The sequence below is a fragment of the Magnolia sinica genome, chromosome 11 (genome assembly GCF_029962835.1).
Source record: "Magnolia sinica isolate HGM2019 chromosome 11, MsV1, whole genome shotgun sequence".
Taxonomy (NCBI): Eukaryota; Viridiplantae; Streptophyta; class Magnoliopsida; order Magnoliales; family Magnoliaceae; genus Magnolia; species Magnolia sinica.
In genome coordinates this window covers 73879498-73951586 of record NC_080583.1, presented here as the reverse complement: position 1 = coordinate 73951586, position 72089 = coordinate 73879498, and the positions used below count along the sequence as shown (strand labels likewise).

Sequence of the window (72089 nt, the reverse complement as noted above, 5' to 3'; positions counted from 1 at the left end):
GAATTTTCAAACCCTAAAAAAAAGAGAGAGAGAAAAGAGAAGGAGAAAATGAGGAGAAATGAGTGAGACTGGGAGTTAGTTGTTGGGATCTTTCCCTGACGCTCCACGTGCTTAACCACCATTCCTGTATCACTATACGGGCGATTCCGATTCCATTCTTAGGTAAGAAAACCTAACCCTAACCTGTTTTAGGGTTTCAAATAGTTTAAGTGATGAAATAGCTAACTTATTTCATGCTATAAGTTGTCGTTGTGCCGTAGATAAAGACGTAATGTTCAAACCGAGCTCGGTACGGGTTTACCGGCGAAAGGTGTGGACTATAAACATTTAGGTTATGGTTTTCAAGGCTTTCAATGTCAGTTAATGATTCATAACTGATTTGGGTGTCATTTCACATGCTAAATGCAAAGATTCCTTCGCTTTACGGATATATATGAACTATGTCGTGTATAGTGTATCTCATGGGTTAGTTGAAATGATTGAATGCGTATGGAATTTGGATTCATGTTTGACATGATTATCCATCGTGGATATGGGGTTTTTGTATATCCGACAACTCCTTGGCGAAAGGACTTTCCCTAGTTCATGTTATGGCCAACATACGTCATGTATGTTATAGTGTGTAGTCTAAGTGTTTGTTGAAATGACTGAATGAATATGGATTCATGATTTGTGTCTGCCATGTGTATGGAATGTAAGAACATGATTAATGTGTATTAGACAACTCCTCGGTGAAAGGATTTGCCCTATTATATGTTGAAATCAACATACGTCATGTATGTCTGTTACGTGTAGTCTAAGTGTTTGACAAAATGTCTAAATGAGTTGTTGCTAGATGAACTATAGTTAATAAGTTGTTGAGATAGGATTCTCAACCACCTTAGCTATGTACATAAATTCCTTCAAGTAGCTGTAAATCTATATGGTGTGTTTGAGTAGAATAGGTATATGTAAAATGGCAAGTTATAGGAAATAGTGTTGAATGAACGTCCACCTATAAAAACTTTTTAGAGGCACAAAAGCATTGGATCAGATTGATATTTATTGTTTCCTTCCATCCAAGCCTGTATGACCTAATCAATAGGTTGGATGTCAAATAAATATTACAGTGGGCCCTAACAGGTTTTTAACGGTAGAAATTGAATTTTTATTGTTATTATTATTATTACCTCAATTTTCAGATCAATCCATAAAATGATCTGAAAAAATGGATGGATGGCATGCATAAAATACATACATCATTGTGGGGCCCACAAAACACCTACCTCACTAGTCAAAGCATCCCCTCCCAAGAATAGCGAGCTAGGTGGGGCCCACCATGATGCTGGTGACAAATCCACTCCATCCATACATTTTGCTAGATTATGTTAATATATGATGTAAAAAATAACACGGATGTAAAACTCAAGTGGGCCTCAAAGGACAATGAGGATTGAACATCAACATTTGAACTTTAGTGGGAGGACAGAAGTCCAGGATAGGCTAATATTTTTGTGTTTTCAATTCAAGCAAGCATGAATGACCTTATGAAAGGTATGGATGGCATATAAACATCTGGAATCAAAAGTGGCATTTCCCTGCCAACTTTTTCCTCTCTTCAATGCTCAGTTAAGTTTTGGATCTATCCCATTTTTTGGATCATATCCTAACATTATGGGTAAAATAGATGGAAAATGTAGGCTTTTAACGACCATTATGGTAGCCCCACATAGCTTCGGAAACATGAATTGCGAAAGACTTTTGCTTTCGCAGCAAGCGGCATTTAGGTCACCAAGTTCTGTTGGCCCACCATTATGTATGAGTTATATCCTCATTGCACATCCATTTTTCGAGATCATGTGCCCAAAAATAAGTCAGAGCAGACCACACAACAGAAAGCAACGTTAATAATGACGTCGGTAGTTGAAACCTTTTTGTATGGGGTCACATCGATCTTATACGAAGGGACAACAAAAATATTAGCTTAATTCAAAACTTGTGGCCTGTAATATATTTTTAATGGTATGTGTTGAATCCTTTTGTAATGTTGGATCCTTACTCTTGCTTCGGTGGTAGACTCTCAGAGTTTCAACAGGCGGTCAAGGGTTCAAGTATTCACAGGTGGTGAAATCCCACTATACGGTGTGTGTATGGGGGTGTGTACGCCTACCTAGTCGGCCACTTTCATATAATTTTTGTATATCCATACCATCCTCACATCAGTGCAGTAATGAATGATTATTAAAAAACTTTTGTGGGTTACCAAAGTTTTGGATCAAGCTCATCTTTGTACTTTTTCCTTCATACATGTCTTCTTGACGTTATTAAGAGTTTTGATGTCAAAAAAACTTAAAAAAATTTTTTTTAAAAAAAAAAAAAAAAAATTTACTATGGAGCCTTAGGAATTTTTAATGGTGAGGAACTCACACACCACTGTTTCTGTGGCATGGTCCACCTGATATCCAGATCTACTTAATTTTTGAAATCAGGTGTAAAATGAGCTGGAGAAACGGATAGACAGGGTAGATACACTACAAGAAAATTGACTAGCAGTCAGCTAACAGCCGGTAAAGCCTTTACCGGTGGTCAGGACCTTTACTGACGGTTGTACTGGACACTGCTAAATCGTCAATTTTTGCTCAGAAAATTGGTTAAAGCTACGGATAAAATCCGCAACTAAAGATGACTAGCTCACAATACGACCGTAGCCATTGGTACAATAGCTCCTTAAAAATTAGCTACGGATAAAATCCGTAGCTATATAGGTCATGGCCACCGAAAATCCGTAGCCATAGAGAAAATCTTTATTTAAAAAAAAAAAGAATAAAAAAAACAAAGAAAAGAAAAGGTGACCTACATGTATCCTAGTTTTTTTTTTAATTAATTAATTAATTTATTTATTTTTACACCATTCTAAGCAGCTAACATACCTTGGTTAATGTCAATGATCTCCTTAATGCCAATGATTGCTATTGTTTCCAAGGGACTGGTTTCTTCTATCGATCTTTGGTGAGCTGTGTAGCAGTAAAAGGCATCAGCACCAGTATTTCGGAGTCCTTCAGCAAGTTCAGGCCCTCAATGATATTGAGGTTCACTACTTGTGAGTGGAGGTTCTCTGTTTTGTCTACCACAAGCTCAATCTTCTCACCACGGTCCAGAACCTGCACAAAGGCAACCTTGATAGGGTCTATCAAGGAAACTGAAGAAATCAAACAAGTGCCAACTCAAACTTAGCTGCCACCATTAACATCACCGGATTTTATGCCTCCCATGATTTTTAGGATCAGTTTTTTATTCCTGTAAATATTGCTATTAATTGTGATTGTAAATTTCCTTTTCAGTTACATATTTTTGATTGCCTAAAATTAGGCCTCTCGGGTTGTACAAAGATACAGAGCATGAATAGAAAGGGTTGCGAGTTCAAAACACAAAACCATAGCAGTGTGAATCCTCTTTATGGTATCAAAGCGCCAGACCTCTAACGAGTAGCTTTCCTTTCTTACTTCCTGTGACATGGCTGCCACCCTTGCATCCACCACTGATTCACCCATCATCACCATCAATGCCGCAACGGCCACCATTAACGAGAAACTCACCCCTTCTACCTTTCCTCATTGGAGGGCTCAATTTGAAGCATTGCTCATTGGTTATGATCTTATTGACTTTGTCACTGGTGTAAAAAAATGCCCTCTCCACGCCATTCTTGCCTCCACCTCAACCACTATTAACCCACTCCTTGTTGTATACAAAATATCCCATGAGGCTTGGACAATACTTACCCATTTATATGCAGGAAAATCATGGATGCGCGCGATGCAACTCAAGGAAGATTTGACCTTGAGCACATGAGGAAATCGCACTGTCACTGAGTTTCTTCAAGCAATCAAAGTGATTGCCGACGAACTCGCAATCATTGATCATCCGGTTTCGGATGATGATTGAACCCTCTACATTCTCAATGGATTGGGTCCCAAATTTCGAGAAATTGCGGCACCCATTCGTGCTCGTGAGACCTCTGAAATTTGAGGAAATACATGATCTTCTTGTAGGTCATGAGAGTTACCTTCGACGACTGGAGAATCAAACGGTAGGAACATTTGTTCCCATTGCTAATTACTCTAATCGGCAAGGAGGTGCCCCTGGACAACATAAACCAAGCCCTATGTCTTCCTCCAACAAGACTCGCAGCAACAATGGGTATCACAAAAATGGGCCCTCAAATTCAGGCCAGAGGAAATATAAGCCCAAGTGCCAATGGTGCGATCAAGTGGGCGATACGGCTAAAAATTACCCAAAAATGTCCTCAGCTGACTTCACCACCAACTATGCAGCATCCTCTCAAGGAAAAAATCAAAAGTGTCTAGTTGACTCGGCGGCATCTCATAATATGACCACCGATCTTTCTAATCTGTCGATTAATTCTGAATATGATGGTACTGATGAGGCGGTAATTGGTGATGGATCAGGTTTGCCCGTTCTCATATTGGTTCCTTATCTCTTGCATCGTCTAATCGTGTCTTTCATTTGCGTCATACCCTTTGTGTTCCAACCATTCAAAAAAATCTTATTTCCGTTCACTACTTTACCAAGCATAATAATGTTTACCTTGAATTTCATCCTACTTATTTTTTGGTGAAGGATCGGATCACGGGGGCGACACTACTCAAAGGCCAATGTGAAGATGGAGTGTACCCATTTCCGGAGCATCTACCACCAAATTCCAAAAATGTTGTTGCTTATGTTCATGAACGTACTACCACCGATGGATGGCACAAAAGACTTGGTCATCCATCATCAAAATTGGTCCATCATTTAATTCATGCTTTTTCTTTACCCACCAATAAGAATGGCAATTTATCTCTTTGTACTTCATGTTCTCAAAATAAAGCTCATCGTCAACCATTTAATACTCATGGTCTTACTAGCACCGCTCCCATGGAATTGATTTACACGGATGTTTGGGACCCATCTCATGAAATTGGTATTGACGGCTCAAAATATTATGTTATTTTTATTGACCACTATACCAAATACATTTGGCTCTATCCTATGACTCATAAATCCAACGTTCAAACAATTTTTCCGCAATTTCGAAATCTTGTGGAAAATAAGTTTAACACAAAAATAAAGAGTCTTTATTTCGATAATGGTGGGAAATATATTGGCCTCAAATCTTATCTTTCAATCCATGAGATTAGTCATTACACTACCGCTCCCCACACTCCACAACAAAATGGTATGTCTGAAAGATGACATCGCCATCTTGTTGAGACTGGTCTTTCCTTACTCACGGATTCTCACATGCCTCTTCATATTGGCCATACGCGTTTCAAACCGCTGCCTCTCTCATATTGGCCATACGCATTTCAAATCGCTGCCTATCTCATAAATCGAATGCCCACCTCGACTTTGATCAATCAATCACCGTTTGAAAAATTGTTCAAACAAATCCCCAATTATCTCAAGCTCAAGCAATGTAGTTGCCTATGTTATCCATTAACTAGGCCTTATAACAAGCACAAACTTGAGCCCAAGGCCCAACCATGCACATTCGTGGGCTACTCTCTCTCCCAAAACGCGTATCTCTGCCTTGAGCCCAATACCCAAAAGATTTTTCACTCTTAGCATGTCATCTTCCACAAAGGGAATTTCCCTTTTGAAAAATCAAATCCTAACAGTCCCGTGCCCATCTCAACTCCATCAGCCGCTGAAGACTCCTCTGTAATGATCTCGTTGCCGCAAGTCCTCTTACCTCCTCTTGGAAATACTGAATCTCCGGAAGTGGGTGCTATCGTCTCGCCATCGTCTGCGAATGGGTCCTCCCCTAAACTGCCTCCTCTCTAGGTAAGTACCCTTTCTTCTCCTCCCTTGATTTCGAGCCAAATTTCTTCATTAGAAATGCATGAACCTGCTGTCTCTGAGAATAATGAAGTCCGTCCTCAAAGAATGACTACCCGATCCATGAATAATATCTATAAGCCAAAAAAATCTTTTATGGTCACTAAGCACCCTCTTCCACCCTCCTTGGAACCCACGAGTGTTACTGAAGCACTTACTGACTCTAGATGGCGTGATGCCATGTCCTCTGAATTGATTGCATTAATGCGTCACAATACATGGCAACTAGTACCACCTCCGACTAATTGTAATATTGTTGGCTGTAAGTGGGTGTTTCGGATTAAGAGGCATGCTGATGGATCTGTTGATCGATTCAAGGCTAGACTCATGGCTAAAGGGTTCAATTAGAGACCAGGACTGGATTATAAAGAGACATTCAGTCCTGTCGTAAAACCAGTCACCATTTGCACTATCTTAACCCTTGCTGTTATGCAAGGCTGGTCTCTAAGGCAATTAGATGTCAATAATGCCTTTCTTCATGGGCATCTCACTGAAAAGGTGTATATGAAGCAACCACCTAGTTTCAGGAGTCTGGAACAACCAAATCATGTTTGCTGCCTTACAAAGGCAATATATGGGCTAAAACAAGCACCTCGTGCTTGGTATTCTGCACTCAAACAGGCACTGTTAGAATTTGGTTTCGTCAATGTTAAATCTGACTCTTCTCTATTTGTGTTTCATGATGGCTCCACACTTGCCTATTGCTTAGTTTATGTCGATGATTTGATTCTCATTGGTAACAATTCAACATTTGTTGCAAGCATTATTAATCAACTTGGGCAGAAATTCTCCATCAAAGATTTGGGGCCCTTACATTTTTTCCTCGATGTTGAGGTCATTCCTACCAAAGAGGGCTTGTTTCTAACTCAGAATAAGTATATTCGAGATATACTAGATAAAACAAGTATGGATGGAGCTAAGGATGTCACAACCCCTCTCTCTACCTCGATTTCTCTAAAGCTGGCAGATGGTTCTTCATCAGTTGATTCCACCGTATATCGTAGAGTGATTGGAGCATTGCAATACCTGTCCTTAACTCGCCCTGATATAAGCTTCGCAGTGAATAAACTCTCTCAGTTTATGCATAGCCCCACACAGACCCACTGGACAGCCACTAAAAGACTGTTGCGTTACTTGAAGAACACCATTTTTCATGGCATCAATATCAGAAAAACATCAAACGCAGCACTCACATGTTTCTTGGATGCTGATTGGGCTGGTAGTTTGGATGATAGGAAATCAACTTCATCTTATCTCCTCTTCCTTGGTCACACTCCCATTTCATGGAGCTCAAAAAAGCAATGTGCCATTGCACGGTCATCAACCGAAGCTGAGTATAGGGCATTAGCAACGGCTGCAGTAGAGTCCATGTGGTTGCTATCTTTATTCCAAGAAATAAAGTTTACATTACCACAACCACCTACACTCTTGTGTGACAACTTGGGTGCAACACAACTCAGTTTTAATCCTGTTCAGCATTCAAGGATGAAGCACATCCAAATAGACATTCACTTTGTGTGCAATTTGGTTGGAAAACAAATTCTCGATGTTCAGCATATACACACTGATGACCAACTCGCAGACTTACTCACCAAGCCACGCACTTTCAAGGCAATGGACAGACTACTTACGAAACAAGATCGGCTTATCGATGGTAGCCCGTTCTTGCGGGGGCGTATCAAGGAAATTGAAGAAATCAAACAAGTGCCAACTCAAGCCTAGCTACCACCATTAACATCACCTGATTTTATGCCTCCCATGATTTTTAGGATCAGTTTTTTATTCCTGTAAATATTGCTATTAATTGTGATTGTAAATTTCCTTTTCAGTTACATATTTTTGAATGCCTAAAATTAGGCCTCTCGGGTTGTATAAAGATACAGAGCATGAATAGAAAGGGTTGTGAGTTCAAAACACAAAACCATAGCAGTGTGAATCCTCTTTAGGGTCATTGTCAACTTCAAGAATAGGCTCAAATTTCACAAACATGGCTTTATGTTTCCATCCTACATTTTATTCAATCAAGTCAGAAAACACATGATCAATACCAGTGAATCTTAATCTTTGGATACCGCTACAGCTGTATGGAAAGGTTAGATCTAAAATTTCTTACAGGGGCTGAATATTGATATCAAGTGACTGCATTCCTATTTGAAACAAAAGCAGTCATTAAAGCCAACCTCTCATGATTTTGAACAAGCCAAAACAAGATATTATTAGAACATACCTTTGAATGAGTTTAGATTTTCTCTATTGTAACTTTAATTTTTACGAAGGATATGGATAAAACACTTGACAATATAACTATCACAGGAAGAAAGCACAGCATTAACAGTACCCAAGGTCAGACCACCATATAATTTAATCAATCAAAACGATGCCAATATTACAGGAAAGCACTAAAATACAACTCCCTTGTTGTAAAATGCAGAAACCAAGTTTAAAGCAGCAACAAAAAAGATGGTTTGAATTTTCTTGAAATGATCAAACCCCCTGCCATTTATATATCTTCTACGTCAGCCCTGGAAAAAAAAGGAATTTTATAGCGTATGGCTACTGATATGAAAACACCAAGTTGATGTGAAGAAACATGAGGATACACTTAAAGCCATAAGTAACTTCCACAAAAATGGGCAGCAATAGAAGACTTCCAGCCTGAAAAGAATCGAAAGAAATAACAAATAGAGCAAGAATGGAAAGAAAATGAATATGGTGTGGTTTGGTTACGTTAGGATAGATGTGGGAACCACCCTTTTATACAAAGGAGGATGTGCTCTCCCACGAGGAGTGAGCGGAAACCTAGTAAATGAAAGTGTAAGTTTCCTGAAAAACATTTGCTGTGGTTCTTAGTTTCCATCACTACAAGAAAACTGGCCTTTAGCGACGGTCAAAACCGCCAGCAAAGACCAAGAAAACCACCGCTAAATCCTTTGCCTGTGGTTACATAACTGCCGGTAAAGCCTCAGTCAGTAAAGGCTTTACCGACGGCCAGGACCTTTACTGACAGTTGTGCTGGACGCCGCTAAAGTCAGCTTTTGCTACACGACCAGAAAAGTGGTCAAAAGCTACGGATAAAATCCGTAGCTAAAGACGAGTACCCCACCATGCGACCATACCCATTGTGCAAATCTTTCTCATTAAAAAAAAAAAAAAAAGGAAGTGAAATTGAAGACAAATTTCGGGCAGAAATGTACAAGAAACACAAATTGCAAAACAAATTTAATGGATTCACTTACCGAAGGAGTAAAGCCATTAAATGGATTTTTCCCTGCTTTTGAATCTGCTAACAGATTCCTCGCATTTCGAATAGATGATGCCAAACCACCTAGATAGCTTGAATTAAGCCGAGTTACCTATAGAAAAGAGCCACTTGACATCAATAAGCAGATATGTGAAGAGTATAAACAATCTTGCTGACAGGTACAAAGCAATGTAGGTTTCCAGAAACCCATCAAAATCTTCGAATATATGATCCCAAACCACCTAGATAGCTTGAATTAAGCCGAGTTACCTATAGAAAAGAGCTACTTGACATCAATAAGCAGATATGTGAAGAGTATTAACAATCTTGCTGACAAGTTCAAAGCAATGTAGGTTTCCAGAAACCCATCAGAATCAGTTTGGTCTTCTACCAGAAATATGTGGTCAGCAAGGCTTCCAAAGATAAATTTCAAAATAATCATAATAATAAGAAAAATAAGTGTTTGAGTGAGGAAAATGGAAGGTTAAAAGTTGAAACTGATGTTACACTTTTGCTGTTGGACTTGGAAATCAACAGAGACCATTTAATATTTCCAGGATACAGCAGCTAAGTTGTAAAAATAAGCTGAGAATGCATGGAATACAAGGTTCTTGTACTCATAAGAACCAAAATAATAATAACTAAAAAAAAATAAAAATAATTGCCATGAAAATGAACCTGATCAAAGAAACTTTTCTTTTATTCATCATCAACACCTTGTTCAGGCCAATGTAAAAAAAGATGACTTTGTCCCTCTGCCAACCACATTTTTGCAAGCTCAATCTGGCAATTAACAATCAAGATAATGAAGGCAATGAGATTGTTATCAAAGTAGAACTTTTGACAATCTGGCCTTGATAGACCATCTTAAAGTCACCATTGAAAACTTGGCTGGACCATCATCCTCCGCCACAAGTAACTAGTGAGAATTTTGATATAAAGATAACATGAAGTGGGCCACCATTCATTCATCAATCTCACCATTTGTTCCAATATACCTGAAAAGTGTTGAGAAAAGAGACGAGCCCTTGAGAAGAGATTGAGCAAGATCTCAATGTTGAATTAGCTCTTTTATTTCTTTCTACATCTGCACAACAAAAGGTCAAGTCATCTATGTTTAGGCCATAGAAACTTTGGCTCTCTAAATGCCAAACAATTTTGAATCCAAAAATCAAAAATTGGATTTGGGTTTTGAATTTCTGCAGTTGAGGCCCTAGGAATTTAAAACCCCAAAATGAAAGTTACCGTTTTCTAGCATTGGAGAGCCAAATTCAAAGAAACAAAACAACCAAATGCCATTTCAAAGTCATCTTCCAGAAAGAAAGGAAAAAAGGAAAAGAAAAGAAAAATCCACTTGAGTTCTTTGGAATCCGTACCATAAAGCTTGAGTTGTGTTTCAAGATCACGAATCCCACCCGAATAACCTCCACTACTGCCATCGGGCTGTTTATCAATCAACTGCCTCCTTTTCTTGGTCATCGTTTATTCAACAATTCAACTCAACAAACATAAAAATAGTATCAAACAGATCCCAAACCAATTTCCAAAGAAACCCAACTTCAATTCAATGAAATCGTCAATGAAAACAGAGAATTCTGCATGAAAAAAAAAAAAACACTAAAAAATAAACCTTTTTCTATGGCACGCTTGCTTTGCACCAAGGCCTCATCTCTTTTGGTAAGCTTCCACGTCAAATTAATGTGTATGATAACCATCAATCATTTTTCAGCAATGATCCACGTCAAATGTCTAGTTTACTCACACAACACAATTAGATAATGATATTCAGACAATCACTGTAAGAGTATCTTCAATTACAGCTACAAGACCATTTGTGTCTAGGTCCCATAAAATGAGAACATCTTCTGTAGCACATGTCAGTGAAATTGTGGTGAATTGTGATAATGTTTTCTTGGAATATGGTTCTCCTACCTTTTGACAAAGAGGATCTGAAAAAAATGGGTATGATTTGAGGAAACAAATAGAAAACTACTAGAGTTCTATGGCAAAGATGTTCCTGACAGTGTAAGAGGGAGTAGAAAAATATATACAACTTCCTTATTTTGTCTCCAGAAAAGAATAATGTGAAGGAAAAAACATGGGTTGGATTGCTTCTCTTGGTTTTGTATCTCGAGTCTTTCACTTGTCTCAACTTAACTTACCATTGCATAAGCTTAGCTTTGCAGGTTGTGTTCATAAAAAGAAAAAAGAATAAAAGGAACCAAAGCCAAACATGATTAGATGGAGTAAACTGAAATGAACATAACAAGGAACTAGATTCAGTAAGCACTGAGTTTTCAGCAGATGGCTTGAAGATGGATAAAACAATGAGCCAAGGCCACATAATGCAGCTCATTACAATGTACATAGGACATACTGAATCTATCCAACTGAAGTTTGAAAGGGCAATCACCATATCATCAGTGCAAGACCAATGAGAAAACTATAGAGATTGGACATTGGAATAAAAATATGCCCATCCTCTTTTAGAACAACTAAAGAACCAAGATGGCATGGCAGTTGGAACAGTTATTTTAGCCTAATGCTGATTGTCTACAACCAATCATAGGTAGTCAGCCTTTAACAGTGTCAAAGGCAGTCAGCCTAATGCTGCAAAAGAATTTGGTCAGCTCCCAGCTGAGCATGACAGAGAAAATACTCATCCATGTATTAACAATAAGGTTCTATAAGGCAATTATACGAGTGAAGCACTCAGCTGCTGCAAGGGAATGGAAGCTTTTGAGTTCTTCCAGGTTATTCCGTAGATACTTATGCTCCAAATATCAATCTTATGGTAAAAGATGATTACAAACTTGTAAAAAAAAGTTCCACATGAATTTATATCCGAAAGAATGAAAGAAAGACGACTTTTAGTTATCATGAAACAAAATGGAACCACATGTTCCTACTTCCAGCATTCTGAAAACATTATACAAGGGCCTATAATCCTCCGCTTGAGCATCAGTATAATCATTTTGCAAAACATGAGAACGGCCATGTGATTGGTGCCCATGGATTGACTTACATTTCTCATTTATTTTTGGAAAGCATTACACGCTGCACATCTGGTGTAAACTTAGGCATATGCAATTACAAACAAAAGAGAAGTGCAATTAGAAAAACCTCTGGCTGCAATTCTACACAATCAGCAAAATCAGCATCTGCAACCAACTCCTCTGCATTTGAGGTCGTAGTCTTACAGCCACTCGAACTCTTCCAAGAACTGTCCCAAGCATCCAAAGAAAAGAAAAGAAAATTCAGAATTGATCATAATTAAATTTTTTTTTAGAAAAAAATCCAGACTACAAAACAGATGCAAATGAGACACACCCATTTTCCAGGTAGGTCAACCAATTAGCCTTCTAAGGAACATAGAGAAAAGATACACACAACAATCTTTTCTTCTTTTTTTTTTTCCTTCTTTTTATCAAGAATCCTGACAATATGATGAGATATAACAAGAGATTTTTATTAAGAGATAATCGAGGAGGAAATAATTCCAAAATAGAGCATCATGGATACCACCTTCATTAATAGTAACATCTGCAACAGATCCATTTCAGTTTATGGTTTTTAATGGTGTAAACAATATACAAATTTTATGGCATGGGCCAAAAGATGAACTATATACAAATTTCAGGTGGACCACAACATACAAAACAGTGGTGGAAGACCATTATAAACATTTTTATTTTTTTTTGTGGGTCACAAAAGTTTTGGATCTAATTTTATCAAAACAGGCTAGATACTAGCAGATGGCAAGTCAAAAATGATAGTGTTGGAAATATGTAAATACCCATGAAAATGCTGGACAAAAGGAAAGTGTAACATGGCCATAAAGATATCTACACAAAGAAAGCTTCAAATTGATTAATTTAAAAATAGAAAATGATATTTGCATGATGTTTACTACAAACAAACAATATCAACTCACCTAAGGCCCTGTTTGGTAGACACCTAAAAAATGATCAATAAGACTACTGATTTCAAAACTAAATCATCCCAAAATTGAAGACGAAACTGATTGCATAGTGAAGTGAAGCAGCAACAGATTTGGATGCAGGCGTGGGGTAGCGTCTATTAATGTAAATAAGTATAAATAGGTAGGAAGCAGGAGCGGGAGTGACAATCTGATGTGTGATTAGAAGCGGGAGCAACACCTAGTTAGAAGCTGTGTTTTCAAATCGCATAAGTCTTCTATGATGAAAAGCATCAAATTGAAACATAAGCAAGCAGCTTCATCATTCTGAATGTGTTTCCACTGCAGATAATACTTTGCTCTGCTGTGAAGCTCTTTCGCAGGGCAAAGAAGGATACAACCATCGGAGAGGTATTTTCCCATCTGGATTGAAGTATCCAGCACCCATCTTCAAATTCAAAATATAAAAGCTGATCTTCTGATATGTTATCTGGGTGCAGCTGAATAAATCCTATTCTGACATCTGTAAGACTGCACTAGTTCCCCAGGCTAGCATGTTGGAATTCTCAAACATGTGCAGAGTGCTTAGTGACCAGGTCCTTGATTTTGTTTCAGTCAATTCAGATTCTCAGCATTTAATTTTTATTTTTTAAAAAAAACTAATAAACAGTCCCATCTGATTCATAGTGCAGGGGCTTCTCAAACTTGGTGGGATGATATCAAATGCTTAGGAATGTGCATTAGTGGGATAAGTGCCATAGTTTGCATGAATTTTGGGCCAATTTGGGATTCTGTCAAGTTAATAAAATCATTAGATGGGTTGAGACAACACTCTTACTAAAGAATGATCTGTTACAAGTTCCAGGAGAATGATCTGTTACAAGTCAGGAGTAAGCTAAGTATCTAAGCATATCCATGACACTAGCAAACAATAAAAGATTGCATATTGATTAAAAATTATAAATAAAAAAAAAATTATAAAAAAAAAGCTATAAAAGATTGCAGCTAATCATTGAAAAAATAAACTTAAAAAGTTTCAGCCATAGCAAAGAGAACAATGTGAATAGGAAGTTACAGTGTGTTACATGTGTTGCAGTTTACCTTTTGCTAGGTGAAACGGTAGGCACTACCTTTCCGAAGCTTCAAAATTGAAATTAATGGTTTGAATCCCACAGTTTCCTTCAGTAAAATTTGCACTGCACAAATTGTTTTAAGTAATCACCACAAAAGCATATTGGGACTAGGCATCTTTAACAGCCACAACTTGGTCGGATGCATTGTTACGGAGAAGATTGTTCAGTAATTCAAGACAATCCTGTTTAGAAACAAAATATCAAGGGATGCCATCAGTACCCATCAATATGCTCAAAGAATTCTGCGCTAGGGTTTCCAGACAACTGTTTAGAAACAAAAAGATATTTGCATAATGTTTACTGGCAATGCTTTTGTCTCTAAGTTTGATACGGTATGGTATGGAGTGCAATTTTATCTTAGGTATACTCTGCTGCTAGCATGAAGGGAGTGTAGCATGTGTCATGCTGGGCCTGATTTGGCCTCAACTGGGAGACTCATTGAGTCAAGTCAATGGCTCAGTCGACCTGACATGACTGGAACTGAGTCACTCCCCTTCTGAATGGGGATTTTACCAAAAACAAATATGTGCAAGTGGGATTTGAACCCCCAGCATCCGCGGAGGTAAGCTATGCCCTTAATCAGTGAGGTTAGTGTTGTTATCGGTTTTGAGTTATGTTCTATATTACTTAATTGAACTATTTTAAGAAAAAGAGTTAAAAGGGTCAGGTAGAGTCTTCTATTCAACCCAACCTGTTTGAACATTGAATTGAGTAATCGGGTTTTTGAACTATGTACACAGTGCTACATGCAGTGTTGTTGTTGGTTTTGAGTTATGTTCTATATTACTAAGCTTGTGAACATTTTTCTTTTATATCTAGCTTGTAATTCTAAAACATAGATGTCGTTATGCATACAGAAGCACCTGGCCTCAACTGCATCCGTTGTGTGAAGAGTGATGAGGATATTTCATCTGGGATGCCACTAAATGGATGGGCCACAGCACGAAAATACCATGACAATGCAAATCCCTAATTCGGGATTCGACAATGCAAATCCCTAATCAGGTATTCTAAATTGCAGAAAGCAACAGCAAGAAGGGAAAAGGTTTACATTATACCTAAGAATCGGAGATTCACGAGCAGCGGAAGGCCGAACTGCAGCAGAGGGCCGAGGAGATAGAGAGAGAGAGAGGACTAGGGTTTTGAGAGAGAGAGAGAGAGAGAGAGAGAGAGAGGCAGAGAGAGGGAGGGAGAGGGAGAGCTTGAGGGACTCGAGAGGGAGAATCGGCGCGCAGCTGGAGATGAGGGGGCGGAAATAAAGTTAGTTTTTTTTTTCTTCTTCTTATAGAACCCTTTACCCGCAGTTGTTAAAATCGGCCGTTAGCAAACGGTGGCCCCGTCAGTCGGCTAAGCTACACTTTCTTGTAGTGCATCCTGAATCTCTACCATGACATATCAAGCAGGAGCATCTCAACAAGTTGCAAGTCAGTGTGTAGTGTCTTTATTCTTTTATTTGATAAAGGTCCAAGTCCTCTGATTTGCTTCTTTTAGCATGTGGTTTCAAATACCGCATGAAATGAACAGAAGAACAAAGTATGTATATTCCTGCACACCAAAATTGTCAAAATATGGAAGATTTTCCTATGAATGGTGGAATACAGAAAATCTCAATCACCTTCAAGAGTCAAGATGGTTCATGAGTTTTCAGAAAAATCCAGTCTGTTTACATTTCAGAGAGAGAGAGAGAGAGAGAGAGAGAGAGAGAGAGAGAGAGAGAGAGCCTTACCAATCAATATGGGTCAGATGCCCGGGTCCTGACAAGCCAAATACATCCTTCGGGGAGGCCATTGTCCAAACCTATGCAAAGCTTATGATCCTGGCTGAAAGGGATCACAAAAGAAACGGAAAAAAATGCAAATAGAAAAAAAGGAAGTGTAAATTAGAATGGAAATCACAAAAAATGACTATAATAACACTATAAAGAATGGAAATTTCACAAAAGTTCTATTGATGAGCAATTAAGACTTACTTCCACTATTCGCATCAAAGAAATAAGATGTGCATTTCCTTTCATAGATCAAGAGGCCCCAAACCTTCAAAAAGATTTCAACTTCAAATTATGATTTCCTTCTTTTTATCAATTTAAACATGAAACACACAAATAAATGCTTGGACACTACTAAGGTGTATTTTGAACATGAATTCTCAATAGACGACTCAAAAGAGAAGAAACTCATGAGCATAATACAAATCCTAAAAATGAGTATCAACCCAACAAAAATATCATGATAAGCATAGTTTCCTACTAAAGTTAACTAAATAAAGAAGTAGCACCATTAATGATGTAGGGATGAACATGATGAGGATAACTACTCTGAATCCATGGAGCTTCTCTGGACTCCTCACAGAGACTTCTCGAATCCACGAGGAAAGAAAGCAGAAAATATAAATAAATTCTAATAAATTCAAAATTGATTAATTCATCAATAAAAATGAGTTCACAACCCTTTAAATAGGAGTACCAAGCAATGGGAAAGAAATCAGAATCAAACTACAACTCAAACTCCTAGAATCCGTGACTTACTATAAATAGTAAACTTACTATTTATAGACGGTCGTGATGTCTACTAGTGCGCGAGGTTTTCGGCCAAAAATAGTAAGTGTCCTATTTGGCTTCACCAAACCGTTCTCCTAATTATTCCAAGCTCTTTTCACGTTAGGTGCAACTCCTAAAGCCCGACGGATGAAGAGTTATAATCAAACTAAAACTTACTATTTATAGTAAAAAAGAAATTAAAACAGGGAAACGACCGTCGATCCAGGAGTTTTTCGCAATTCCGGGCTGTGCAACCCAACGTAACGGGTTGGTTGGCTTCAGTAGCTCGTTCTACCCCAAAATCATATATTTTACGTCAGGTAACTCATTCCGGATTGCAAGATACGCCCGATTTAAGGTTCGATGGTCTGGATCACTTCTGTCGTTGACCAGGCCTTTTCTGATCCATCTTGGCCATGTAACTATCCGCGACCCACTCTACATCAGTTTCCTCCACTTCAAAAGAACTCGTCCTCGAGTTCTCGTCATGTTCTGGTTCATGATACTCGGTCAGGTTCGTGACATTGAAAGTCTGTGAGATTGTCATGTCATCTGGAAGATCAACAACATAAGCATTGTCATTGATCTTTCGGATGATTGGTACCGGTCCAATCTTATTATTTTTCAACTTGTTGTACGTCCCGGTCAGAAATCTCTCTTTGCGCAGATGGACCATAACGCGGTCGCCCACCTCGAACACTTTTTGTCGCCGATGCTTGTCCGCTTGTTCCTTGTACTTCTCGTTCGAGGTATATAGCTTGGTTTGCACTTCTGCATGGATGTCCATGATCTTGTCTATCATATGTTCTGCTGCAATGCTCGTGCCTGGGTGCTTGGGCAGAGGGACCAAGTCAAGTGTGTGGCGAGGCACTCGTCCGTAGATAATCTAGAATGGTGATCTCCCCGTCGAGCGGTTCACCATGTTGTTGAATGCAAACTCTACTTGAGACAGGGTCAAATCCCATTGCTTCAGTTTTTCTCTGAAAATACAGCGAAGGGGGTTTCCCAATGTGCGATCACAACTTCGGTCTGCCCATCAGTCTGTGCGTGGTAAGCACTGCTGAATTGAAGTCGTGTATTGAATCGATTCTATAAAGTCTGCCAAAAGTGGCTAATGAGCTTCGTGTCATGATCGGAAGTAATGGTCTTGGGGACCCCGTGTAGCCGTACGACTTCCCTGAAAAATAAATTCGCCACTTGTGTTGCATCAAGGGTCTTCTTACATGGGATAAAGTGCGTCATCTTGGAGAAACGATCTACCACCACGAACACCGAATCCATGACACGCTGTGTTCGTGGGAGACCAAGCACGAAGTTCATTGATAAATCCTCCCAAGGACTGTAAGGAATAGGTAACGGGGTGTAGAGGCTCGTATTCTGAGATTTCCCGTTGGAGGTCTGACAAACATGACAATGTTGTACGGCTTTTCCCACATCGCGTACTAACTGCAGCCAGTGATACCGCTCTTCCACAAGAGCTCGCGTCTTGTCTCGCCCCAGGTGTCCACTAAGGCCACCTCCATGTATCTCCTGAATAATCTGCTCCCTCAAAGAACTTTGGGGGATACACAATCGATTCCCTTTGAAGAGAAAATCGTCCTGTATATGAAGGTCACTGGGGTGACCTTCTTGACACTTCATCTAAGAATCTTTGAAGTCCTCATCCTCGGCATACAGCTCCTTGAGACAGTCGAAGTCGACTACCTTGTTGCTCATTGTAACTAGTAGTGATGCACGACGACTAAGTGCATTAGCCACCTTGTTCTGCTGCCCTGACTTGTGCTTCAGAACGAACGTGAATTCCTGTAAAAACACAACCCATCTAGCATGCACACGATTCACGTTAGTCTGACTATTAATAAACTTTTAATGCTTAATGGTCAGTGTACAAAACAAACTCTCTTTGAATCAAATAATGCCGCCAATGTCGCAGCGCCTGAACAACTGCGTACAACTCAAGCTCATAAGTCGACCACTTCTTTCGAGCTTCGCTGAGCTTCTCGCGGTAGAAGGCTACCGGCCTGCCTTCTTGTGATAATACTCCTCCTATTTCGACGTATGAAGCGTCACACTCAACCTCAAATAATTTGTCGAAATTAGAAAGCACCAAGACCGGTGTTGTAGACAAACGATGCTTGATCTCATGAAAGATCTTTTTAGCTTTATCAGTCCACTGGAACGGTTCTTTTTTCATGCAATCTGTTATAGCCGCGACTATGGTGCTAAAATCTCGCACAAATCGATGATAGAAAGTCGCCAACCCATGAAAACTCCTCACCTCATGAATGTTTGTCGGGATCGGCCATTCCCTAATAGCTCGCACCTTTTCATCATCCACACGAATGCCTGTGGACGTTTCAACAAATCCTAGAAACAACAGGTTGTCAGTTAAAAAACTACACTTCTTCAAGTTGAGGTACAACTTGTTAATTTGTAGGACCTGTAGCACTTGCCTGAGATGTTTCCTGTACTCCGCCTCATCCTGGCTATATATCAATATGTCATCAAAATATACTACCACAAATCGGCCAGTGAACGGTTTTAGAACTTGATTCATCAAACGCATAAAAGTACTTGTTGCGTTCGATAGGCCGAAGGGCATGATCAGCCATTCATACAACCCTTCCTTGGTCTTGAATGCCGTCTTCCACTCATCACTGGGTCAAATACGAATCTGATGGTACCCGCTCCTTAGATCTAGTTTAGAGAACACCTTGGCCCCTTCTAACATATCGAGCATGTTGTCCAACCGTGGTATTGAGAACTGATATTTGATGGTAATTTTGTTGATTGCTCGGCTGTCGACACACATGCGCCAACTTTCATCTTTTTTTGGCGTTACTAATGCTGGTACAGCACATGGGCTCATGCTCTCTCTCAAGAGACCCTTACGGATCAATTCCTCCACTTGCCCCTGAAGTATCTCACACTCCTTCAGACTCATTTGATAATGAGGGCGATTGGGCAGGCTAGCCCCAGGGACGAGGTCTATGTGATGTTGGATGTCCCTCATGGGGGGCAATCCATCAGGTAAATCCTCAGGCCAGACTTCTTTGAATTCGTTTAGCAATAGTCTTAAACTTGGAGGGATGTTTGAGGGTTCCTCTTCCTCGCCCTTCACTACTACGACATATACCTCGCCAGTTTCCTTAGATTCCTCCATAAAATTTCGAATGGTCAAGAGGGAAATCCTCTCCACTTTAGAGGCTCCAGGGTGGTTCTCTGTTGCCATAGGGGCAAGGATTATTTTTCGACTATCCTTGACGAATACGTAAACATTATCTCGTCCCCTATGGGTCGCATCACGGTCCGACTGCCAGGGTCAACCGAGTAACATATGACAAGCTTCCATATCAACTACGTCACAAAGTATTTGATCCTTTTAATTTTTACCAATTGAAAACGAGATAGTGCATTGTTCAGTTACCTTGGTCTCATTCACCTTTTTTATCCAGCCAATTGAGTACAAGGAAGGATGTTTCATCGTTGGTAGCCACAACTTATCCACCATCACTCTCGAGATGATATTCTTGCTACTACCACTGTCTATGATCACATCACAGACCTTTCCATTGACGGTGCACCAAGTACGAAATATATTGTGTCGTTGTGGATGAAATTCCTTTCGTGGGGCATACAGTAATCGCCTCACAACTAGAAATTCACCACGATCCTCGCCCGTCATTTCATCGCCACCTGCTATTTCTTCAGTGATTTGTTCATGTTTATCAAAGCGATGGTCTTCTTCTACGGCCTCATCTTTAGTGCCCCCTTCGTTTATAGTCAAGTGTGCTGCGGGACGTTGAGGACAAGTGTTTGATAAGTGGCTTGGTTGGCCATAACGGTAACAATTGTTTGACCTTAGCCGAGCATAAAGATTTGGAATCCTACTCGGACCCGTTGTTATGGGTGTTGCACGTTAAGGTCTGGATGAGACGCTCCCCGTATCACGGTTTGCGGTTGTAGGAAGTTAAGGTACTAGGTCTTTTCCTCATGGCAACACTGCATCCTGTGTGGGACCCGTCATGGGGGGTCGAGTTAAAGGATATGGACTAGCAGGAGCTCTTGCAAGTTGTGTTTCTACCCTACCCACCAATTGAAATGCTTCATCCACAGTCCCGACTGGGTACAGCTGAACTCGATCTTGAATTGTCAGTCGCAACCCACCTATGAATCGTGCCACCTTCTGTGACTCAGATTCAGACAGATCGTTTCGTGTAGCTAGCCATTGCAATTCTTCAGTGTAATCTGTGACTGTTTGATTTCCTTGTCTACAATTTTGATATTGCTAGAATAATATCTGCTCATAATCACTAGGGAGAAATTGAGATCTAAGAAGACGTCTCATCCGTGGCCATGATGAGATGGGCACCTTGTTCTGGCGAGCTCGTGAGAGTTATAATTGTTCCCACCATGCAGAAGCACTAGATTTTAATTTAAACGCTACCAATTTCACCCTTTTCTGATCTGGCACGTCCATGTAATCAAAATATCTCTCTACTTCGGCTATCCAATCGAGAAAATCTTCTATACATAATAAACCGTTAAAACTAGGAAGTTCAACCTTACCTCGATAGTCTCTTTCAGCACGATCTAGATGATCACCTCCGTGGATTGGTCGTCGAGCAAAACCCTTATTAAGGTTCTCGTCGTTAGAACTTGAATCATCTGGTGTAGCCCCACGGTTTGCCAATGGTAGTGCTCTACGAAAATCGGGGTTGTGTCGTACAGCAACCATAGGTGATGGATCCACGATAGGTGGTGGAGTACCTCCTAGGGCTTGAGGTGGAAGTAGCGCATTCGTAAGACGGTCGAGAGTTGCCTGCAGCCCTTGCATGGTCAACTGACTCTCCCGGTGGAAAGCTTTCATTCTTTCCGAAAGATAACGAATCCCTGGATCACCGTTCACAGGATTTTGATTCATACCTTCGTTGTTTGCCATCAGTTCGAGGAAAATCCTTGCTCTGATATCAATTGATGCAGGGATGAACGTGATGAGGATAACTACTCCAAATCCACAGAGCTTCTCTGGACTCCTCACAGAGACTTCTCGAATCCACGAGGAAAGAAAGTAGAAAATAGAAATAAATTCTAATAAATTCGAAATTGATTAATTCATCAATAAAAATGAGTTCACAACCCTTTAAATAGGGGTACCAAGCAATGGGAAAGAAATCAGAATCAAACTACAACTAAAACTCCTAGAATCCGCGACTTACTATAAATAGTAAACTTACTATTTATAGATGGTCGTGATGTCTACTAGTGCGCGAGGTTTTCGGCCAAAAATAGTAAGTGTCCTATTTGGCTTCACCAAACCGTTCTCCTAATTATTCTAAGCTCTTTTCACGTTGGGCGCAACTCCTAAAGCCCGACGGATGAAGAGTTATAATCAAACTAAAACTTACTATTTATAGTAAAAACGAAATTAAAACAGGGAAACGACCGTCGATCCAGGGGTTTTTCACAATTTCAGGCTGCGTAACCCGGCGTAGCAGGGTTGGTTGGTTTCAGTAGCTTGTTCTACCCCAAAATCATATATTTTACGTCATGTAACTCATTCCGGATTGCAAGATACGCCCGATTTAAGGTTTGATGGTCTGGATCACTTCTGTCGTCGACCAGGCCTTTTCTGATCCATCTTGGCCATGTAACTGTCCGTGACCCGCTTTACATCAATTAACCAACCTAATCAAGTCCTACAAGTTCCCCACTAAAAGTCCATAATATTAATAATAATAAACAACCATTAGAACAACTTCAAAATGCCATGCAAAAAAAAAAAAAGAAAAAAGAAAAATGAATACAACTCAAATTCAATAATTCAATAGAGACAAAAAAGGAGAACAACAGCAAATAGAAATGCAATAAAATGGTAACAAACCCACCTTAAAATGATCACCAGCTCCCTCCTCAAGATCTTTCCAGCTACGGATTTTGGTATCGAGTTTATGAAAGTTACTCGTTGTATTTTCTTGTATGGTGCAACCCGTAGCAAGAATAGTAAGACAATTGCTATCTGTTTGAAGGTTACCAATCAGATAAAGCAAGGCATGATTTTAGAAATCTGCACAATCTACATTTTAAAAAGGAGAAGCAAAGCTAGCATTGCAAGGCCCAACACATTTTCACATTTTTTAATTTCATGCATGAGATTGAAGAACCGCTCACAATAATTGCTGGTGGAATGCAAACAATGAGTGCAATGATGGAAATGTAGGCGTAGATATTGGTGTTGTCCACATCAATCTGCAACAAACAAGGGCTCAATCTTCATTTGACAGATAGATAAATTTTAGAATCTAGATATAAAGAATAGAGAGAGATATTATCAGACCATGGCTTTCTTTGAATAGATGCACCTGTAAGTGAAGGAGATGTCGGAAATCATGGCACTAATGAAGCCTATCCAGTTGAATGAAAGCTCAGTTAGAGATGTGTATATTGGACCCAAGACTCCTCTAAACTACATAACGTGGATGAACCACTGCTACTTCTGGGTCGAACAAATCCATATTGTTTCTCCCAATCAAGCATCATAAAACCCCTCTAAAGTAAGAGACAGATCTCACAATTGAGAAAAAAGTTTTTTTTTTCCCTCTAAGTTCTTCCTTCTGTGCAAGATTCTAGTGTAGATAGTACGATCTAGAAAGCATGACAAAAGCATCCATACAGAAGTATATATACCTTGTCTATTTCAATGTCAAACAGTTGATTTAATCCAACTTGTAAACATTCATGAAAAGTGCAGGCACCAAAGCCTGCAAACATTGATTAACAAGAATCAAAACAATACAACCACATGAGATATAATCAAATGTATACATACTCAGAACTGAAAGTTGTTCATCACGTTACCTCCAAAATTGTTCAAACATGTGGTGCAGAACACATGTCAGATGGGAATACTCATTATGACCACTGAGCTAGTTTCCAATTTATCTATACACAGATGAAAGAAGTACTAGTAGAGAAAATCCCCACTAGACACCATCTTTCCACAAATCCAATCTGGAACCAACTCTTCTAGTAGCTTTAATTGTTCTTCAACTTCTCCTGCAATGCCATTGCGACGAAGTTCAGTTTGATGGGGTTTTCGTCCTCAATTCAGAAGGGAGGTAGTGCAGTTTCTTTATTTGACTCTAATTCCTCCGCTTATGCGCAGTTTCCTTATTTGAGTCTAATTCCTCCGGTTTTCTATTTAAGGGGTTCCAAAACGGGATTAGGGTATTCTATTTTAAGGGTTCTCACGTCCAAGGTCAGAGAGAGAGAGAGAGAGAGAGAGAGAGAGGAAGCTTGTGGAAGGGAGTTGACGTCTCAGTACTTCTACATCCTCGTGATCGGTGAGATCTTTCTGTTTTTCTTTTATTCTCTTGTTGTTTATCTACTCCTGCATAATGGAAGAAGGTTGTAACGTTCTACTTCATAGTGGATTGTTGATCTAGACGAGGTCCCGTGGTTTTTACCTCTTTAAGGGTTTTTCACATAAAAATATCTTGTGTAGTGTGGTTTATGCTTTGATTTATTTCATTGCTTCATTATTCCATAATTCTGATTTGTTTCGGGAGGCTAGATCCTAAGGTTTTGTGCAAGGCCCCCAACAAAGTGGTATCAAAGCTAAGTTCATTGAACGGGTATGATCGGTTTTGAATTATGGAAGGTGGCTCATCAAGGATGATCAGCCTCAATGGTTCTAACTGGACCATATGGAAGGCTAAGATGGAGGGCTTGCTTTATTGCAAGAACTTATATTCTCCAATTTTAGGCATATTAGCAAAATCCAAGGATATGTCTATTGATGATTGGAAGAAGATGGACTGGAAGGCGGTGGGGTTTATTAGATAATGGTTAGATGATTTCGTATTCCATCATGTGTCTATGGAGATCTTAACCGCTAGCCTATAGCTGAAATTACAAGGGTTGTATGAGAGGAAGATAACCGGTAATAAAAATTTTCTGATAAGGTAACTTGTGAATCTCAAGTTCAAGGATGATGGTTCTATGGCTGAACACATGAATGAAGTCAGCAATATGGTGAATCAACTCTCCTCTATGAAGATGATCTTGGATGATGAATTGCAGGCTTTGTTATTGCTTAGTTCATTGCCTAATAGTTGGGAGACATTGGTGGTGTCTCTAAGTAACTCTGCGCCAAATGGAAAGATTTTCATGGACCAAGTTACTAGTTGTCTATTCAATGAGGAGACAAGGAGGAAGTCTCAAGGGTTTACTCAGTAAGAGGCCCTTATGACATAGGAACAGGGGAGAGGAAAGAACAAAAAGAGCGGGAAGACCTGAGATAAATCAAGAGGTAAGTCGAGTACCAGGAAGGATGTTGAATACTGGAATTGTGGCAAGAAGGGCCACTACAAGCATGAGTGTCATGATAAGAAGAACGACAAGAAAGGAAAAGGAAAGGAAAAGGAAGATGAATCAGATTCCACTGCGATCACTTCAGATGGCGACGTTATAGTTATTCTTTTAATAGATCACGATATATGTCTCACGGCTACAAGTTAGGACACCAAGCGGGTGATTAACTGGGGAGCTTCTTTTCATGCGACTCCACATAGGGACTTCTTCACAAGCTACAAGTCACGTGACCGTGAAGATGATATCAATTCTGGCATATCGGAGATTGTAGGGGTCGGTGATATTTGTGTGAAGACCGATTTGGGCTGCACATTGGTTCTTAGAGATGTGAGGCATATCCTAGACCTTCCCCTCAACTTGATGTCGACGGGAAGGTTGGATGATGATGACTATGAAAGCCAGTTTGCTGGTGGACGTTGGAAGCTCATCAAGGGTTCGTTGATCGCAGCTAGATGAAAGAATTGTTGCACCCTTTACAAGGCAAGTGTCAGTGTGTGCAAGGATGGGTTGAACGTAGCGGAAGATTCAGTTATTGACATGTGATATAGGTATCTAAGACACATGAGTGAAAAAGGGCTTCAGCTACTAGCGAGGAAGTAGCTCCTTCCAGATGTGATAGGTACACCTCTCAAAACCTGTATTGATTATTTATTAGGGAAACATCATAGAGTTTCATTTATTAAAATTGTTTCTTATGTTAATAAAGTGCATGTATTAGATTTGGTTTATTCTGATGTTTGTGGTCCTATGAGGACAAAAACCTTGGGTGGGGCATTGTATTTTGTCACTTTCATAGATGATGCATCTAGGAGCGTTTGGGTTTATGCTTTAAAATCCAAGGATGAGGTCTTTGATGTGTTTAAATTGTTTTATGCTATGGTCAAGAGAGAGACAAGTAGATCATTGAAGTGCATCCGCACTGACAATGGTGGTGAATACATTAGTGACTTTCATGAGTATTGTAAGTCCCTGGGTATACGACATGAACAGACGGTTCCCAAGACCCCCCAGCATAATGATGTGGTTGAGCAAATAAATCACACCATTGTAGAGAGAATCAGATGCATGTTATCCCATGCAAAGTTGCCCAAGACGTTCTGGAGAGAAGCAATGCACACGACGGTGTATTTGATACATAGGTTTCCATCAGCCCCGTTGAATGGAGAAGTACCTGAGAAGGTGTAGACTAGACAGAATTCATTGTACAGTCATCTCAAGGTGTTTGGATGCAGGGTATCCGTTCACATACCAAAGGACGAGAGGTCCAAGCTCGATATGAAGATCAGGCAGTGTGTGTTCTTAGGGTATGATGATGAAAAGTTCGGTTATAGATTGTGGGATCCGACTGAGAAGAAGATCGTCAAGAGTAAAGATGTGGTCTTCTTTGAAGATCAGTGTATAAAAGACATTGGTAAGCAAGAGAAGAACTAGCTTAGTTCAAGTGAGCTAGAGGACATGGATCCGATTATTCTTCCTATGATGCCTAATGACGAGGGAGTACAGCAAGGTGCAGAGGACGAGGGAATTCCTTCAGAAGATGGACCGGGGGAGCAGCCCCCACTTGATCCACCTGTTGAGCCTCAGGTGAGGAGGTTATCTAGGGACAGACAACCGTCCAAGAGGTACTCTCCGCATGAGTACATTATGCTGACTGATGGGGGAGAGCCAGAAGATTATTCTGAGGCCCTAACCGACGAGCATAAGGGGGAGTGGTTGAAAGCTATGAAAGAGGAGATGGAATCCTTGCATAAGAACCACACATATGATATGGTGAAATTTCCTAAGGGCAAGAAAGCTTTGAGCAACAAATGGGTGTTCGGAAAGAAGGTTAAGCAGAACAATTCACAGACGAGGTTCAAGGCCAAACTTGTGGTGAAAGGGTTTGGTTAGAAAAAAGGCATAGACTTCGAGGAAATATTCTCACCAGTGGTGAAGATGACATCCATATGGGTATTGCTTGGGTTGGCGATTAGCATGGATTTGAAAATAGAGCAGTTAGATGTTAAAACTGCCTTCCTCCATAGTTACCTGGAAGAAGAGATTTACATGCACCAATCAGAGGGGTTCGAAGTCAAGGGCAAAGAGCATATGGTGTGTAGGCTGAGGAAGAGCTTGTATGGACTAAAACAAGTTCCACGACAATGGTTCAAGAAGTTCGACTCGTTCATAATTAAGCATGGATATGACAGAATGGAGTCAAACCACTGTGTATTCACGCAAGTTCTCAGATGGTAATTTCTTAGTTCTGTTGTTATACGTTGACATGCTCGTCATAGGAAAAGACAACAAGAAGATTGACAGGTTGAAACAGGAGTTGGGAAAGTTGTTTATGATGAAAGACTTGGGTCCGCCTAAACAGATCCTAGGAATGAAGATAACCTGTGACAGAAGCAGCATGAAGTTTTGGCTGTTACAAGAGCGGTATATTGAGAAAGTCCTAAAGCGGTTCAATATGAATGCAACGAAGCTGGTCAGTACTCCACTGGATGGTCACTTCAGACTGAGCGACAGGAAGTGTCCCAAGACGAAGGCAAAGGTGGAAGAGATGCAGAAGATACCCTACGCGTCAGTTGTAGGAAGTTTGATGTATGCTATGGTGTGTACGCACCCAGACATAGCATATGCGGTTAGTGTTGTCAGCCGGTATCTTGCCAATCCTAGCAAAGAGCATTGGGCAACGGTGAAATGGATAATATGGTATCTAAGAGGCTCATCCGGGTTGAGCCTATGCTATGGTGATGGAAAACCTGTGTTAGAGGGCTACACAGATGCTAATATAGCAGGTAACATAGACTCTAGGAAGTTTACATCAAGGTTCATGTTCATATTTTTAGGGGGAGCGGTCTCTTGGCAGAGCAAGCCACAGAAGGTCGTAGCATTGTCGATGACAGAGGCCGAGTATATTACGGTCACAAAGGCATGTAAAGAGATGCTTTGGGTGAAGAGGTTCCTACAGAAACTTAGCCTGAAGCGGGAGCAGCATGTGGTCTATTGAGATAGTCAAAGTGTTATACACTTGAGTAAGATCCAAGTCAGCACTCCAAGTCAAAGCACATAGAAATTCGGTATCACTAGATCAGGGATACTTTGGAACAGAAGGTGTTACAGTTTAAGAAGGTCCATACGGACGATAATAGGTCCGACATGATGACCAAGGCATTATTCAAGGGCAAGTTTGAGGTTTGTAGAAACCTGACTGGCTTGAAGAATGTAAACTTCTCCTGAGTCAGAAAGGAAAAGATTTGATGGGTTTTCCTCCTCAGTTCAGAGGAGAGGTAGCGCAGTTTCCATATTTGACTCTAATTCCTCTGATTATCCACAATTTCCTTATTTGAGTCTAATTCCTCCAGTTCTCTATTTAAGGGGTTTTAAAACGGGATTAGGGTATTCTATTTTAAGGGGTTCTCACGTCCAAGGTGAGAGAGAGAGAGAGAGAGAGAGAGAGAGAGAAAAGAGAGAGAGGAAACTTATGGAAGGGAGTCGACATCTCAGCGCTTCTACGTCCTCGTGATCAGTGAGATCTCTCTATTTTTCTTTTATTCTCTTATTGTTTATCCACTCTTGCGTAGTGAAGAAGGTTGTAACGTTCTACTTCATAGTGGATTGTTGATCTGGACGAGGTCCCGTGGTTTTTACCTCTTTGAGAGTTTTCTACGTAAAAATCTCTTGTGTGGTGTGGTTTATGCTTTGATTTATTTCATTGCTTTATTATTCCATAATTTTGGTTTGTTTCGGGAGGCTAGATTCTAAGGTTTTGAGCAAGGCTCCCAACACAGTTCTCTTCTAACTCAAATAAAATGCAAACAAGAAGTATAGTCCCAGCAGAAATCCTGATTACCTGCCTCAATGATATCACAAATATGCAAGAGTATTTTATGAACAAGCTCCTATTTTGTAATTGAGGAACAGTTTGGCAGATCGAAATATAAGGCAAACAGTACTAAAGAGGACATAATTGCAGAAGAAACCAGTACAGAAGCAATATAAAAAATACTGATTATACCTATCCTATGTAGATATGGAGAGCACATAATTGCAGAAGAAGCCAGGTTAGACAAAGCATACCTAGCCACGTAGGTTGGCATGGTCACTAATGTCCTTGCCTTTACTTTTTGTGGAGATATTGCAACTGACATGCATTTGCATGTACACAGTACTGACAGCAGGATTTAGTATGACATGCCCAGGAAGTGGAAGGTTCACATCCCTGGACAATCTTGCTGTGCCAATGATTGGTTTGAACAAAGTGTAGAATCTCATGTGTGCAGTTCATGAGATGCTAGGTTAGAGCCATTTTACTCGGGACAAAAACCCAGTAAAAAATGATAAAATACTATTCCGTAAACACAATTAGGAGTGAACTTGTTCTTTGACTATTTTCAGGCAAAACGGGGGTCCAGTATACAAGCCAATCTAGGAATCTCATACATACCTCACTGATGACTTCATTGACCAATTGTTTTGCAGATCCAATTTGTTCTTTGGTGCCGTCAATCAATACGGTTCTCTGTGTTGATGTATCGCCGGGAGGGGTGCTGATGTATCGCCAGGAGGGGGATGCAACGGTATCAATTGGACAAAAAATGTAGAAGGAAAAGACATAGGTATCAGTATATCACAAGCACAGTATAGTATTATAACTCATATGAAACTAATAAATCAAGTGTCGACAAATGGGATGATACAGATGACTCTCATGATCAAGCTAGCCGATGAAAGACAGATACAATATAGGCAGTCGAATAAACACATCAACAAAACTAAGTAACAGCTGAAACTCCACATGACTCACAAGCTTCTTTTCTTGTAGTTGTCCAAGAAAACCGTGCTAATTTAGTGCCCGGAAAACTAAGAAATCTGCCTTGCCAACATATTGCCTGACATTAAAATTAAAGGGAAAACGTTCAGAATATCGAAGAGTGAAAAAACATGGTCTAGTTCTAACAAAAGAATGGTACATGAATACAGACAGAATAATCCATTTTGGATAAATACTAAAGAAAAATATCAGAAAGTACTTGTTATTCATGTGATCCTGAGATATAAGGCGAACTATTTGCATTGTTGGAGGCCAATCAGCTGCAAGCCTGAAATGAACAGGGACAATATTTAGAAAAGGACTATGAATCTTTTCTGTACCAGAGACACATGGTAAAATAACTCCAAATATCAAAATGAATGATAGCTTTTATCTCAGTAGAAAGTCAGAAACAAAAATGCAGTTGCAGCTCAAGAACAGTTATTGCAACTCCATTGAGATGCAAAATAAGACTAGAGAAGGGTCATGAACTGGAGTCCAAACTCAATACTAACCTATACATGAATAATGGTTCCACAAATACAGCTTTAACTTCAAAATATGGATTTCCAGCTTGTGTTACTGTTAAAAGAACAAAAGAAATAAAGGATGTGGCAGCAGGTTCTTTTTCGAAATGGTTGACATTTGTGATGCAGCCTATTGCCTATCTTGTATGGATGTGCTCCACAATTAGCATATTGGCACAAAAAGTCTAGATATGCCAGCAAGACAGGCTGTGGTGCCTTTGACTGATGGTATTGATACCTGAAATATAATATGGAGTTTGGTGAGGTCGCTGCAATACAATGAAAACTAATGAGGAATATCATATATTAATGGAAAGCCACCTAACCTTATGTGTTTTGGACTTAGATGACTTGCACGGCAAAATGAGGTTGTTCAGATGTACTCGTAAATAGAGCTGCAAATATCCTATTTAATCAAGAAGATATTAACCCTCAAATTTCAATTATTGTTACTGTCTAACTAGAAATTAACATAATTGCAGTAGGCACCTCAGACCTTGTATACTAAAGCTAAGGAAGTAGACCACAATTTGATTATTTTGAGTTCATAAATCAAATAAATTTCAATTCAATTCAATGGTATATCCAAAAACCCAAGGCAGCTTTTGTTTTTTAACAAGTTTTATAAATGCAAATCACTAAGGATTGTTGAGAAATAAATATAAATTTTGTAAAATTATTATAGTGTAGTAAACTAAGTAGTGTAAGAGTAGAAACTTCAAGAGAGCTGCCTAGAAGTTTAATATTTTATTATATTCTCCTAGTACCAAAAAAAAAAAAAAAAGAACTCAAAAGCTAAAAACGTTAAAACAGGGGTGAGAATTCTGCTTTGAAGCCAATGATTATTTGGGCTATGTCAGGGTTTTTATCTTCTTAATGGCCTGAGAAGCTCACCGGTCATGACTTATTTAAACTCTCCAAGCCTCTAGTACTTGCTAGTTGACTGAGTCAGGCCAAGATCCTTAACTAGTCAGACTAAGGCTGCAACATAATAGATCAAATAGGTAAAACACTAACAACAAGTTCCATCAAGCATAAGCAAATAGATAACAGAAATGAAAGCAGAAATGCATTAGAGGCGCTACACAAAACTCCAAGACAGTTTAGGTACAGCTACACTAGTCACAAAAATCTGAAAATATACTGCTGTCAGAAAGTCCAATTCCTGGAAGCAGCAAGTAGACAATCAACAACTCCTTCAAACATAAAAAATAAAAAGAGAATTGCTTCCACATAGAGGTTAACATGCTTACTAGTGGAACATGTCATCAGCAATAGGACCTATAATCATATAAAATATCCAATTCAGAATAGCTGAAAACCAACCATAAAAGATTGTAGAGCTAAATAGGGAGCCAAACCCAACCATAACTACCAAAAAACTAGGCAAAGGCTACGGATTTAATCCGTATCCATAGATCTATGGCTAGGGTTTTCGTCAGTAGCACGACCATAGTCGTAGGTGCCGAGTCAATAGGTCTAAAATCTATGGCTACGGATTTAATCCGTAGCTATAGACCACAATAGCTACAGATAAAATCCGTAGCAATCATTTCTGTAGCAAAAAGCACCTACAGCTACGGATAGTATTTGTAACTAGAAGTAGTGCTAGATCTGTAGCAATATGCCGAATTTAATAACATCTACGGTTGTCAGATTACCAGCTACGGTCAATATCCATAGCTATTGCCTATATTCAAAAATAATTTATAATCATTCATTCATTCAATTACCACCTGCATAATCATTCATTCATTCAATAATGAATCAATTACAATCCTTCATTCAATCAATTATAATAAATAATGAATCAATTACAATCCTTCACTCAATCAATTACAAATACATTTACAATAATGTTGAAAATACAAATCTTGGTGAGTCTGTGTGCACTCGCATATGGCTAGGTGCATCCTTCATCCACCATAGAAAATGGATGCGAGTATCAATAGTCCACCTGCACATCCAACAGTTATACCGATAACTTCTCCCATGTGACTTTTGTAATTATTCGAGGGCGAACCACTCTAGAGGACTTTTCAACATAAAAATAAAGAATCAGTCAATTGAAAGATGGGCTCCACTTATGCAAACTAAAAATCCAAATGCCGCTGCATGAGCATTGTACAATGCATCTAAAAGCCCCTTATTCGAATCCATGAAGTACGACACCATGTAACTTCATCCACCTTAGATGTGCTATTGTATTGTAAAAATAAAGAAAAGTATCCACAGAATTGAAAGACAGTAATATACATACAGAGTCACTGGCATTGAGTGTGCCTAGTGGTCGTAGAAGTGGGAGCGGCGTCTCCGAGAACTGCAACATTGAATAAGATCAAACCATAAAACAGTGATCAAAATGCAAAGTAGGCCATCAAATGCTACTAGCATGTTATATAAATAAGCTAGAGGTAATAGACAATGCTTCGGCAAACTTACAGTAATTAGTTTGTATAAGTGACACTCATGGTTCAGTGATCCAAAGCGTTGATCACAGTTTCACCATGAATGAGCCATGCACAATTTACAAACACTAACTGTAGCAACTTACAATGACATCCTCAACATACCCAGCACAATCGAGAAGATGCAACAATTAAGATAGTCCATCCTACTGTTCTAATTTTCAGATATATATGCCCCTTCACATCGTGCTCCCCCAAATCAATTGTTCCAATTTCCCTAGAAGTGCTTTACCTGTCAGTGGATGCTATTCTCTAACAGGTCTCCATCTCAATTTCTGCCTCAGCCTCCCTAATAGATGGTCAAGCTTTCACTATAGAAAGGGTGCATTTCATTAAACCCCTTACATTGTAATTTTTGGCAATGGGTTGGTTCACTTACAGGTCCTAGTCTGATCTATAATCCCGAATATACCAATCAAATAAGATTTTAGCTAAATTATATTAGCACTAGCATAAACAATGTAGAGCAATAACCCTCAGAATATCAAATTGTCCACATCTTGCTAGTGCATTGCTCATTCATCCAAGTGACATACAGGGAATGTAGTATGAAGCATAATCTTTTAATAAAATCATGTCCATTAGATTATGTGTAGAATGTTTTATTTTTCATCATCGTCATTGTGATTTGGTTGATGATTTGTTTTCCAATTCCATCATCAATATGTATAGGCCCAACCTAAATTTGAGGATATCATATCATTGTTATCAAAATTATTGCAGAGAAGGAACATTTAGTGAATAATTGCAAGAAGAGCAGGATTTTCAAATGTTACTCTTCTCAGTCACATGCCAATGTGACGAGTGTGTGTAAGATCCAGGAACTGCTGATATTAAATGGCCCAATACAGCCTGGATCTTGCACAGTCATGCCATAGTGGCACATGTTAGAAGAGTAAGATTCAAAATCCTACTCTTGTGAGTGAACATAACTTTTCACAAGTTAAAAAATGTGTGCTTACAGTGAACTCAGAATTCAGCATGCTCCTTTCCCTTGTATACGCAGGTTATCTGCACACAGTTGTTGTGTTAGTCAAACGGAAAGACAAAAAAGAAAAAAAGAAAAAAAGAAAAAAAGAAACTAAGAAGTGGATAAAAAAATTCAGTTATCTTACACCCATGGTTCTAATTATCAGGTATCATATTTGTACCAGTGACAGCAATACAATTGACTTATCAAACGTGTTGGTGAGAAACGTCAAAATTATTGAAAAAAATGCTATTTATCTTATCCTTGTGTGTGTGTGTGTGTGTGTGTGTGTGTGTGTGTGTGTGTGTGTGTGTGTGGTCCATCCATTTCACCATCACTTTTTAGAGCATGGTCCAAAAATTGAGGCAGATACAAATCCCAGGTGGACCACATGACAGAAAAACAGTGGTGATTGAACACCCACCATTTAAAACTTCCTAGATCCACAGTAATGTTTATTTTCCATCCAACCTGTTTATAAGTTCACACAGACCAGGAACACCCATGGTTCTATGTACATTATTCTTATTATGGGTATTTCAAGTTTGAGCTGGTAAACCAATGTATGGTGCTCCTCACTTCAACTTTGAGGTCTTAGGTTCAAGCCCAACTTACCATGCCATAGTTGTGCTCATTAAAAGGGGAAATTGGTGAACTTTTCCATTTATTTATCGTTAGCCTAATCAATACAATGGTATTCTCACCCTTTCCTGAACATTCAAGGCATTGGAGCCACTGCTCAGGATATTTAGGTTTTCATGCACCCTGAAATCCAAACCATTACCATTAAGTAAGAAAATTCTATCTTTTGTTAGAGTAACAAATCAAAATTTTTTAATTGGGCAGCAAAAAATAAAATGTAAGGTCAAGTAATTGCTCCCAATGTAGACCAAATCCCTTGGCCGGGATACAAATCTGATTTACATCAAGTTGCATGAACCTTCCACCTAAGCAATACTCTCACTTCAAATCACACTTTAGACTCATGCTCTTGCTTCCTGACTGCTTATACTTTGATGCATCCAGGCCACACATAAAGTGTGTTAACAATTGGAGGTCCAAGGGTGGACCTCACATATCATCTGATTAATATATTTGGTCCAGATTGGCATTTTTATTACACTCCTGGGCACATAAGTCCAATCACCTAAATAGCAAACTAGTTGTACTGCACAGCCCACAAGTCCAACCAGGCCCTTTATATATGGCCCTTACACAAACCATAGACCTCATCTTGGGGTATTCCTGCAGTCCATAGAACACCACAACCAGATGGTTGTGTCTAAGTAATGTACTCTAGTAAGTTTCAACTTCTATGGTTTACCTATTTAGATTGCAATTCCTTTCCTTTATTGCCAGCGAAGTATTGCCAGTGAAGTAGTTGCTACTTGATTATTCTTGGAAACAATATCTGCGAAACAAATAGTTTGTAAACAATTCCCACTGTGTTAATTATTGGTCCTTGTTGGAAGGCCGTTGGTGCAGCTTCCATCTTTGAGGAATACAGGAAGGTGACAAAGACAGTCATGCCAACAAATAAAGACAACTAGGCGTACGACTAGCCCCTTTGGTCATTTAAACAAAGGGAGAATGGACAAAGACAGTCATGCCAACAAGAAATGGATCTCATTACTGTGATTTCCACAGTAATGAGAAATCACACTCAATGTTTGACTCTCAACCTTTTAACATTTCCATGGTAAGCAACACTTGTAACCATCAAGTTGCCTACGAGTAGCCCCTTTGGTCAGATGTGGGGTCTTTGAAATCAACTTTGAGTTATCTTTGAAGTTTGTAAGTTGCTTGGAATTTCCATAGAGTTTTCTAATTTAGGTCAGTTTGCCCAATGAGCAAGTTAGCTTGGATGAAAGAGTCAAGGAAACTAGAGTTAGCATGTTTTGTTTAGGAAGTTAGACTTTAAACACCATAATTAAATATAATCAATGGCTTGCATTTTACAATGAGCTTTAGAGTTAGTCTTAGGACTGTTTCTAAATTCTTTTATAAAGAGTCTTGAAATATGCTTGGAGATGCCATATTGTAAGGAGAAACTTACGTAGATATGTTGCATGGGGGGTGGAAGGAGAAACTTAACGCTTGGAGATGCCCATCTGGTAGGAGGAACAAGAGTTCATAGATTTATTAATGGAGGTTTGAAATTAAAAGCAAGCAACCAAATGGTGAAGATGCTCCAAAATTACAAGTGGGGCCAATATTTCTAAAATCCAAACATTAATTTGATAGGCACTGCCATAGATGGAAGATGCTCCAAAATTCTTACCGATCGAATTTCCTAATCTGTAAATCAATGTCCTACAAAAGAGGTTAAGAAAAAATAATAAATCAATTGCCTAGATAAAAAAACAAAAAAAGATGGCCAAAGATTATATGGCAAGAATGATTGCAAACAAATCTAGACACACTGGCTTCTCAATGAGTTCTCCATGCACAAACAAAAACTAAGCTACTATAATTAAACATTATACAAGCTATGATGCCAACTATCATATGTGACTAAAAAAGTCTGAAAACATATGAAGTAAACATAAAACAGAGGTTAAGCCCACATGTATGTGGAATTGTGTCCATTCACATGCAGCCGCACATGCCAATATGCAACATGTGTGAGATCTCAGCTTTTCATAAGATGAGCCACATGCAAGAATCAGTCTTTTCAATCCTAAAGTGTGGCACAATATACAAAAGAAATGAGTGGCTTCTTTTTTTTTCTTTTTTACACACCCTCACACCCAGTGGCTATTTTTTTTCTTCATTAAATGTTTCTAGCCATTATTTTGATGGCCTTCTCTTCATTGAATGTAGAATGCTGTCACATTTCTTTCTTAATTGACCATCTGCTAGCAACTAATTGAGTCATTGTGCAAATTGAAGAATTGGCCTATGCCATAGAAACTCAATGGAAGCACTGAACATTATATACTACTAGTTTGTTTTTGGGGTATTGTATATGATGCTTAATGGAAAGAAATGGAGCTTTTGTGATCGGCCTAATAATGCTGTAGGTAGGGCCCTCTGGTTGGAAGTTAAGATCGTCTGACTACTGTGATCTTTAAGTTAAGATAGCAGAGTTGAAAATTTCTACCTATGGGCTAATGAGCATCTAGGCTTATAGCAATGGGTGGAAATAATGATATTCTAATTATAGTTTCGCAGAGTGTGAAGTGAAGCAGCAAGATAATTGGGTTGCAGGAGTGGGGAAATGTTTTTTTAAAATGTTAGCAAGTATAAACAGCGAAGAAGCATGAGCGGGAGCATGAGTCAGTAGCACAGTTGAAAGCCACAATGGCACTTTATTAGAAGGATCATGCAACCAAGGATTCGATTATATAATAGAAGTGGACTCTGTTTTGGACAACCATGTCAGTATTACTAAAACCTTTAAACATGGGAAGACACACCAACTTCTTAAACAACAATTCTTTATTGATCCAGAACATAAACAAGTCCATGTCATCATGTATGCCAAAGTTCATCGTAATAAACATATCCAATGGTTGGTGCATAGTAGTGGCCATCCAAAGTGGGCAAATCATATCAAAGCTTCAATCACAGAAATAAGGGGACCGCTTCCTTTTTTTTACGTACTAAATGTTGAGGGTCAAATATTGCATATTAGACCCCAGTTACTACCTGGATTTACGAACATGACACTGCTTAACGGTTCATTTTAATCGTGTTTGTGATGCAGGGTGTATTTACGAGCTGGACTGAAAAAGATGCTAAATGTATAGAATTGAGGCTCTAGAATCACCAAGGCAAGGGACAGACTCTAGGGGATCGAGATTGATAGAAGTGCACGCAGATATCCAAGAAAATTGAGAAACTGAAGCTCAAGTGACCCGAAATTGGTCCAGAATGCAAGATTACATGGTTCCCGCCATCCGATTGACACGAGACTTCATACATGTGATGGGGGCCATAAATTAACCATACATATTAAATTTCAGCAATTGAAGATCTCTGGAAGTGGGCCAACGGATAAATCAACCCCTTAATTCACTAAGTGAGGCCCACCTGCTATCTGGATATGCTTCAAAATTGTCCTTGACAGTTTAAAGAATATGAAAAAAGGATGGATGGTACAGATTTCTGATAAGCATCATAGTCGGCCCTGCATATGGTGTATGTATATGATGTACATTATATGTACGCCAAGCACCACGCCACCTTCCAAATCCAAGCAGGGCCCGCCCGCACTTGACCAGTTTCCAAAACAGAAACGACACTTACCGTTTTCAGCTACGCAACGAATAGCCATTGGCCGTTTTTGCAGACCTCTGTGGGACCCACACGTCACCCATACGGAAAATCTGAGCCGTCCATCTTGTAGAGTGGCTCGAATACTACAAAACCTTGCTGAAATTTTACACCCATGCATGCACACGTGTGCGATACAGAGGCCACAGACAGGCGGTTCTGCAACGCTCAAAATTATTTTTATTGTGATTTCTTCTCTAGGTCGCGTCAATGGACATTCAAAACCATCCATTCTTGACTGAAATTTTGTCATGAATATAATGGACGGGGTAGATTTCCCTGAAAACACCTCTGTGGGGCGCACCGATCATGATAGCGAAGGAGTGAGAAAGCTTTCGTAGATCCGCGAAAACTGACTTTTCCAAGCAGTTGTGGCCCACCATATTTCATTATATGGCAGATCTGAACCGTCCATCATGTAGAGGGCTCAAAAACATCCTAAGAGACGATGTTTCTTTGGAAATTCAGCGAGAAAAGTAGGAAGTTTTGAAGCTCCGAACTTGACTGCAAAAAAGCTTTTGCTATGGTTGCGACAGCCCTCCACCGCCTCCAGCAGTTATAAAGAAGGTTTTGGACGTGGGGAGAAGGATTCAGATCTAGAGAAGGACCTTGGCTGGACGTGGAGCACAGAGAAATTGGGAGTTGTTTTGTTATTTTCTTTTTGTTTATGTTATTTGAGAGATTCAGCCAAATCATGACGGGCTAAACCTCTTAGCTAGGGCTAAGAGGTGAAGCTTGTGGCATGATGAGAAGACTCTATGGCTTTGATTCATTTCTAAACTGATGTTAATCTTGGTTTGATTTTAAGGAATACTTTTAGTTTTTAATGGTTTGTTGTGACTGAAATTATAATAGATCTGCGATGGCTTTGAGTATTTCCTTTTTCTTATTTTGATTATGATCTCAGGAAGCCCTGTTGTTCACCATCGTCTCCTGGGCATGGTTGGATGACGAAAACCTTCCTAACCCTCATATCATGTTGATTGGTTTTTAATTACTTTAATTTTGTTGTTTACTTTGTCTCTTGGGCATGGTTTGGTGATGGAATCCATTCTAATTCATATACCTTTCATCTTTTAAAAACTATATCAAAGGAAGTTCAGTTGATTTTCATGGTACACCCTTCAACTGGATGAAGATGAGACTTTAAGTCCAGTTGAGTTCTTGAAACAGGCATAAGATCTCCCTGATCTCTACAAGTGGATCCTTTGAATCCCTAGTTTCATACTTCTAAATTTCTTAAGTCTTACATTAATATTTCACCATTATTCCTCAAATTACACTCGATTTAGATTTCATCTCATTTTAGTTCTAGTTCTAGTTAGTTTCAGATTATGTACAGGTTTCAGTCCCTTGGGATTCGACCTTGGTCTAACCGAGTTTATTACTACATCACAACCGTATACTTGGGGAGTGAACAAGTTTTTGGCGCCGTTGCTGGGGACTAACGGTTACGTTTTTCTGAGATTAACTAGTTTTGGGATTAGTTTAAGATTAGGATTTTCTAATTTTAGGTTAGGAATTTTTCTGTTTTTAGAAACTAATCTGTTTTCCTGTTTTGTAGGATTCTGACATAAACTTCTAATTTGTTAATCCCTTTCTAATTTCTCTACTTTTCTATTTTTAAAATTAGGATTTTAGTTTTAGAAAACTTTCTTATTCTAGGTTTCCTTTTTAGAAACTAACTTTCTATTTAAGAAATAAAAAATAAAATTCTATTTCTAGGCTTTCATTTATTTTAGAATTTTTTTTTTCTCTTTAGAAACTAACATTAGTTTCTATTTTAGGATTAGGATTTCTAATTTAGGACTTTCTAACTTTAGGTTTAGAACTTTCCCCTTTTGTTTTTAGAAACTAGGTTAGTTATTTTCCTTTTTAGAAACTCTTCTTAATTTTAGTAACTAACTCATTTTTTCTTCTTTTTAGAAACTAACTTAGCTGCTAGGTTTAGGGAGCTTTCCTTGTTAGATCCTAACTTTCTATTTTAATTATAGGAACTTCTACTTTAGACTTTCTATTTTAGAAACTAATCTCTTTTGTTTTCTTTCACAGGATCTTAACGTAGGAACTTCTCATTTGGTACCATCTTTCTAACTTCTCCTCTTACTTTCTATACTTTTCTAATTTTAGATTTAGATTCTTCTTTTAAGTAACTTTCTATTTTCTAGTTTTAGAAAAATTTTCCCTTTTTTAGAAACTAACTTTCTATTTTTATTTTTAGTAACTTTCTAATTCTAACTCCTTTAGAATCTAACTTTGGGTTCATAATTTATTTTTAAAAAATTTCTACTTGTAGATTTTTTTGTTTAGAAACTAACTTTCCTATTTTGTAGGCTTTTAAGATAGAAATTTCTAATTTAGTAAGCTCTTTCTCTACTTTCTATTTTGCAGATCTCTTTTAGTAACTTACTTTCTAATTTAGGACTTTCCTAATTTATTTTAAATTTTCACTTTCTTTTAGGAATTTCTTCTTTTAGAAACTAGTTTACTTCTATCTTTGTTTTTAAGGATTTTCTAATTTTAGACCTTCTCTTTAGAAACTGACTTGTTTTGTTTTCTTTTGCAGGTTTTTAACTTAGGGACTCCAATTTGGTAACTTCTTTCCAATCCTCTCTTTCTTTCTAGATTTTCTTTTCCTTTCTTAGGATTAGGTTTCGAATTTGATTGAGGGTTGTGAGTGTTTCATGCCCAAGTGGGCCCATGACAACACTCGACGTCTCTTGACTGAAGGAGGATTGGTTGAGGGGTTAAGTATCCATCGCAGGACTAAACATCACTCGAAATCCCCTGAGTTAATTGAAGTGATGGCTGAGAACCAACCTCTTCTACCTCAACCCGGGGTGGAGGACATTCAGGATGAGAACGAAGTGCATCAAGCACCCCCGCATCGTACTTTACGAGATTATTTACAACCAGCGGGGCTGAGTACGTCCTCATGCATGATTTTTCCTAAAAATACAGGACATATGGACATCAAGCCAGGGGTTATCCAACACCTTCCTAAGTTCCATGGGCTTGAATCTGAATAACTATATCTACATTTAAAAGAGTTTGATGAGATCATAGCCACTTTATATTTTTAAAATGTGTCTAAGGACACAGTAAGGCTGAAACTCTTTCCTTTTTCCTTGAAGGAGAATGCTAAGATGTGGTTACATTCACTGCGTCCTAGATCCATTGGCACATGGAATAATATGCAAAGAGAATTTATAAAGAAATTTTTTCCACATCATAAAATGATTACCCTTAGAAAAGCAATCATGAACTTCACCCAAAAGGAGGATGAAACATTTTACCAATGTTGGGAAAGGTTCAAGGATTTAGTCAGTTCATGCCCACAACACGGCTTTGAAATGTGACGCATTACAAATTTCTTCTATCATGGACTGACATCTTCCATGCGTTAAATGGTCAAGACAATGTGTAATGGGGAATTCATTAATAAAAATGTTAACGAGGTATGAGATTACCTCGATAATCTTGCTGAAAAAACACAATCATGGGACTATTACCCAAAATTGAACACCACGTCTAGGCCGACTCAATCTAAGGAGAAAGGTGGATTGTATCTCTTGAAAGAAGAAGATGATCTCAAGTATAAAGTGACTACGCTCATAAGAAAAGTTGAGGCCATGGAAGGAAAGAAGGATAAGGTTAATGAAAGTGTTTGCAGCATCTGTGATTGCAACATTCATACAACTGAAAATTAACCTACAATACCCACCTTTCGAGAAGTGTTGAATGAACAATTCAATGCCGTAAATACTTATCAAAGGCCTTTCAATGGACCGACCTCTAATACGTACAATCCTGGTTGAAAAAATCATCCAAACTTTAGTTGGAGAAATGGATAAACTGCTACCCCTCAAAGTTTCTTCAATCAAAATCCAAATCAAGGAAAACCTCAAGAAGAACCGGTTCAAAATTCCATGCAAGAGCTAACCCAGGCAATGCGAGATTTTATGCAAAAGATAGATTCACATATAACGGTTATAGAAAAGGGGATGCTTCCTGCACAACCGCTCCCCAATCCTAAACCACAATACGAGATAAGTAATCCCAACTCTTTAAATCAAATGGAGCACGCTAAATCCATCATCACTCTTAGGAGTAGGAAGATCATTGATAAAACCCTTCCGGTTAGGCCCGAAAAGCCTCAAGAATCAGAAGAGGACAACAATGATGGATCCAGTGAGGCCCCACAAAAATTAGAACTGAAACTTCTAGAAAAGCCAGTTGCTCCATTTCCCCAATGGTTGGTCGCACCAAAATCTCTCTCTAACTCTCAGGATATCCTAGAGGTGTTGAAACAAGTGTAAGTCAACATTCCTCTACTTGATGTCGTAAAACAGATACCTTCATATGCCAAATTCCTGAAAGACTTATGCATGACCAAACGATGGCAGAGTATTCAAAAGAAGATCTTCTTGACCGAGAAAGTGAGTGCCATCCTAAAACAAGACATGCCACAGAAATTCAAAGATCCCGGTAGCCCAACCATATCATGTGTAATCGGGGACCACCGAATTGATCATGCACTTCTTGACTTAGGAGCAAGCATCAATCTAATTCCCTACTTGATATATAGACTGTTAGGTTTGGGGGAATTAAAACCCACCCTAACCACACTACAACTTGCAGATCGTTCTGTTCATGTACCAAGAGGGATAATTGAGGATGTGTTGGTCCAAGTTGATAGATTTTACTACCCAGTAGATTTTATCATCCTAGACACAGAACCCATCAATAACATGAACACTCAAATTCCTGTCATTCTTGGTCGCCCATTCTTTGCCACTTCAAATGCAATTATCAATTGCAGGAATGGTGTCATGAATATATCTTTTCGGAATATGACATTGGAGTCAAACATCTTTTTCAATAACGGCAGAAACTTAGAGGATGATGACGATTTCCATGACATTAACATGATTAACTCTTTCGTGAAAAATACGACACCTCTGACCTTATCCTCTGACCCTCTAGAGACGTGCCTGGCCCACTCCCATAATTTTGATGATGACATGATTAGGGAGACATGTGCCTTGCTTGATACTGCACCGATACTTGAAGTTAACCGATGGAGGCCACAATTTGAAGAGTTGCCCCAAACTGATGTAGTACCTCTACCATCTAACCTGAAGCCGCTAAAACTTGACCTAAAACCTTTGCCCTCTGATTTGAAATATGTCTATTTAGGTCAAGATGAGACATACACGGTGGTGATCTCTGCCCACTTGGAGAAAGAACAGGAGAGTATGCTCATATCTACTCTCATTGAGCATAAGAGAGCCCTTGGATGGACAATAGCAGACCTCAAGGGAATCGACCCCTCGATTTATACTCACCGCATATATCTTGAGGATAATGCGAAGACCGCTTAGCAATCACAACGTAGACTAAATCCAAACATGAGGGAAGTGGTTAAGGCCGAGGTTCTTAAACTATTGGATGTGGGTATCATATACCCCATATCCGATAGTTAATGGGTGAGTCCAACTCAGGTGGTTCCTAAGAAGTCCGGGATCACCATCGTAGCCAATGCCAATAATGAACTCATATCAACAAGAGTTACTGTAGGTTGGAGAATGTGCATTGACTACAGGAAGCTGAATACCGTCACGAGGAAGGACCACTTTCCTTTGCCCTTCATTGATCAAATATTGGAAAGGCTAGCTGGTCATTCCTATTACTGTTTCCTTGACAGGTATTCGGGCTACAATCAGATTGAAATCGCTCCTAAGGATTAGGAAAAGACCACATTTACATGTCCCTACGGCACCTTTGCCTACAGAAGGATGCCATTCGAATTATGTAATGCCCCTGCCACCTTTCAGCGATGTATGATGAGTATCTTTTCTAACATGGTGGGAAAATATTTAGAGGTTTTCATGGACAATTTTTCTGTTTTCGGATCATCTTTCAGTGAGTGCTTAGAGAGTCTTAAATGTGTGCTGAAAGATGTGAAGAAAAGAACTTGGTACTTAATTGGGAGAAGTGTCATTTCATGGTTCATAAGGGAATTGTCCTTGGACATATTATCTCGTCTAAAGGAATTGAGGTGGATAAGGCAAAAATCGATCTTATCTCTAACTTACCTCTACCCAAGAACATTAGAGACGTGCGATCCTTCTTAGGACACGCATGATTTTACAGGCGATTCATAAAGGACTTTAGTCTCCTCTCTCGTCCTTTATGTAATCTACTTCAAAAGAATGCACCATACGAGTGGACTGAGACATGTAAGGAAGCCTTCACTAAGCTTAAGGGCATGTTGACAAGTGCACTCATCATACAGCCACCCGACTGGAGCCTTCCTTTTGAGCTTATGTGCGACGCTTCTGATTATGCTCTTGGAGCAGTTCTAGGTCAGAGAAAAGATAAGAGGCCTTACGTCATTTATTATGCGAGTAGGACTCTAAATCCTGCCCAAGTGAACTATTTGACTACGGAAAAGGAAGTCTTAGTCATAGTGTTCGCCTTGGACAAATTTAGGTCCTACTTGATTGGATCCAAGATCATTATCTACACAGATCATGCGGCTCTCAAGTATCTTCTTTCTAAGAATGATTCTAAGCCCCGCTTGATAAGATGGATCCTTTTACTCCAAGAATTTGATTTGGAAATTAAAGATAAAAAGGGAGTAGAGAACGTAGTCGCTGATCACCTTTCTCACCTCAATACCTCTGATTCCCTTGAGGCGACTCATATCAATGATCTGTTCCCTGATGAACAACTGTTCAGAGTCTCCCATTCACCTTGGTTCGCTGATATTGCTAATTATCTTACCACAGGTTCTATACCAACACATTGGACTGTGCAAGATAAGAAGAAATTCTTTACTAAGATACGCAACTTTTTCTGGGACAATCCATATTTATTTAAATATTGCCTAGACCAAATCTTAAGGAGATGTGTGCCAGACGTTGAGCATCAGAGTGTCATCTCTTTCTGTCATTCACAGGCCTGTGGTGGTCACTTTTCTGCCAAAAAGACCACAGCCAAGATTTTGCAGTGTGGCTTTTACTGGCCCACTATGTTCAGGGACACTCATGAGTTTTGCAAAGCTTATGAGCGTTGTCAGAAATTGGGAGCGTTGTCCCGTCAAAATATGATGTCCTTGAATCTCATTCTTATCATCGAGGCATTTGATTGCTGGGGCATTGATTTCATGGGACCATTCTCCCGATCTTTTGGAAATCTATATATTTTGCTCGCTGTAGACTATGTCACTAAATGGGTTGAAGCGATTTCGTGTCAAAATAATGACCATCGCATGGTCATTAAATTTCTAAAAGAGAACATCCTTTCCTGATTCGGAACGTCTCAAGCTATCATTAGTGATGGGGGCTCACACTTTTGTAATAGACCATTCGAAAGCTTAATGAAGAAATACGGTATCTCTCACAAGGTGAGCACCCCATACCATCCACAGACAAGCGGACAAGCTGAGATTTTCAATAGGGAGATCAAACATATCCTAGAGAAAACGGTTAACCCTGATCCTAAGGATTGGTCAACCCAATTGACTAATGCCTTATGGGCATACCTTACTGCGTTTAAAACCCCTATTGGAATGTCTCCCTTTAGACTTGTCTATGGGAAGGCTTGCCACATGCCTGTGGAGTTAGAACATAGAGCCTACTAGGCAATCAAAAAATTGAATTTCAATCTGGACAACGCTGGCTCGCTACGCAAACTTCAGTTGAATGAACTCGAAGAAATCAGGAACGACGCATATGAGAACTCGAGAATTTACAAGGACAAAATGAAGGCGTTTCATGACCAACATATTCTATGGAAATCATTCACACCTGGTCAGAAAGTTCTTTTGTATAATTCTCAATTACATCTCTTTCCAAGTAAGCTTCGATCTCGTTGGACTAGCCCTTACATTGTGGTCACTGCGTATCCTCATGGGGCCGTTGAGATAAGAGATCCGGACAATGGCAAGGAGTTTAAAGTAAATGGACATCGCTTAAAGCCATTTGTCGAGAAAGTTGATTCAAAGAACATGTCCATACCTCTAACTGATCCAGTTTACCAGGATTGATCTCCTTGTCTGATGGAGGTATAAGTAGGTTCCCTGCTTTCATAGGACTAGGGTAGTTTATTTTATACTGCTTTAGGATAGATGGTAAACTTAACACTCCTGGCAGGCAACCTAGCTTTTCATTCCATTTTATTTTCTTAGTTCAATGTTTGTGGGTAACATTGTTGTAAACCCTCACGAGACTACAACTCATCCACTAGGGGCAACCTAGGGGTTTAAAGGCTTGTTGCATATGCTAAATGCAATCGAGAGCACCTGCGAAAGTGGTATAGGTAGGATTTTATTTTTATTTTTATTGGTTTCTCTGTTGTGCTGACCCGCTCTTACGTAGATATCAGGGAAGTCTACACTTGATTCAAGAGGGCTTTTGGATGATCTTGTTGATAAACCTACTGAGAAATTTATCAAGATATTGGCCGAAAGAGAAACCTTGTGGCATGATTGAGTATTTTTTTCCCTACTTTCATAGGACTATGATAGTTCGCTTGATGTTGTTTTAAGTTAGACGATTTTATGCCATTAGGTTAGTTTGCTTCCTGCATTATTTTAGGATAGTTTGCTTTCGTGTATTCACTCTCGTGCTGATTGACATGCTGTGATCATGGTGGAAACATTTTTCTCAATTCCTTTGTCCAGGTACTATCTTCCCATCACTTCTCATTTACTTTTGTTGGCCCATGTGCATTGCATGCTTATTTCCTTTACATTGAGACAATATAGATTTTAGGTTGGGGGTGAGAGATTAGGTTACCTAATCAGTGTTGCTTGATCTTAAGTGAAATTTGTGAAAAAATTTTAAATTTTTCTGACCTTTCTTGTGAATTCGAAGTGATTTTGAAGGATAGTCGTGATTTGAGAAGTATAAGATACGGAATGTTAGTGATTTACTACTCTTGGATCCAGTCATTTGGTAGTTTCACTGTAAAGCTCGAAATACTAATCCATGATTAGATATTGTAAACATTGATTGAATTATGATTTCACATGTCACATCTTGCTTACCCATTGAGGTTTTAGTTCAATATTGAAGGATTGATTTGGTAATCATTAAGCACGAAAGGAACCAGCCTAGACAATTTGCCTATCATGATCACTAGAAAAAGAAAAAGAAGAAGTGAAGAAAAAGAAATTACCCAGGGTTGGACGAATGGTCTTCACCATAGGTTTTCTTCCTATAGGTGAAGGATCGATTCCCCACAGTTGACATTCAGAAAATATTGAGCGACTGGTCTTCACCATAGGTTTGCTCCCTATAGGTGCGGATTTGATACCTTTCATTGATGTTACTTTTAATGGAAAAATCAAAAGCTGGAAGAATGAAAAGATGAACTATGAGGTAGGTTTTGGTTTTGATTGTCGTAAATTCTCTTATTAGTTGCCAATGATATCGAGAAGTGAATCTTAATGTTGCTAAGCTGAGATTACACTATACACTCATGGACCTAATGTTTAAAATTTTTCTAATCAAGAGATTAATATTTTAAACTTGATTATGAAGTTTAATGCGCGCTGGAGTCAAGGAGAAAGGAATACCCAACATTCGTGAACCTTCACATTTTCGCATCTCGATTATTCTTCACTAATCACTCATGTTCACAGGAATTAGCTCGTAATTCTCAATGTATTGTTCGCATACTTTGCTCAGGACTTGCAAAATGCTGGTTGGGGGTTGTGTTGAGGGTCAAATATTGAATATTAGACCCCAGTTATTGCATAGATTTACAAGCATGATACCGTTTAATAGCCTGATTTAATCGTGTTAGTGCACACATATATCCAGGAAAATCGAGAAACTGAAGCTCAGGTGGCCCAAAATTGGTCCAGAATGTAAGATCACATGGTTCCCGCCATCCGATTGACACAAGACTTCATACATGTGATGGGGGCCATAAATTAACTATACATATTAAATTTCAGCAATTGAAGATCTCTAAAAGTGGGCCAACGGACAGATCAACCCCTTAATTCACTAAGTGGGGCCCACCTGCTATCTGGATATGCTTCAAAATTGTCCTTGACGGTTTAAAGAATATGAAAAAAAGGATGGATAGTACAGATTTTTGATAAGCATCATAGTTGGCCTTGCATATGGTGCATGTATATCATGTACATTGTATGTACGCCGAGCACCACGCCTCCTTCCAAATCCAAGCAGCGCCCGCCCGCGCCTGACCAGTTTCCAAAACAGAAATGGCACTTGCCATTTTCAGCTGCGCAACGAACAGCCGCTGGCCGTTTTTGCAAACTTTTGTGGGACCCACACGTCACCCGTACGAAAAATCCGAGCCGTCCATCTTGTAGAGTGGATCGAATACTATAAAACTTTGCTGAAATTTTACACCCATGCATGCACACGTATGCGATACAGAGGCCACATACAGGCGGTTCTGCGACGTTTAAAATTATTTTTATTGTAATTTCTTCTCTGGGCCGCATCAATGGACGTTCAAAACCATCCATTCTTACTAAAATTTTATCATGAATGCAATGGACGGGGTAGATTTCCCTGAAAACACCTCTGTGGGGCCCACCGATTACTACAGCAAAGGAGTGCGAAAGCTTTCGCAGATCCACGAAAACAGACTTTTCCAGGCGGTTGTAGCCCACCATATTTCATTATATGGCAGATCTGAACCGTCCATCATGTAGAGGGCTCAAAAATGTCCTAAGGGATGGTGTTTCTTTAAAAATTGAGCGAGGAAAGTAGGGAGTTTTGAAACTCCGAACTTGACTGCGTAAAAGCTTTCGCTATGGCTGCGACAGCCCTCCACCGCCTCCAGCAGTTATAAAAGAAGGTTTTGGACGTGGGGAGAAGGATTCAGATCTAGAGAAGGACCTTGGCTGGACGTGGAGCACAGAGAAATTGGGAGTTGTTTTGTTATTTTCTTTTTGTTTATGTTATTTGAGAGATTCAGCCAAATCATGACGGGCTAAACCTCTTAGCTAGGGCTAAGAGGTGAAGCTTGTGGCATGATGGGAAGACTTTATGGCTTTGATTCATTACTAAACTGATGTTGATCTTAGTTTGATTTTAAGGAATACCTTTAGATTTTAATGGTTTGTTGTGACTGAAATTACAATAGATCTGCGATGGCTTTGAGTATTTAATTTTCCTTATTTTAATTATGATTTCAGGAAGCCCTATTGTTCACCATCGTCTCCTGGGCATGGTTGGATGACGAAACCCTTCCTAATCCTCATATCATGTTGATTGGTTTTTAATTAGTGTAATTCTGTTGTTTACTTTGTCTCCTGGGCATGGTTTGGTGATGGAATCCATTCTAATTCATATACCTTTTATCTCTTGAAAACTATATCAAAGGAAGTTCAGTTGATTTTCATGGTACACCCTTCAACTGGATGAAGATGAGACTCTAAGTCCAGTTGAGTTCTTGAAACAGGCATAAGAACTCCATGATCTCTACAAGTAGATTCTCTGAATCCCTAGTTTCCTACCTCTAAATTTCTTAAGTTTTACATTAATATTTCACCATTATTCCTCAGATTACACTCGATTTAGATTTCATCTCATTCTAGTTCTAGTTCTTGTTAGTTTCAGATTACGTACAGGTTTCAGTCCCTTGGGATTCGACTTCGATCTCACCGAGTTTATTACTATATCACAACCCTATACTTGGGGAGTGAACACTAAATATGATAATATAATGATCAATAAAAAAAATGATGAACTCTGCAATGTTTAAGGTGGGGCTCTCTGGCTGGACATTTTTTTTTCTCAGCTTCTTGTTGCTTCTAGCATTGCTTCGAAAATAGTGCCAGTCTTGACATCCACCATTGATCTCACATTAGCAATGCAGGCCTAAAAGACAATGAAGTTTGTACAAACACATTAGCAAATGATCAAATGCAGGAAATGAATAGAGAGAGCAATTAAATTCCAATAGCTGTTAGTTTTTTCAGTTGAATAGAGAGAAGCAACAAGCAAGGTGAAGCCTCGAGTCCACAATGAAAAGTAGGACATGAACTGCCTATTTGGATGTACCCCAGAATGTGATTGGGATCCAAAATGGGGCCCAACCTCTGTCCGTTTTGCAGAAGCAGAGTATAATGGAGCAAATGCAAATGCAAAGAACTCAACCTCGGGTACAGAGCCAGGGCTGAGCTGGTTCAAAATGCTACATAAAACAGTCCCATCGATCAAGCATGCTCTGTTCTGCTTCTAAAGCTTCAAAAGACCTAATTAAGTGAGGAAACATACACTTCAATTGTGTGCTCCATGTTGTGTCAATCACAGAGGTAAAATCTGAAGATATGGTTGAGGAAAGGCAATAGTGGATTGATAGGTATTGGTTAAAGCATTTCTTCAAATGACTAGAGGGCATATTTCTATATAAAATAAAAACTCAACACTTTAAATATAATAGGAGGTAGTATATGGTTATCATGCATATAATCAAAATCATAACCCAATTCTCGAACATCCCAACGTTTTAGAAGTAAAAACATAAACGAATAGATACTGGTGATGGATTGCACCTTAGTCCACCTCCACGATCTTAGGCCTAGCCCCGATGCCCCCTACTAATAGACCATCATCATGTTGAATTAGATGAGAAATGAAGCATCTCCTGATGAACAAAATGTAAGAAAAATATGACTAGATTCCAAGTCTAATTGCAGAGAGAGAGAGAGAGAGAGAGAGAGAGAGAGAGAGAGAGAGAGAGAGAAGAATCAGAGGAGCTTTTGCTTGGAGTTAGGGTTTTGGAAGGAAAAGGCGGTGAGTTTGGGCGATCCATTTGTAGAGAGAGAGAGAGAGAGAGAGAGAGAGAGAGAGAGAGCCGTTGGTTAGGATTTTTTAGGTGTGGAGGAAATGAGAAAAATGATATGAGGGTTTTATATGGGATAATTGGAATTCCAAGTTCGATTGCAGAGAGATGGAGAGAAGAATTTAAGAAGGGCTTTCAAAATGGGATGATTGAGAGAGTGGGAATGAGAGGGTTTTGGGATGATTGAAAGGGAGAGGGAGGGAGGGAGAGGGATGGCCGAATATTGATTTGGGCATGCGGCTCTCTTTTGAGCGTGCGCCCAATTATTTTGGACGTGGATTGGGTACCTACGTGTGGCCCACCATGATGTACATGGTTTATCCATTCCGTCCATTCATTTTTATAAATATATTTAGGAAATGATCCCAAAAATGAGGTATATTGAAAGCCCAAGTGGACCACACCATAGGAATCACGTGTGATTTAATCTCTATTGTTTCCTACGGTGTGGTCCACTTGAGGGTTCGATATACCTAATTTTATGGGATGTTGACATAAATTATATTTCAAAATAGATGGACGGATTAGATAGAACACATAGATTGTGGTGGGCCTAAAAAAGTCCCTTACAGGACTGTCAATTTTTAATAGCGTACCAACTTTTTTGCTATGAATTTAATCCGTAGCTATAGCTACGGTTTATATCCGTAGCTAAAAGCCTGCTTAGTCTGTAGCCTTAGACATTTTTTTGGTAGTTATCAGAAACAAATAGAAAATGGACTGTGGAAGTAATTTCCAGCAGTCTGCTAGTCTATTCAACTAGAAAGAGAAGACAAAAACAACTAGTATGTACCTAGTAATTATACAAACCGTACAAGAATCAGAAAATGTTCAAGCAGATGCAATTATACAAAGTAACAATTAAAAACAAAAATAAAGATGGCATTAAAATCAAATGTTGCTTCAAATTCAAAACCATCGACTCAAACACCTAAAGTCATTCACAAAAACACAACATCAGTCATTAAGGAATAAGTGCCTTACAAATGAAGAATTGCCAAAAAGTTCAAAGTAAAGGAAATCTTTAAATGGATTATGCTCCCATTAATTGGTAAAGAACCCACCAAAGCCATCTACTCTTCTAACTTCATACTCAGAACGTATGATGGCAGGAAAGGTAATTAAAATGCCAGAGTAGTCTAGACCAGCAGAGCTCCCACGCACCTCCTAGGCTTATCTTCATACATGTGGCAAACATGTATAGCATCAAACTAAAAATTAAGCAGCCCTACCTTAGTCAGGTCATAATCCAAAAGGTAAAAACACACATGTATAGCATCAAACTAAAAATTAAGCAGCCCCACCTTTTCTTGAAGAATATCAATGGTCAACAGGACTGGGTTGAGCTGTTGACCATCCACAAAATTCTCCCTTTCAATGGTGAGGATTGTTTGATAAATGTGATTTTGGGATATGGCCATCCAGGGAAAGGTCTGCTGATGATTAGTTTGAATCTAGTTCTTGTTTACAAAGTCCTTATGATTGGTAAACAAGACAGTTATTTCATGTTTTAGAGGATCCATTTTGCAACCAAAGGCAGCCTTCAGATTTTTATTTTTTTTAAATGCATCAAAGTTTACTGTTTTGAACCTTTGCCGTGATTTTTTTTTTTTTTTTTTTGCAGGGCCGGCAGCAAAAACTTGATCCAGATTATAATGTGATGCAGACACTACAAGCATTGCTATTCAAAGTTGATTGGGCACAGTCCCTTGCCTACACAATTGAAGGACTCATGGCTCCATAGAAGGCCACAAAAGGTGCTCTCATCTATTTCTGTCCTTCCCAAACAATTTTGACGGAATGAAAACTAATATATAGAGGAGAACATTTATGTATAAGCTATGCACAGCCACACCGTCTCACAAAAATAATTTTTTGGTTTGTGTTGGCTCTGTTTCTGCTTCATTTTAGCCATTCCTATTGTTTGTCTTAGGGTGGGTTTTCACGCCGGAATGTTAACACCCATCTTTATTATTTGTTTATTATTTTTCCCTGATCAGTACAATTTGCTGAATCTTCACAACTCCAGGAGTGGAAAACAGTGTAGAAGAGAGAATGAATGAGAGAAAATAAAGTGGTAAAAATCCTTTTCATTTTGTCTTCTTCTTTATTTGAATGTCATATTTTGTTTGGTTATGAGGATATGGCTTTATGCTTCTTTCCTTCTACCATGGTGCCATTGATATTTAAGTGAATCTTGAGGCAAATTGTTCATGATTATCAACTTCAGTCTAAAACATAAACCTAATTTTTCCTAGGTGACCAATCACCAAGGCAATGATACTCATATCACATCATTAGGAGAAAAAAAAATGGAATACGTAGCTTGGATTCTCTGATAAGGGGCCCAGATGATGGATCCCCTTCGCCAAGACCTTAAAACTAGATCTACTCGGATCTCTACACCTACTACACCTTTTCAAATGGGCTGAAAGCCCGAATTTAGACAATTGTCAGAAATAGTTCAGCACTATAGTACTTGTGAATTGCAACCATATCTTGAGAAATTGGATCAAGGCACCCTGTTCACAATACTTGTACTTGTATTCCACTAACATTGCCCAGAATACTGAATTCCAAATAATCATTTCGATCCACCTGAATATATACTTCCCAATAACCATTTCAGTTTATGGTTTTTAATGGTGTAAACAATATACAAATAGAAAAAGATATTTGCATAATGTTTACTACTCCAAACAAACAATATCAACTCACCTAAGGCCCTGTTTGGTAGACACCTAAATAATGAGTTGATCTCATTTTGGTTAATAGAAACTATGCATTAATCTTGATCTCTAATAGATAATGAGTTCATGTTAAAAGTGATTATGTAATACAGGTAAAAATCTCTAATACATAATTATTGTTAACTAAAATGAGATTAACATATTTTTGGATCTACCAAACAAGTACTAAATGTGTTAAATAAAAATTGCAGATTCAACTAAATAGAAAATATGAAGTAGAATTGCTTAGTCTATTTGTTCCTAATATAAATAAGCATGAGAATTAACATCTTTTAATACTGAGATTATTGGCATTGTTAAGCCAGCATTTATTACATGATTAGAAAGCCATAGCATAGATCTAAGCAAAAATTGTAATATTGTAGCTTGAAAATAGCTTTTTTCCTTCTAAGTTAAAAGTGAATAAAGAAAAAAAAAAAAAAAAAAAACAAGAAACAAAAACAAAACAAGATTGAATAGAATTCATATAAAATCTATATAGTCATCCATAGAAAACAGAATTCATATAAAAAACAAAACAACACTGAACTTTGGCATGCTTTAAGAACTGTTTGGGTATACCCCAAAATCACAACTGCAACTGTTTTTTAGTGGTCCACCGAGCACCTGAGACTACACAAATAGGAATTGCATTTTACAGGCTCTCATCATCTGTTCCAAACTGATGGTCAAACTGTTTCAAGCCAGGGCAACTGGAAACTATCCAACAATATACCTGGGAACAAAAGCATGCCAACCCTAAAAAGGGTTGCAACAATGCAAATCCCTAAAAAGGGATTCGACAATGCAAATCCCTAATTTGGGAATCGACAATGCAAATCCCTAAAAAGGGATTCGACAATGCAAATCTCTAATTCGGGATTCGACAATGCAAATCCCTAATCAGATATTCTAAATTTTAGAAAGCAACATCAAGAAGGGAAAAACTTTACATCATACCTGAGAATCGGAGATTCACGAGCAGCGGAAGGCCGAACTGCAGCAGAGGGCCGAGAGAGAGAGAGAGAGAGAGAGAGAGAGAGAGAGAGAGAGAGAGAGAGAGAGAGAGAGAGAGGGATATGGACAGGCAGAGAGTGGGAGGGAGAGGGAGAGTGCGAGAGAGGGAGAGGGAGAGCTTGAGGGACTGGAGAGGGAGAGGTAGAGAGAGAGAGAATCGGCGCCCCGCTGGAGATGGGCGGAAATGAGGGTAGGGTGTTTTTTTTTTTCTTTCTTTTTATAGGACCCTTTGCTCACAGCTGTTACAACCAGCCGCCAGCAAATGGTAGCCTCGTCCGTCGGCTAAGCTACACTTTCTTGTAGTGATATAAAAAGAATCATCAAGTGGGCCCTAGGGATAACTAGGGTGTTACGGACGAATCACCCCAGTTTCTAAAACTTGTCTTCTTAAAGAAATAAAGATGAGCATAAATCAGCCAATCACTGTCTTTGAACTATTTGGGCCAAATATAATGTGCCTGAACTCGGCCCATTTACAGCTCTACCAATCATTTTTGAAATATCCACCATAACAAAAACATCGTATCATTATCAAGAAAATAATAAAATTATTTCATCTGTTCCAAAAATAATAATTCTTGTAATTATTATTAATTTTAAATAATGAGAAATAAAAATAAAAATAGAAATAAACTACATATCTCAAATTCACAAAAAGATGATCAAAAGGCCGAACATGGTGATGTCCCATCTTAGTTGGCGTTGAAATCAGATAATGTTAGTGGTGGGAGATCTTCGTTGTTATCACACAGCCATCTATCTACTTCAGATAATGTTAGTGGTGGGAGATCTTCGTTGTTATTCCACGTACATCTATCTACTTCTGGAGTTATATCGTCGAGTAGCCTGCCCCAAAATGTGTTGAAACGTCCAAACCAAATGGACGGTTCAGATGCTACCGTTTTCATGGCATTTGAAACAGCCACACGTTATGTTGTGGCTGGTGGGTTTCTAAACGTTTGAAACTGATAGAATTAATGTAGTCACTGAGGGCATTTGTGTCTTTCACATTGGTAGGAAAATTCTATATAAGAAGTGCTTGTAGTCCGTTTGGAATTAACTCAATGAGCTTGTAAGCAATATAAAAAATATATAGCAAAAGTTCCTATTCTCTTCTCACGTGTCCAGTGAGTCTAAATCATAGGCTTTGTAAAGCCAAGAATAGTTCTGGCTAGTACAGCCAACAAATTGGTATCAGAGCAAGACAATCCCGTGGGACCAGGTATCATTTGAAGGTTCAGATAGTGTGATCAAGGTGTTGCCACTGCTACACCAAGAAAAAGGGTTGTTGAACCGTAGTATGAAAAAGTGATGGCGTCCATCCAGCCGCAGATTCCAAAGTTATCTAAGGATAACTATGAAAACTGGTGCATCCAGATGAAAGCTTTGTTCGGATCCCAAGATCTATGGGATATCGTCAGTGATGGGTATGTAGAACCCACAACGGAAGAAGAAGCTCTCTACACCGCTGATCAAAGGGCGGTCATCAAAGATCAAAGAAAGAAGGACAAGGTGTTGAAGGTCAAATATTGCATATCAGACCCTATTATTGCCGGGATTTTCAAACATGATACTGTTTAACGGCCCGATTTAAATCGTGTTTGTGTTGCAGGGCGTGTTTACAAGCCTGGACTAGGAAAAGGTACTAAAAGCATGGATTTAATGGTCTGAAATCACCAACGTAAGCGACGGACCCCAGGAGACCAAGATCGACGGATGTGCACGCCAGGGATTCAAGAAAATCGAGAAACTGAAGCTCAAGTGGCCCGAAAGACATCCAGAATGCAAGATCACAGGGTTCCGACCGTCCGTTCAGACTGAAAATTCATACATCGCCCGAGGACCATAAATTAACCGTGCACGTCAAATTTCATCCGTTCAATCCCTGTGCAAGTGTCCCAACGGACAGATCAGCCCCTAAAATGCTGATTTTGGGCCCACCTGCTATCTGGATATGCTTCAAAATTGGTATCAATGCATTAAATGAGATAAGAATACAGATGGACGGAGTAGATTTCTCATCAACATCACAGTGTGCCCTACACTAATGAAGGCGTGCATATGGAGAGGCACGTTCGCCGTGCACCGAACACACCAGAGTCGGTCAGCATGCGCTAACCGACGTATCTCCCACTCCAGTTCGTTCTCAAACAGCGTCCGCCCACATCCCGTCGGTTTTGCTTGTGGGCCCCACACATCATGCATAGCATGAATCTGGACCGCCCAAGGTGTTCAGGGAGGGGGTACTACCCTTGCCTAGGTGGCATAAATACAAAAGATATTGAGGGTCACAATCCAGCCGTCCGAACGAAAGATGGACGGTGGACTGAACCAGCTTGTGGGCCACACTGAAATCAAACCAAAACTATCCCTTCCAGAACAGTTTTTCGTCCTGAATCCAGTGGACGGTGTGGATTTCATAACAAAATTTAATCAGGGATCCACCAGAAGCACAGCGGAAGAAGATGTCCTCTCTGTTTGCGCAAGAACAGAACTTGCGGACGGAATTTGTGGGTCACCATGGTCCATGATCCGGATAATCAGGACCATCCATCAGGCCTAAAAGGGCCCCGTAAACATGGTCTAGGTGGCGAAATGGTAAGAAACATCGGAGGTCAGTTTTTGATCGTCAAAACTGAAGGCAGACGGTGGAAAGATTTGATTTGATGGACCGCACTGAACCCGAGTAAAAGCACCCCTCCCTGGCTGAAATTCTGAGAGGAATTCAATGGACGGGTCGGATTTATCAAGCGACAAGGTAAGTGGGCCCCACCGAGAGTCCAGCGCCGACAATTTCGGGCGCTGTTTACGCAGCCCGCGCGCGTCCGAAAAAGCCGGGACTTGTGGGACATTCTGTGATCTTGATCACTGCTGGATTGCTAATCCAAACCGTCCAAATCCTTATAAGTGGGTCTTTACCCCAACCAAGAAGAAAAAACGGGAGTTTAGGACGTTCATCCATCGCAGAATTCATTCAAACGCAAGCTGTTTTGCGTCCTTCCGCACGCTGGCTGCGTAAAGAGTTCCTTCCGCTGCTGGCTATGCACAAGCATCGAGTTCAACACCTCTCCTGGTGTGTATAAAAGGAAGGGGAGAAGAAAGAGCCAAGGGGGGAAGCATTCAGGGGAGAAACAGGTATCCAAATAGAGGTGGCTAGACGTGAGGCTGGATGAAGTGAAATCTGTTCTTCTCTTTCCTTCTTGTTCTTTTCTATTTCTTTTTCTGTTTATTTACTTTGTCTAATGGGTTCTAGCATGATCATGCTAGGCTAAACCTCTTAGCTAGGGCTAAGAGGTGAAGCTTGTAGTGAGATGGAAGACTCTATTTTTATGCCTTGATTTAACTATTAAATTTATGAATTAAATTTGATTTTAGTTGATTATCGAAGGAATATTTTTTAGTCTTTAATGGTCTGTTGTGACTGAAATTACAATGGGTCTGCAATGACTTTGAATATTTCCTTCCTCCTTTTGATGTTTATGACGTCAGGAAGTCTTGTTGTTCACCATCGTCTCATGGGCATGGTCGGATGACGGTACCCCTCCTAACCTTCATGCATTGTTGATTGATTGGTAATTGGTTTAATTCTATTATTGCTTTGTCTCCTGGGCATGGTTTGGTGATGGAATCCATTCTAATTCACATACCTTTCACCTCGTGAAGACCAAATCAAGTAAGTTCAGTTTGATTTCCATGATTCTTGATGCAGGCATAAGATCTCCCTGATCTCTACAAGTGGATCCTCTGAATCCCTAGTTTCCTTTCTTTGAATTCTTTAAGTTTAGATTAATATTTCACCATTGTTCCTCAAATCATAATTGGTTTAGATTTCATCTTAGCCTAGTTCTAGATCTGGTTATTTTCAGATAACGTACAGGTTTCAGTCCCTGTGGATTCGACCTCGATCTTACCGAGTTTATTACTACATCACAACCCTGCACTTGCGGTGTGAACAAGTTTTTGGCGCCGTTGCTGGGGACTGACGGTTGCGATTTTCTGAAATTAATTAGGTTTAGAATTAATTTAAGATTAAAATTTGACTAACTTTAGTTGTAGACTTTTATTTGATTTCTAGAACTAACTTGTTTTCCTGTTTTGTAGGATCCTGACATAAGTTTCTAAATTGGTAATTCCTTCCTAATCTCTCTACTTTTTCTACTTTTTTAGAATTAGGGTTTAAATTTTGAAAATTTGTAATTCTAGTATTTTTCCTATCTTTAGGAAATAGTTTACTTTTAGAAACTAGGTTATTTCTTTCCCCTTTTTAGGAATTAACTTTCTATTTTTGTCTTGTAGTAACTTTCTAATTCTAACTCTTTTAGAATCTAATTTTGTTTCCTAATTTTCTACTCATAGAATTTTTGTTTAGAAACTAACTTTCCTATTGTGTAGGCCTTTAAGATAGAAATTTCTAATTCGGCAAGTTCTTTCTCTCTACTTTCTATTTTTCATATCTCTTTTTAATTTACTTTTTAGTGTAGGACTTTCCCCTTTTAGAAACTAGTTTACTTCTATCTTCCTTTTTAAAGATTTTTTTTTTATTCTAGACATTCTCTTCAGAACTGACTTGTTTGTTTTCTTTTGCAGGTCCTTAACTTAGGGGCTTCAATTTAGTAATTTCTTTCCTACTCTCCCTCTCTTTCTTTTTAGATTTTCTTTTCCTTTCTTAGGATTAGGCTTTAAATTTGATTGAGGGCTGCGAGTGTTTCATGCCCAAGTGGACCCGTGACAACACTCGACGTCTCTTGACTGAAGGAGGATTGGTTAAGGGGTTGACTATCCATCGCAGGACTAGACACCACTCGAAATCCTCAGAGTTGATTGAAGTTATGGCTGAAGACCAACCTCCTCTACTTCCACCCAGGGTGGAGGATACCCAAGATGAGAATGAGGTGCATCAAGCATCCCCGCCTCGTACTTTACGAGATTATCTACAACTGGCGGGAGTGAGTACGCCCTCATGCATGATTTTCCCTAAAAACACAAGACAAATGGACATCAAGCCAGGAGTTATCCAACTCCTTCCCAAATTCCATGGACTTGAATCAGAAAGTCCATATTTACATTTGAAAGAGTTCGATGAGATTATAGCTACATTATGTTTTCTGAATGTATCTAAGGATACAATCAGGCTGAAACTCTTTCCTTCTTCCTTAAAAGAGAAGGCTAAGACGTGGTCACATTCACTGCGTCCTAGATCCATTGGCACATGGAACAACATGCAGAGGGAATTCATAAAAAATTCTTCTCACATCATAAAACGATTACCCTCAGAAAAGCAATCATGAACTTTGCCCAAAAGGAAGATGAAACATTCTTCCAATGTTGGGAAAGGTTCAAAGATTTGGTCAGTTCTTGCCCACAACACGGATTTGAAACGTGGCGCATTACAAATTTCTTCTACGATGGACTGACATTTTCCATGCGCCAAATGGTCGAGACAATGTGTAATGGAGAGTTCATTAATAAAGATGTTGACGAGGTATGGGATTACCTCGATAGTCTTGCTGAAAAAACACAATCATGGGACTATTATCCAAAGTCGAACACCACGTCTAGGCCGACTCAATTAAAGGAGAAAGGTGGATTATATCTCTTGAAAGAAGAGAATGATCTCAAGTGTAAAGTGACTACGCTCATAAGAAAAGTTGAGGCCATGGAAAGAAAGAAGGATAAGGCTAATGAAATTGTTTGCGGCATCTGTGATTGCAACATTCATACAACTGAAAATTGTCCTATAATACCCGCCTTTCGAGGAGTGTTGAATGAACAAGCCAATGCCGTAAACAACTATCAAAGACCTTTTACTGGACCTAACTCCAATACGTACAATCCTGGTTGGAAAAATCATCCAAACTTTAGTTGGAGGAATGGACAAACGGCTACCCCTCAAGGTTTCTTCAATCAAAATCCAAATCAAGTGAAACCTCAAGAGGAACCGGTTCAAAATTCCATACAAGAGCTGGCTCAGGTAATGCGGGGAATTACAGATTTTATGCAAAAGATAGATTCTCGTATGATGGTTATAGAAAAGGGGATGCTTCCTGCACAACCTCTCCCCAATCCTAAACCGTAGTATGAGATTAATGATCCCAGCTCTTCAAATCAGATGGGGCACGCTAAATCCATCACCACTCTTAGGAGTGGAAAGATCATTGATAAAACTCTTCCGGTTAGGCCCGAAAATCCTCAAGAACCAGAAAAGGACAATAATGATGGATCTAGTGATGCCCCACAAAAATTAGAACCGGAACTTCTAGAGAAGCCAGTTGCTCCATTCCCCCAACGGTTGGTTTCACCAAAACCTCTCTCTAACTCTCAGGATATCCTAGAGGTGTTGAAACAAGTGAAAGTCAACATTCCTCTACTTGATGTCGTGAAACAGATTCCTTTATATGCCAAATTTCTGAAAGACTTATGTACGACCAAAAGACGACAAAGTATTCAAAAGAAAATTTTCTTGACTGAGAAAGTGAGTGTTATCCTAAAGCAAGACGTGCCACAGAAATTCAAAGATCTCGGTAGCCCAACCATATCATGTGTAATCGGGAACCATCGAATTGATCACGTACTTCTTGATTTAGGAGCGAGCGTCAATCTGATTCCCTATTCGGTATACAAACAGTTAGGTTTGGATGAATTAAAACCCACCCTAACCACACTACAACTTGTTGATCACCCTGTTCGTATACCAAGAGGGATAATTGAGGATGTGTTGGTCCAAGTTGATAGATTTTACTACCCTATAGATTTTATCATCCTGGACACCGAACCCATCAATAACATAAGTACTCAGATTCCCGTCATTCTTGGCCGCCCATTCCTTGCTACTTCAAATGCAATTATCAATTGCAGGAATGGTATCATGACTATGTCTTTTGGGAATATGACATTGGAGTCAAACATCTTTTTCAATAACGGCAGAAACTTAGAGGATGATGACGATTTCCACGACATTAACATGATTGACTCTTTCGTGGAAGATACGACACCTCTAACATTATCCTCTGACCATCTAGAGATGTGCCTGGCCCATCCCATGATTTTGATGATGACATGATTAGGGAGATGTGTGCCTTGCTTGATACTGCACCGGTACTTGAAGTTAACCGGTGGAGGCCACAATTTGAAGAATTGCCACAAACCGATGTAGTGCCTCTGCCGTCTAACCTCAAGCCGCCGAAGCTTGACCTAAAACCTTTGCCCTCTGATTTGAAATATGCCTATTTAGGTCAAGATGAGACATACCCGGTGGTGATCTCTACCCACCTAAAGAAAGAACAGAAGAGTATGCTCATATCTACTCTCAGTGAGCATAAAGGAGCCCTGGGATGGACGATAGCGGACCTCAAGGGAATCGACCCCTCGATTTGTACTCACCGCATATATCTTGAGGATAATGCAAAGACCGCTCGGCAACCACAACGTAGACTAAATCCAAACATGAAGGAAGTGGTTAAGGCCGAGGTTCTTAAACTACTGGATGTGGGTATCATATACCCTATATCTGATAGTCAATGGGTGAGTCCAACTCAAGTGGTCCCTAAGAAGTCCGGAATCACCATCGTAGCCAATGCTAATAATGAACTCGTGCCAACTAGAGTCACTACTGGTTGGAGAATGTGTATTGACTACAGGAAGTTGAATACCGTCACGAGGAAAGACCACTTTCCTTTACCATTCATTGATCAGATCCTGGAAAGGTTAGCTGGTCATTCCTATTACAGTTTCCTTGACGGTTATTCAAGCTACAACCAGATAGAGATAGCCCCTGAAGACCAGGAAAAGACCACATTTACATGTCCCTACGGCACCTTTGCCTATCGAAGGATGCCATTCGGACTATGTAATGCCCCTGCCACCTTTCAGCGATGTATGCTTAGTATCTTTTTTGATATGGTAGGACAATATGTAGTGGTCTTCATGGACGATTTCTCTGTTTAAGGCCCATCTTTCAGCAAGTGCTTGGAAAGTCTTAAATGTGTGCTGAAAAGATGTAAAGAAAAGAACTTGGTACTTAATTGGGAGAAGTGTCATTTCATGGTTCAGAAGGGAATTGTCCTTGGGCATATTATCTCATCCAAGGAAATCGAGGTAGATAAGGTAAAAAATGATCTTATCTCTAACCTACCTCCACCCAAGAACATCAAAGACGTGCGATCCTTCTTAGGACGCGCAGGATTTTACAGGCGATTCATAAAAGACTTTAGTCTCCTCTCTGGTCCTTTATGTAATCTTTTTCAAAAGGATGCTCCGTACGAGTGGACTGAGTAATGCCAGGAAGCTTTCACCAAGCTTAAGGGTACGTTAACCACTGCACCTATCATGCAGCCACCCGACTGGAGCCTTCATTTTGAGCTTATGTGCGACGCTTCTGATTATGCTCTTAGGGCAGTCCTAGGCCAGAGAAAAGATAAGAGGCCCTACGTCATTCATTACGCAAGTAGAACTTTAAATTCTGCCCAGGTGAACTACTCAACTACGGAAAAGGAACTCTTAGCTGTAGTGTTCGCCTTGGACAAATTTAGGTCCTACTTGATCGGATCCAAGATCATTATCTACACAGATCATGCGACACTTAAGTATCTTCTTTCTAAGAATGATTCTAAGCCCCGTTTGATACGATGGATTCTTCTACTCCAAGAATTTAATTTGGAAATTAAAGATAAAAAGGAAGTAGAGAACGTAGTGGCCGATCACCTTTCTCGCCTTAATACCTCTGATTCCATTGAGGCACCCATATCAATGATATATTCCCTGATGAACAACTGTTTGGAGTCTCCCATTCACCTTGGTTCGCTGATATTGCTAATTATCTTACTACAGGTGCCATACCGACACAATGGACTACGCAAGATAAGAAGAAATTTTTCACCAAGGTGCGCAACTTTTTCTAGGATGATCCTTATTTATTTAAATATTGTCCAGACCAGATCCTAAGGAGATGTGTGCCAGACGATGAACATCAGAGTGTCATCTCCTTTTGTCACTCACAGGCTTGTGGTGGTCACTTTTCTGCTAAAAAAACCACAGCCAAGATTTTACAGTGTGGATTTTATTGGCCCACTATGTTCAGGGACACTCATGAGTTTTGCAAAGCTTGTGAGCGTTGTCAGAAATTGGGAGCATTGTCCCGTCGAAATATGATGCCTTTGAATCCCATTCTTATCATCGAAGCATTCGACTGCTGGGGCATTGATTTCATGGGACCATTCCCCCAATCATTTGGAAATTTGTACATTTTGCTCGCCGTAGATTATGTCACTAAATGGGTCGAAGCAATCCCGTGCCGAAATAATGACTATCGCACGGTCATTAAATTCTTAAAAGAGAACATCATTTCACGGTTCGGTATGCCTCAAGCCATCATTAGTGATGGGGGCTCACACTTTTGTAATAGACCATTCGAAAGCTTAATGAAGAAATACGGTATCTCTCATAAGGTGAGCACCCCGTACCACCCACAGACAAGTGGGCAAGCTAAGATTTCTAATAGGGAAATTAAACATATTTTGGAGAAAACGGTTAACCCGATCGTAAGGATTGGTCAATCCGATTGACCGATGCCTTATGGGCATACCGTACTGCCTTTAAAACCCCTATTGGAATGTCTCCCTTTAGACTTGTCTATGGGAAAGCTTGTCACTTGCCTGTGGAGCTGGAACATAAAGCGTACTGGGCAATCAAAAAATCTTAATTTCAATCTGGACAACACTGGCTCGCTACGCAAACTTCAACTGAATGAACTTGAGGAAATCCGGAATGATGCGTACGATAATTCGAGAATTTACAAGGACAAGATGAAAGCATTTCATGACCAATACATTTTGTGAAAATCATTCACGCCTGGTCAGAAGGTCCTTTTGTATAATTCTCGATTACATCTCTTTTCGGGTAAGCTTCGATCTCGTTGGACCGGCCCTTACATTGTTGTTACTGTTTTTCCTCATGGGGCTATTGAGATAAGAGATCCCGACAATGGCAAGGAGTCAATGGACATCGATTGAAACCATTTGTCGAGAAATTTGATTTAGAGGACATGTCCATGCCCCTGACTGCTCCTGTTTACCAGGATTGATCTCCTAGTCTGATGGAGGTATATGTAGGTTTATCGTTTTCATAGGACTAGGGTAGTTGCTTTATTTGTCTAGCTGAAGACAGTAAACATAGTGCTCCTGGGAGGCAACCCAGCTCTTCATTTCTTTTTATTTTTATCATTAGTTAGTTCAATGTTTGTGGGTACCATTACTGCAAACCCTCACGAGACTACAACTCGTCCTCTAGGGGCAACCTAGGGGTTTAAAAGCTTGTTGCATACGCTAAATGCAATCGAGAGCACCTACGAAAGTGGTATAGGTAGGATTTTATTTTTGTTATTTTTGTGTTGCCTTTTCTCTCGTGCTGACCGACGCCCATGCTACGATCTCTTGGAAAGTATCTCTCGACTCATCATCCAGGTACTATCTTCCCATCACTTCATATTCACTTTTCGTTGTCCCAAGTGCATTGCACGCTCATATCTTTTACATTGAGGACAATGTAGATTTTAGATTGGGGGTGGGAGATTAGGTGACCTAATCAGCATTTTCTTGGTCTTGAACAAAAATTATGAAAATTTTTAATTTTTCTGGACTTTCTTGTGAATTCGAAGGGATTTTGACAGCCATCTAGGGCACTTGGAATTTCAAGATACATGATGTTGGAAATTTAAGACGCTTGAATTCAGTATCTATTAGATTGCATAATTAAGTTTGAATTGTTAATCCAGAATTAGAAGTTGTACACTTTGATTGAGTTATGATCTCACATGTCACATCTCGCTTCCGCATTAAGGTCTCAGTTTGATATTGAAAGATTTATTTGGTACTTACTAAGCATGAAAGGAACCGGCCTGAGAATATTGAAAGGATTGGGTGAATAATCTTCACCATAGGTTTGCTCCCTATAGGTGAAGGTTTGATTTCCCAAAGTAGCCAACGGAAAGGGGTGGGCAATGGTCTTCATCATAGGTTTGCTCCCTATAGGTGAAGACTTGATTCCTCCCCTTGGTGGTATTTTAATGAAAAAAAATTATATCAAAGGTCGATTAATGAAAAGATGATCCGTGAGGAAAGTTTTAGTTATTATGAATTATCTTAGTGTTTACCGATAATATCATGAAATTAAGAAGTGAACCTTAATGATAAGCCGAGATTACACGATACACCCATGGAATTCAATAGTTAGAATCGTTCTAATTAATGGATTAATATTTGAGCTGGATTATGAAGTTTACCGTGAGCTTGATTTCAGGAGAAAGTAATGCCAACAATAATGAATCTTAGAAGTCGAGTATCTGAATTGTTTTCATAAATCTCTTGAGTTTGTAGAAATTGCCCTGTAATTCTCAATTTATTTTTCGCATACCTTGCTCGGGACTAGCAAGATGCTAGTTGGGGATTGTGTTGAAGGTCAAATATTGCATATCAGACCCTATTATTACCGAGATTTTCAAACATGATACTGTTTAACGGCCCGATTTAAATCGTGTTTGTGTTGCAGGGCGTGTTTACGAGCTGGACTAGGAAAAGGTACTAAAAGCATAGATTTAACGGTCTGAAATCACCAAGGCAAGCGACGGACTCCAGGAGACCAAGATCGACGGATGTGCATGCTAGGGATTCAAGAAAATCGAGAAACTGAAGCTCAAGTGGCCCGAAAGACATCCAGAATGCAAGATCATAGGGTTCCCACCATCCGTTCAGATCAAAAATTCATACATCGCCCGAGGACCATAAATTAACCGTACACGTCAAATTTCATCCGTTCAATCCCTGTGCAAGTGTCTCAACGGACAGATCAGTCCCTAAAACGCTGATTTTAGGCCCACCCGCTATCTAGATATGCTTCAAAATTGGTATCAATGCGTTAAATGAGATGAGAATACAGATGGACGAAGTAGATTTCTCATCAACATCAAAGTGTGCCCTACACCAATGAAGGCGTGCATATGGAGAGGCACGTTCGCCGTGCACCAAACACACCAGAGTCGGTCAGCGCGCTGTGCACTAAACACACCAGAGTCGTCAGCATGCATTGACCGACATATCTCCCACTCCAGTTCGTTCTCAAACAGCGTTCGCCCACATCCCGTCGGTTTTGCTTGTGGGCCCCACACATCATGCATATCATGAATCTGGACCGTCCAAGGTGTTCAGGGAGGGGGTACTACCCTTGCCTAGGTGGCATAAATACAGAAGATATTGAGGGTCACAATCCAGTCGTCCAAACAGAAGATGGACGGTGGACTGAACCAGCTTGTGGGCCACACTGAAATCAAACCAAAACTATCCCTTCCAGAACGGTTTTTCATCCTGAATCCAGTGGACGGTGTGGATTTCATAACAGAATTTAATCAAGGACCCGCCAGAAGCACAGTGGAAGAAGATGTCCTCTCTGTTTGCGCAAGAACAGAGCTTGCGGACGGAATTTGTGGGTCACTATGGTCCATGATCCGGATAATCAGGACCATCCATCAGGCCTAAAAGGGCCCCCTAAACATGGTCTAGGTGGCAAAATGGTAAGAAACATCGGAGGTCGGTTTTTGATCGTCAAAACTGAAGGCAGACGGTGGAAAGATTTGATTTGATGGACCGCACTGAACCCGAGTAAAAGCACCCCTCCCTAGCTAAAATTCCGAGAGAAATTCAATGGATGGGTCGGATTTATCAAGCGACAAGGTAAGTGGGCCCCATCGAGAGTCCAGCGCCGACAATTTCGGGCGCTGTTTACGCATCCCGCGCGCATCCGAAAAAGCCGGGACTTGTGGGACATTCCGTGATCTTGATCACTACTGGATTGCTGATCCAAACCGTCCAAATCCTTATAAGTGGGTCTTTACCCCAACTAAGAAGCAAAAACGGGAGTTTAGGACGTTCATCCATCGCAGAATTCATTCAAACGCAAACTGTTTTGCATCCTTCAGCACGCTGGCTGCGTAAAGAGTTCCTTCCGCTGCTGGCTACGCACAAGCATCGAGTTCAACACCTCTCCTGGCGTGTATAAAAGGAAGGGGAGAAGAAAGAGCCAAGGGGGGAAGCATTTAGGGGAGAAACGGGTATCCAAATAGAGGTGGCTGGACGTGAGGCTGGATGAAGTGAAATCTGTTCTTCTCTTTCCTTCTTGTTCTTTTCTATTTCTTTTTCTGTTTATTTACTTTGTCTAATGGGTTCTAGCATGATCATGCTAGGCTAAACCTCTTAGCTAGGGCTAAGAGGTGAAGCTTGTAGTGAGATGGAAGACTCTATTTTTATGCCTTGATTTAACTATTAAATTTATGAATTAAATTTGATTTTAGTTGATTATCGAAGGAATATTTTTTAGTCTTTAATGGTCTGTTGTGACTGAAATTACAATGGGTCTGCAATGGCTTTGAATATTTCCTTCCTCCTTTTGATGTTTATGACGTCAGGAAGTCCTGTTGTTCACCATTGTCTCATGGGCATGGTCGGATGACGGTACCCCTCCTAACCTTCATGCATTGTTGATTGGTTGGTAATTGGTTTAATTCTGTTATTGCTTTGTCTCCTGGGCATGGTTTGGTGATGGAATCCATTCTAATTTACATACCTTTCACCTCGTGAAGACCAAATCAAGTAAGTTTAGTTTGATTTCCATGATTCTTGATGCAGGCATAAGATCTCCCTGATCTCTACAAGTGGATCCTCTGAATCCCTAGTTTCCTTTCTCTGAATTCTTTAAGTTTAGATTAATATTTCACTATTATTCCTCAAATCATAATTGGTTTAGATTTCATCTTAGCCTAGTTCTAGATCTGGTTATTTTCGGATAACGTACAGGTTTCAGTCCCTGTGGATTCGACTCGGTCTTACCGAGTTTATTACTACATCACAACCCTGCACTTGCGGTGTGAACAGAAGGCTCTATTTCTTGTCTATCAAGGGTTGGATAAGTCCACCTTTGAACGGATCGCTGAAGCGACAACATGCAAGCAAGCATGGGAGATTCTTAGCACAATCTTCAAAGAAGTTGATCGTGTGAAGAAGGTTCGTCTCCAAACTTTTAGAGCCGAATTCGAGACCTCACACATGAAGGAAGGTGAGACCATTTCTGATTTTTTTTTTCAAGATTACTTGTTATTATTAACAACTTGAAAAGAAAAGGTGAAAAGATCGAAGATGTATGGGTTGTTGAAAAAGTACTTCGATCCCTCACAACCAAATTTAAGCATGTGGTTGTTGCCATAGAAGAATCAAAGGACTTGGAAAATCTATCCATTGAAGAATTGATGGGCTCGTTGCAAGTACATGAGCAATGAATGCAAAAGAACACCGGTTCAATGCTTGAACATGCCTTAGAGTCTACGTTGACTCTAAAGAATGGTCCTACACAACGAGGGGGGCGTGACACTAGCAATCGTGCAAGAGCCAGAGGGCGTGGATATTATCCAAGCCAATCATAAAATCACTAAAAGATTACCAATTTCCATGGCAAAGGAAATGGTAGAGGACGATCCATGCGTGGACGTGGAAATACAAAAAACATTCAATGTTACAATTGCAACAAGTTCGGATATTATGCTTCAGACTGTTGGAGCAAACCAGTAGATCAAGATGAGCATTCTAATTATGCAGAAGCATCAAATCATGAAAAAGAAGACTCCACACTTCTTCTTGCACAAGAAGAAGCATATGATCAACATGACGTATGGTATCTCGACTCTGGTGCGAGTAACCACATGTGTGGAAAGAAGGAATTGTTCGTGGAACTGTCGAAAAATGATCGTGGCAATATGAGTTTTGGAGACTCATCAAAAGTTCCTGTGAAAGGTAAAGGAAAAGTTAAAATCTATCAAAAGAATGGTGTGCTGAATTTTATCTCCAATGTGTATTACGTACTAAACATGAAAAGTAACATCCTAAGTATCGGCCAACTCCTTGAGAAGGGGTATGTCATACACATGGAAAACCATTCTCTCTCTATAAGAGATGCATACGAGAGACTTGTGACTCAAGTCTAAATGGCAAAGAATCGCATGTTTCCGCTCTATATTAATACAAAGGCTGAGAAGTGTTTCTATGGACTCTTGAAGAATGATTCATGGAGATGGCATCTTCGCTTTGGGCATCTCCATTTCAGTGGCCTTAAACTCTTATCCTTATCAAGTATGGTGCATGGCTTGCCGGCTATTAAAGCTCCAGAACATGTGTGTGAGGCGTGTACACTCGGCAAGCAATAAAGGAATCCCTTTCCGAGTGAAGTATCCCAAAGAGCAAGAGAACCATTGCAGTTGGTTCACACTGACATCTGTGGACCATTGGAGCCAATCTCTCTTGGAGGTAATAAATACTTTATTACCTTCATCGACGATTTCAGTAGAAAATTGTGGGTGTATGTAATCAAAGAAAAGTCTGCTGCTTTTACTATTTTTAAAAATTTTAAGGCCCTTGTTGAAAAAGAAAGTGGTCTTAAAATCAAAACCCTTAGATCTGACAGAGGTGGATAGTACACCTCAAATGCCTTTCGAGAGTATTGCAGGGATCAAGGAATCAAGCAATAGTACACTGCAGCCTACACGCCACAGCAGAATGGCATTGCGGAACATAAGAACCGCACCATCCTCGACATGATAAGAACCATGCTCAAAGAGAAAGGCATGCCAAAAAGCTTCTGGGCAGAGGCAGTTGCATGTAATGCCTACTTACTCAATCGGTGTCCAACTAAGAGCGTAAGAAACATGACACCACAGGAGGCATGGAGTGGCTACAAACCGAGCGTGGCGCATCTAAGGATCTTTGGGTGTGTCGCATATGCTCAAGTTCCAGAAGCGAGAAGGAAAAAGCTTGATGATCATGGCAAGAAATGCATATTCATCGGCTACAGTGAAGTATCGAAGGCGTACAAGCTCTATAACCCACTAACTAACAAAGTGGTAGTGAGTAGAGATGTAGTATTCTTCGAGGAAGAAGCCTGGAAATGGAACGAGGAAGATTCAGCCAAAGAAAATCAAGTCACGGTTGAAGAACATGAAGAAGAGAAGAATGAGAACCAGGAGCAAACACCTGCAACACCCTCTTCCGCCGAAACATCTGCACGCAGAAGTCCAGCGATACATTCCATCTCCTCTGGAAGTATTCCATCAAATCAAAATTCAGCTAGCACGTCATCATCCAGTTCTCCTTCACCCTTGACTCCTATCAAAATGAGGAGCCTAAACGATATCTACGCCGAAACTGAGGAAGTAAATTTGTTTTGCTTATATGCAGACCACGAGCCTCTTACATTTGAGGAGGCCGTAGAAGAAGAATGTTGGAGGACGGCTATGGAAGATGAGATCCAGGCCATTGAGAAGAACCATGCATGGGATCTTACTTTACTTCCTCAAGGCCAAAGAACTATTGGTGTCAAATGGGTGTACAAGATCAAGCGAAATACTGATGGTGAAATAGATCGCTACAAGGCAAGGCTCGTAGCAAAGGGTTACAAACAGAAATATGGGGTGGATTATGAAAAAGTCTTCGCTCCTGTTGCTCGCCTTGACACTGTAAGGATGATTATCTCCCTTGCAGCCCATCATAGTTGGATGATCTACCAACTAGATGTGAAATCTGCATTCCTTAATGGAATTCTGGAAGAAGAGGTCTATGTTGACCAGCCTAAAGGTTTTGTTGTTCAAGGGGAGGAACACAAAGTGTATCGACTGAAGAAAGCCCTTTATGGGTTGAAGCCGGCTCCTCGTGCCTGGAATGCACGTATCGACAACTATCTTTAAGAGAACGGCTTCACCCAATGTCCATATGAGCATGCAGTCTACATCAAGAAAAATGCTCATGGCGACATCCTCATAGCATGCCTATATGTTGATGATCTGTTGTTCACAGGAAATAGTCAGGCGATGTTTGAAGAATTCAAGCATGCTATGTTCAATGAATTCGAGATGACTGATGGTGGATTGATGTCCTTCTTCTTGGGCATCGAAGTAAAACAACAAGTCGGTGGCATTTATATATCACAGAAAAAGTATGTCAAGGAGTTACTTAAAAAGTTCAAGATGGCAGACTGTAATGCCGTGAACACGCCTCTAGCAACGGAACTGAAGCTGACAAAAGAAGGAGAAGGAAGAAGCGTGGACTCGACTCTATTCAAGAGTTTGATTGGAAGCCTAAGGTATCTCACAATCACAAGGCCAGATATCGTCTACAGTGTTGGACTTCTAAGCAGGTGTATGGAAGCGCCAAAAGAATCACATTGGCTAGCCGCAAAAAGAATCCTCAGGTACGTCAAAGGAACAACGGAATTTGGTCTTTTCTATCCATACGAAAATGAAGCAATACTGTATGGATATTCAGACAGTGATTGGGGAGGTAACCAAGATGAAAGGAAA

General features: G+C 39.6%; 1 protein-coding gene, 3 long non-coding RNA genes and 2 other non-coding genes across 13 annotated transcripts; 2 read left to right on the top strand and 4 right to left on the bottom strand.

Moving 5' to 3' along the window:
- The first annotated feature begins 5877 nt into the window (after window positions 1-5877).
- LOC131218181 (uncharacterized mitochondrial protein AtMg00820-like) lies at window positions 5878-6225 on the top strand. Its single transcript, XM_058212861.1, has one exon. It carries the CDS (start codon window positions 5878-5880, stop codon window positions 6223-6225), a length of 348 nt encoding a protein of 115 aa, XP_058068844.1.
- A 5823-nt stretch (window positions 6226-12048) lies between these two features.
- Window positions 12049-22727, bottom strand: LOC131219364 (uncharacterized). The gene is made up of 3 exons (XR_009158146.1): window positions 22595-22727; window positions 15897-15990; window positions 12049-12341 (listed from the first exon to the last, which is right to left on the bottom strand). It is a non-coding gene; the product is annotated as an uncharacterized LOC131219364 (long non-coding RNA).
- LOC131219365 (uncharacterized) lies at window positions 13352-13746 on the top strand. Its single transcript, XR_009158147.1, has 3 exons — window positions 13352-13448; window positions 13538-13633; window positions 13730-13746. It is a non-coding gene; the product is annotated as an uncharacterized LOC131219365 (long non-coding RNA).
- Window positions 22728-28868: 6141 nt separating the features above from the next.
- Window positions 28869-54704, bottom strand: LOC131219363 (uncharacterized). 8 transcript variants are annotated; one of them, XR_009158140.1, is made up of 7 exons: window positions 54650-54704; window positions 54272-54504; window positions 31658-31685; window positions 31299-31569; window positions 30731-30810; window positions 30098-30166; window positions 28869-29956 (listed from the first exon to the last, which is right to left on the bottom strand). It is a non-coding gene; the product is annotated as an uncharacterized LOC131219363 (long non-coding RNA). The 8 variants fall into 8 exon arrangements; XR_009158139.1 differs by lacking the exon at window positions 54272-54504 and having other exon boundaries at window positions 28873-29956; XR_009158141.1 differs by lacking the exon at window positions 54272-54504 and having other exon boundaries at window positions 28874-29956; window positions 31299-31536.
- Window positions 41363-41469, bottom strand: LOC131219691 (small nucleolar RNA R71). Its single transcript, XR_009158337.1, has one exon. It is a non-coding gene; the product is annotated as a small nucleolar RNA R71 (small nucleolar RNA).
- A 5268-nt stretch (window positions 54705-59972) lies between the features above and the next one.
- Window positions 59973-60079, bottom strand: LOC131219644 (small nucleolar RNA R71). The gene has a single exon (XR_009158291.1). It is a non-coding gene; the product is annotated as a small nucleolar RNA R71 (small nucleolar RNA).
- Window positions 60080-72089: the final 12010 nt, after the last annotated feature.

Coding starts and splice junctions, on each gene's coding strand:
- LOC131218181 (XM_058212861.1), top strand. CDS start 5,878: ATGCATGAACCTGCTGTCTCTGAGAATAATGAAGTCCGTCCTCAAAGA.